General features: G+C 45.7%; 1 pseudogene; it reads left to right on the top strand.

Annotated features, from left to right (window-relative positions):
- Nucleotides 1-46,890: 46,890 nt before the first annotated feature.
- On the top strand, nt 46,891-55,082 carry LOC149361023 (uncharacterized; annotated as a pseudogene).
- The last annotated feature ends 17,007 nt before the right edge of the window (nt 55,083-72,089 follow it).

Genomic DNA, 72,089 nt, shown 5'->3' with positions numbered 1-72,089 from the left:
AAAACAGGTAGCGGTTGTGCTTATAATCCTGTACTTGAAATGTGTTTAATGGGAACAAGAGCAAGCTCAGCGCAAGGATGCCGAAAACGTACTGGTGATCGAAAACACGCGCTTCGTCGGGACAACCTTCAGTCTGCAGCTCGCCTATCCAGTTACTACTGCACTGAGTCAAATAAATAGACCTACATTCTGATGCATAAAATTATCATAAATGATAGCGCACGTAGAAGGCGACAACAAACGACACGCCAGGGCAGAAATCTGCATAGAAGTACCGGTTTCCAGTCCGTACCCTACCTGGTCTACTACCCTCGGATGTCAGGCTAACAAGTAACTGCGCGCAAGATAACCGCAGTACTCTCTGGAAGAGGGCAAATGTGAGTAGTGAAGCACAGCACACACCCTCGTAAGTTAGCTAATGGAGCACAACAAAGGCAGAAGCGAACATGTAAAGATGCGTTCTACGCGCGGCGCCGGCGCGACCCGCAGTCCCTCGGGCCGCGCGCGCCGATAGATGGCGATTGGTGTCGAGTAAGAGCGCGCCCGCACCCTGCGTGCGAGGGTAAAAGAATCTGGTCTACAGCTTGGTTATAGAGGCTAGAAGCTTGGTCCGATGGGTGGGCGTGTCCCCTGAATAAAGCGATGCAGCCACCAAAGAAGGTTCCGCGTCACAGCGACGAACGCACGTGGGCGTAGATGATGGTACGTGAAGGCTCAGGTCTGTCGCAGCATCATATCTGTAATAGCAGAAAACACTTCTTTACATATAGGTTTGTCCAGTGCCGCTGCAGCTGCCAGTGTCACTGTTTGCACTGTTTGGGCCGCAGGCCATGCCTCGCTCCCTGGCCACCTGTACAGTTCTGTGAAGGAGTGGTGAAACGTGTTTTGCTTTTCAGGTACACCTGTAAACCGCCGTATAAGGTCGTCGTGCGCAGCCGCTTGTACGCGTTTCTTTTGCTTGTGTTTTTTTTTATGCAGATGCACCCTGAACCGCTTCCCCCGATGCCGGGCGTCCCGGATGGCGGAAAAATTTTGTTTGTGTTTTGTATGCCGTTCGGAGTTGTGTTTCGTACAGTGGAACCCCTGAGCCACGTCGCCGTGCGCCTTCGGAGGGGAAGGGGGTGGGGCTTTACTTAATCTTCTTTTTGTCGCACGGAGCGGGGCCCAGACCCTTAGGCGAGACGTCCCCCGCGTCCATTACCTGCATTTTGATGTGTTTGTTTGGCCGGGTTAACTCGCATTTCGCGTGAAGTGAGCATGAGTGTATTTATTTATTTATTTATTTATTTACAGGTACCTTACAGGCCTCCAGGGAGGCATTGAGTAAGGGGGGAGCAATATATATGTGCAACAGTAGCTAGAAGAAACCAAAAATGCGTAGAAACAAACACTGTTACATTCTAAAAGCTGATTACAAATTATCACGACAGTACAAAATACATGCAGAAAAACATTGAATAAAAAAATACAATATAAATACGACATAATAGTAACGGGAAAAAAAAGAACAGGAAGGCAAATGGGCTGATAAACGGAGTGTGACAAAAAAAAACAGGCATGACTCGGGCAAAGCAAACGTGCTAGGTGTTATCTATATAATGTTTGACCGGATGATTATGAAACGTGTCGTGGTTGCGCTGCGATGCAATGCAGTTTGGAAGATCATTGCATAGACATATAGCACGTGGGAGCGGAGAAAAGTTAAAGGCGTGAGTACTGCCGTAAATGCGTGTGGAGTTGAGGTTATTGTGCGATCTGGTTGATGAATAAGAGGGTCGTTGCAGGTGCGATAAAGGTGACTGAGTGGCATGGATTAATTTGTGAAACGGAGATAAAAGGGCTATGTCTCGACGAGTTCTTAATAGAAGGAGAGAAAGTTCTAGCTTTATTTGGGTAACGCTTGATTGAAAACTATAATTTCGTGAAATAAATCGACTAGACCTATTTTGGATTGCTTCTAGCATGTCAATTAAGTACTTTTGGTGAGGAGACCAGATGGAAGACGCATACTCGAGCTGAGATCTAACAAAAGTTAAATAGGCTTGTTTACGCACATTGGCAGTAGTGCTTTGTAAGTTGCGGCGCAGGAAACCTAATGATCGTGAAGCATTGGCAGCAATGGTGGTTATGTGAGCAGTCCAAGAAAAGTTCGGTGAGAAGTGAACGCCTAAGTGTTTGTATTGAGTAGCCCGACCTAATATGTTGTTATTAATGTGGTAAGGGAAGTAAGAGTTTGCCGATTTTCGGGAAAAAGAGGTTATTTTACACTTGGAAACATTTAGGGTCATTAGCCATGTTCTACACCAATCATGAATTAAATCCAGGTCACTTTGAAGTGAAATGTGGTCGTCAGTACTCTTTATGGATCGGTATACAATACAATCGTCAGCAAATATTCGTATGCGGGATGAAATGTTGCACGGTAGGTCATTTATGTAAATTAAGAAAAGTAAGGGACCAAGGACGCTCCCTTGTGGCACACCTGACGTAACATCAGAAAGAGGAGATAAGTGATTATTAATGACTGTGAACTGTTGCCGATTCGAAAGAAAATTACGGAGCCATGACAAAGTTAGAGCATCTAGTTTGAGCGCCGAAAGCTTAGATATTAAGCGACAGTGAGCGACACGATCAAATGCTTTTGCGAAATCGAGGAATGCACAATCAGATTGTGCAGATTCGAAGTGACCGTAAATATGAGACGCAATAATGTGCTCGAGCATCTTGCAGCAGATACATGTTAGAGAAATTGGGCGATAGTTTTCACGCGCATGTTTATTGCCACTTTTGTAAACTGGTACCACTTTTGCTATTTTCCAGTCATTCGGAAGCATGCCTGTTAATAATGACTGCCGAAAGATATGAAGTAAGATGTTACTAGACGCGGATAGGGTGTTCTTTAATATTTTGGAATTAATTTCATCGACGCCACATGAAGAAGACACTTTCAGGTTAGTGATCAATCGGGTTATGCCTTCGAGAGTAATATCAATCGGAGCCATGTATGGGTAGTAAAAATCGGGCACGCAAGGAATGTATGAACTGCCTTCTCTAGTGAATACAGATGTGAAAAATGAGTTAAATGCAGTTGCGCTGTCAGCATCAGAGTAGGGAATGTTGTTGTTGTCATGTATTGAAATATCGTTACTAATGTTACGCCGACCTGTTACCTTCCAGAACTTGCTGGGATTGTTCTTGAGCAGTGCTGGAAGGTCTTGTGAATAATATTTATCTTTAGCGTCGCAAATAGCAGAGCAGTAAGTGTTTAGATAGTTTTTATATTTATTCCAAGCACTTGGAGAACTCGCGCGCTTTGCATTTTTGTACAGCCGTTTTTTCTTATTTCTCATTCGGTGATGGAGTTCCGTGAACCAAGGGTTGGATTTATCATTAGTTATAGTGATGAGCGGGACGTATTTGGCTACTAATTCTGACAGCTTTTCTCGGAAGAGAATCCAGTTATCATTGATTGACCTATCTTGAAAGAAAGGCAGTAGTATTTTGTCGACAAACTCTTCGAGTTCGGTGTTAATAAGGGCATAATCAGCTCTGTTGTAATCGCGAATTTGCTTTCTTGTGACTCCAGTGAAGGGAAGCGGAATGTTAATAGTCACTTGAAGCAAATCATGGTCACTAAATCCATCTAAGTATGAAATGTTACCGACTGTTTCAGGGGCTGTTGTAAAGATGAGATCTAGTAAATTGGAGCCACGGATGGGCTTGGTAACTACTTGAAATAGGTTAAAATCTAAAGTCATGTTTATGAATCTTAATGAGGCATTACAAGGGGATGAGAGCTCTGTCCAGTAAATCTGCGGAAAGTTAAAATCCCCAAATAGATAAGTGATATCGGCTGGAAAGAGTTCAAACGCCTTAGCCATGCTGTCATGAAATTTATTTAAAAAAGAATTGTCAGAATCTGGGGCTCGGTAGCAGTTACCTATTAGAAGTTTTCTAGAAGAAATCATGCTTGCTGCCCAGATTATTTCAAGATCCGAATCGGTATCAATAACAAAGGAAGCAACTGATTTCCTTATACCTAATAGGACTCCGCCCCCTCGCCTATGCGGGCGATCACGCCTGTATATGTTGAATGGACTGGAGGCTGAAATAACTTCATGATCACCGATATCGGGGTGCAGCCACGTTTCAATGAATACGATAACGTCAGGATCACTGTTCTCCAGAAAAGATGTGACAAGAGGGCGCTTTGATAGGATACTTCTGATGTTAGCAAATGAAATTGATAAAGGTGGAGAGACGACGGCTGGTTTAGGTTTTTGGTAGTTGCGAGCACTAGAGATGGGTAGTGGCTACCGATCAGACAGGATGACTGAGTCAGTAGCGATGTCGTAGGCATATGTTTGTGAATCCATACGTAGCTTGTCAACCGATAGCTTGAATTTTATTTTCTGCGATTTTGCGAACTGAATCAACTTTGCCCTGGCTTTTCGTGTTGTAAGTGAAAAATCTTCACGAATGGCAAAATTTGTTCCTTTCAGTTTATACCCAAAAGATAGGATGCGTTCCTTGTCCTTAAAATACGTGAGCTTAGCTATAATAGGCCGCTGCTTTTCAGAATCATATTTGCCCAGTCTGTGAACTCGTTCAAATTGTTGGCCAGTTGTAGCGATCCCCAGTTTATCCCAGCAGAGATTAATTACTTTATTTTCAGACATTGCCCAGTCTTCCTGTTCGTCATCATCCACCCCAAAGAAGCGTAGATTGGAGAGTCGCATCCTATTTTCAGTGTCGTCACATCTTGACGTAATGGCTGTCAGACGTTTCGAGACACCAAGCACAGCTTCAGCATCAGCATTTGCCCTGTCTTCTGCTGCATGAGCATGAGTGTACTATTGCTTTTGTCGGTTCCTGTTCTGTGTGTCTATGTAGACGGCGCTGCGTGCAACATTTAGCGTACGGGGGTCCGGACGCCTTCGGCAAACCACTTCCCGCGCGTGTCTTAGGTGTCTGGGTCTGCGTTGCTTTTCTCTGCCGGACATCCGAGCCACTTTTCGTAAATTTGCGCTTCTCCTCGGGAATGGGTTTCCTAACATTGCGGACCAGGGCCCAGACGCGCCGGCTTTTCAGCCCCGTCTGCTGGAACATGCATTCCCCGAAACCATGGGAAAGTGTCTGGGAATGTGGGAGCGTTGAACTGATAATTGTTTCTCTGGAAGAAACCCAGCGACGGCCGTGAGCTCTGAGGTCAGAGCTCGGTAGGAGACGGACTTCCTCCCACATGCTCGCTTAGGACGACTGACTGTCCTATGTCCAGGGGCGGCCCAGCTCAGTTATTAAGGCGAAAGCCTTTAATGCCTCATACTGTCGTTAGCAGCCGTGTCGGCGGATTTGTCCGCGTTTCAGCGTCACTACTTAAAAAACTGCGCCGAGGTTGGGAATCGAACCATGGCCTTTGAAGCGGAGACGCTACCACTCTGCCACGAAGCCTCAAGGTTCGAGCATGAATAAAGACGCATCTAGTGATTGAATGGGTTTCATAAATATAGTAAAAGGAATAAAGAAATAAAATAAAAAATAAAGAAAATAAAAGAAGAAATAAACAAAAATAAATAAAGTAAAGGTAAGATATGAAAATAAAATAAAAACAATAAGATAAGAAAAGGAGCAAAAATAAAAAAGCAGAAATATGAAAAATGAGACGGGACCTACTAAAAAGAAACAAGAAACAGCAAGCAACTACGAGTGGAGAAGAAGAGAGAAGGAAAGAACGAAGAACAGTGCATTTTTACGCGCTGTGTGCTAGAAAAATAAAAAGAGTTCAGAAAAGGAACCAACCCTTCTTAACGAGGCGCCATTAGCAAATAAAAATAGAACGGCTGCAGTGTTAGAAGACATTTCACAGGTTAATATTCTTACCCAAAGCTGATCAGTAAAATCATTCACTAAATATGTGCCTAGAAAATTCGAGGACAGCACTATACGCAATGGCTGCGTTCTTTAAGAAAAAGAGGTGTGCAGACTCCATGGACCTACAGACCCGCCGCAGTGGCTCAGTGGTTACGGCGCTCGGCTGCTGGCCCGAAAGACGCGGGTTCGATCCCGGCCGCGGCGGCTGAATTTCGATAGAGGCGAATTTCGATAGAGGCCCGTGTACTGTCAGCAGCAAAATATTGCGGGACGTCCAGCGCGTGGCGGAGCGACGCAAAACTGCCTTGCAGCGCTATCTGATGTCGAGGCTCGCCGCACTTCCGCACCACAGTCATTCTTTGCGCATGCTTGTCCAAGGTCTATTGAAATAGGTCGCGAAGCCGGAGCCCGAATGCGGTCCAGAACCAAGTGCTAGCGACATCAAATTATGGGTGGAACTAAAGCGCCAAAATGAAATGAGTGGACAAACAACTAGAAGAGGAAACTAATTAGGACATATTTTGTGTTTCAAAAGCATTCAAAAACAATTGCAGTGATTCCTTTTTAAAATATTTTAGTTGTGTGCATTTTGATAGAAAGTATAGCGCTTGCTTAGTAAAAATTTATGATAGCGTTCGCTCAGAGTAGCGGCAATGGCAGCGGGACGATGCCAAGGTTGACGGTGCTCTGATGTAATACCCTGGTCATATCTTTTGACCATTCTGCTTGCTTTTGTTTGAAACTCGATTCTGCTAGCCCTACTTTTTCCTCGTTGCTTGTTGCTCGAGTTCTTGGTGTGCATCGTTCGTGTACAGTTTCCGCTTTTGCCTTTTGCCAGCGCTTCTGATTAGTTTCGTTCCGTTGGGTGCGGTTCTGTCGCTTTTGCCCCCAAAGGGCATCGTCTGTGGCCATGGCGCCCCCGTACGCAAAAAAGAGGTGTGCGGTTGCACGATGTGCGAGCGATAACCTGTCTGGCGGCGTCACATTTCATCGCTTCAGCGCGACACCTGCGACATTCAGCGCGACACCTGAGGTGAGGACGAAGGAAAAAGGCACAACGAGAACTGACTACCTAAAAATAGCGTTGGTGGTCGGCACTCGTGTCTTCTTTCTTCGTTCTCGTGTCGGGTGTCGCGCTGAAGCGTCGCGGCGTTCAGCAGTTTATTTTTCCCGCCAAGCAGCACCTGACGCTGACGTCACGTATATGACGTCACTAAATCACGTGACTTTGACGTCGCGTTTTTGTTTTAATTATGACGTCAGTTTTTAGTTGTCCACGCATTTCGAAGATGGCGCTGGCTGCGCACCACAAGCCGCCATGTTTTGAACGTATGGGCTTCTATGGAGCCTACGCTACCATAGTACATCTACCTTGGCTTGTCCTTCCTTCGCTATCAGGCATGTCTGATCGCTTGCTTCCCTGCAATGCGCTCTTGACGCTCGTTATAGCCGCCTAATCACTGTGAGACCATCGCTGCGCGTCTGCTTCAGCTGCGGCGACGCTGGACGGAGCTCCGGTGCATCTTTGCGCGACCTTCTCTGAATAAATGTTATCTTACACTGCGCGTCGCCGGACTAGCAAGCATTTCGTTTCGACTGATCACGTGACCACTGATACGCTGTTATTGCGACCCACAATTCCTGTTCGCCATTCATTGCTCTTGAAACCACAATTGCTGGTGCGTGTGTTTAAACGATGCCGCCTCGCGTTCCGGAGGATGAAAGAAGACGTATTGCACGCCTCTTCGTGGAAGGCGTGCTCCAAAGAGAAATATGTCGTCTGACTGGAAGGTCAAAATCAGCCGTAACAAGAGTGGTGAAGGCGTTCCGAGATGATCGCGGAAGAATAGCTGACGCCCCCCGAAGTGGACGACCAAAGGTCACTGAAACAGAAGACGACGAACTGACTCTTGCCGCTGCCATCGCTGATCCCTTCTTGAGCGCCAAAGAAATCAAGAAAGAGCTGGGTATTCAAGTGTCATGCGACGCAATCAGAAGGCTCCTTAAAGAAGCGGGGTTACAAAATTGTGTTGCAGCGCAAAAGCCCTACTTAACAGAGAATCAACGTCGGCAGCGGCTGAAATTCGCTAGGGCGTACGAGCACTGGGGTGTCGACGAATGGGGCCAGGTCATCTTTCCTGATGAATCCACGGTCTGCACCAAGTGGGATCAACAGCAGCGTGTATGGCGACCTCTCAACTGCAGGTATGGCTAAGGTTCACGTCTTCAACAATGCGCTCTTTCTGTCTTGTGCTCCTTCCTGTGTATGTTTGTTCGTGTGCGCAACGCCATCCCAAGAAAGCTATGCACCAACTCGCTCAGCAAGAAGTTCTTCTACATTACTTCAACAATGTGTTTAAATATTTGATATGAATCCGTAGTACTACATTTCGTCTGTGCCGATCAACTTACTGTCCAAATAAGTGTTAACTAAATTCCCGCTGGACTAGTTCATCAGGCATTATACAGAAATTTAGTAACTCATCTCGCTGCATTTACATCACATGGCAGTTTTTCTACATCAACACATTTTCCTTAAAAGCACCCATTACTCAGGAAGGCAGACGGTCATAGCAGATTACAATATTTTAGCTTTCCTTTCCGCGCGCCGACTCTTATTAAGAAAGCTTATTCGCTGTGAAGACAAAAGCTGTACTCGCCGCGCGGTTATGGCGTTGTTCATATTGCCAGTGTTTTTTTCTCGTTTCGCCGTACACGCAATGTGTACTATCCAGTGTTCGATGCAGCGTTGCCATCTGGGGAGCCATCAGCCAAGATGAACTCGGTCCTTTATTGCGCATCGATGGAACGTTTAATGCTGCGTCGTACTGCGAAGTCATTAAGCAGACTCTGCTGCCGTATGCTCTGGATGGCCCGTTTCCTGACGGCTTCTACTGACTGCAGCACGACCGCAGCCCAGTACATACTGCGCGAGTTGTGGGCACTACACTTGACGTTTGCGGTGTGCTGCGACTACCATGGCCCCCAAGCGGCGCGGACCTAAATCCAATTGAGAATTTGTGGGTCTAATAAAAAGACGCCTCGCTGCGCAAAGTCGTCGTATCCCCAACGCCGATGCTCTGTGGAGAGAAGTTCAGGAAGCATGGGGGCAGAAGCACTGAGGGCAGAAACTGAAACCGTGAGGGCTCTATGCCGCAAAGAATCGCCGAAGTGATAGCTTTAGAAGACAACTATACCGGTCACTAACTGGTACCCTGCCCTAAACTTGTCTTCATGGTGTTTTTTTGCTTTTCGTTTGTTTGTTTGTGTGTTTGAGCAGGTGCCTCTTTCTAAATATATCTTTCACCACCATCAATTGTGTGCCTCTCTTTCAGATTTTAAAAGCGTTGATGTAGCCTCATGCTCAAAATCAAACTTGGGCACGCAATTTAAAACATTTCACAGTGGCGCGCCATGGAGTTTTGGTGGCATATACATTCCACAGTTAAGCATGATGTAAGGTAAATTGCGGTACAGTAATCCTTTTAGGGAGCGGAACGCAAAAAACCCGGGGCTGTGCGATGAGAAAAATGACTTTAAATAAATATATGACTTAGATTACATCAGATGATCTTCACAGGCATCCTCAAACTGAAGCGAAACTCGAAAGTGTCACGTCAGGCAGTTAGCCAGGAATTGTTCTTCGGGCAGAGGCCAAGGTGATTTTTGCGCCATGTAAGTGAGGGGGAGCGGTTTGGTGGCACATGCCCATCAGGAACACTGCCAAGAGACCGCGAGACAGAAGCTGGATTTCAGTGCCAAGGGGAGGGGGGGACTTCTCGCTTAAGTTCAAAGCAAGTGTCATCTCAGTTCGCATTGTTCTTCCTCTGTGGACGAAAAGGTGCACTCGTTGTTAATAACAGAACACAAAATTGAGCTGAGCTGAGAAGGACTGAAATGATATTTAAAGCTCAGCTAGCGCGCTTCTTGCGAGGTAGTATTTATTCGAAGAACGTAGCGCGCCACGCCACAGCCGCCGGCGAACTCCGCCCACGCCTGCGGGCGATTATCGCTCAGTGCCTCAGCGGCTTCCGTGAGTATTATAAGCGCCTCACGGGGAAACGAGCGACGGGATAAGCTTGATAGCAAAGAAAGGACAGGCTTGCGCAAAGCGTGCTTCGAACGAAAGTTCCGGTAGCCTCGGCGCAGCGCTCTGCGACGGGAGATGGCGCCACAAGGCAGTTTTGCGTCGCTCCGCCACGCGCTGGACGTCCCGCAATATTTTGCTGCTGACAGTACTGTGCAATGATCGTGGACGTTAAAGAATCCCAAGTGCTCAAAATTTCCGCAGACCTTCACTACGGCGTCCCTCATAGCGTCAGTCGCTTCGAGACTTAAACCTTAATAAACCGAACCAAACCAATCCATGTACCTACATTCTCCTGCAATACTTTAAAGGACGTAAAACTATAACGGAACATCATCATCATCTGCCTAACTACGCCCACTGCAGGGCAAAGGCCTCTCCCATGTCTCCAGAATTAACTCTACCCTTTGCCAGCCGCGGCCACCGTATTCCCATAAACTTCTTAATCTGATCCGCCCACCTAACTTTCTGCCGCCCCCTGCTACGCTCGCCTTCTCTTGAAACTCTATATAGAGTAAAAAGGGAGTAACATATCCTATAGCGCTCTCCCTTTTAGGGGCACGGTATTCTCCCCAAGCCCTGGGGTAGATTTCCATCTCTAAAATTAGAGAATATTTACGGTTGGCAGCGGAAACAAATTCTTTGTCAAAACGTGCGATGTTCCGCCAGTTACGAACTTACGTCTATTTGCTAACATAAAGATTTCCGGTGCCGCGTTTAAAAGCCTCCTCCAATTGGCAACTTCGACAAGCTAATGTGTTTTGCACTGGATACATGCCTCTCTTGCCAAGAGCCGGCTCGATCGAAATCTACTTCGAGGACTGGGGCATCATGCCCCAGTCCCCCTAAAAGGAGTGCACTAGAGGACAGCTTGCTTCCTTTTTGCTCCCGTATTGGCTTACTGGTCTCTAGAGTGTACGGAACGATCAAACTCCGCTGTGCCAGGATCACAGGTCGGCATCCTCACGAGGGCTTCCTCACCCTCACCTGATGAGGATTTCACTGGGTAAGGTGAGGGCGGATGGGCGCCTGAAAAAAACTTGCAGCACAATATACAAATTGCAGGCCCTTCACATGGTGTTCGCACCAAATGGTACTTGCGGCAAAGAATTAATCCTTGCACAAGTAAATGTACATACTTCCAGGACTAAAACCACCACAAACAGACAGCCAAGTAAAGAGAGGTACGTGAGGACTTAGCAGGCTAAGAATACCCAAGTTAAAATAAAGATACATTTCATGATTCTACCTAACTACACAGGCTGATATGCAGAAGTTTTCACAGTATCCATTGAAATAATCTACTGAATTCTGTGCTCTCTCAAAATCAATCACCTCTCAGCACAGTGTCACAGGAAAAATATCAACAGTTTCGAATGAAAAATCCTCGACCCAAGATGTTAATATCAACAAAAAAATGCAGCACACTAGCAACACACTCACCATTCAGTTTTGCTCAGGAGCACAGGTTTGTTCGCCAGTTTTCTTGCGCATTACCCGTTCAGTTGCATGCCGAAACCATGACATGGCTACCTTTTCGATTTCTTTCAGCGTAGTTTGCTGTGCCAGAGTTGAAGTCCGCTGGTCGGTTAGGCAACCTATATACAAATGAGAGTATATATGTTATGTATTTTTTATAAAAAAATATATCTCACCTCTAAAAATTTTTGTAGCCAAACTTTACTGCATTTCCTTAATTTTGAACCAACAGGCAAAGGCATTGGCTTGAGTAACAAAGGATGGCATATTTCAACACATCTTATTACCAATTCCATTGCTGGACCATGCCTTCTGTGCAGGCAGTATGAAAATAGTCCCAAATGCATACTATGACAGCTGTAATTCTAGAAGGATGGATAACTGGGCGAGTTTGTACTGATACATCGTGGGAGGGAACAGCGCGAAACAAAACGACGGACAAAGGACGTCTTTGTGTCCTCTTCCTTTGTCCGTCGTTTTGTTTCGCGCTGTTCCCTCCCACGATGTAATTCTAGCTTGTTCTAACCTGTGGTAACATTCATGGCACTGCAGCAATGAGCGAATAAACCAGATGACAACAAAAATCCATGTGGCTAGTTGTGAAGTGCGCAAATGTGCAGACTGAAAATAAACAATGAAAATTTGGCATTTTTTTTCGAAGCAATATCACTGGTCTTGACGCAATCCTACCAAGACCTAGAAATTCAATTATAAACACTTAATGTAGATATTGATTCTGTGATCTGATTTATATTCAAAGTCTTAAAGGGATACAGACACAGTGTTTTGGGGTGTTCATTTTTCTGCTTTTATGAGACGTAAAAGCCTATTAATCATGGAAATGAGCTTAAATATCTAGTCCACAGTGTGAACAGTTAAACTGTTTTATATGAGTACTTTTGGTCTCTGTCAGGTCAATGCCAGTGCTGGAGTCCATTATGGCATCATGTGATGGCATGGTTAGGACTTACCCCATGTTTTGCTAGTGACTCTGCCAACCAGCCCACATATAAATTATCGATGTCAGCATTGGCTAACAGCTGCTCTGTCAATGATTTTTGGTATGTGGAATCAGTGAAATCAGAGAATTTGGAATAGTAAAACCCTTCGTGCCCAGGACGCAGATCGGATCACTTATTTGAGTTTAAAATTTTATATCTGTGCTCCTTTAAGATTTGAAATAGCTTCCTCCATATAATACTTACTGCACATGATTTTGCATATATTCAGCTCACAGAGCCTGTTCTTCCCTTGGCGCCCTACCAGCTGTAGCTAGGAGCCAGTTCAGATGTTAGAATACTTCGCAGAATGCGAGATGTCTTTTCTCTTGCAGTGTCTCCATCTAGCACAGTCATGTGATTTCTCTAGATCAAAACAGAATTAGGTTCGAAATCAGACCAAGAAAATAAAATCAGGATTTCTCAAGTTAACAGTGGGGAACTCTATTGCTATAGTCAGGTTTTACCATAGTGAAGGCAGCTGGCATGCTGTTGTGAGGTATCCCTAGGTGGTACAATTAAGCATGCATATGCCCTCCATTATGAGCCCTCCATACAACACAGGGGCAGATTTGGCCCTCGCCAACAAAAAATTCATATGTGAAAACATGCATGACCTCATTTTTTGGATGCAAAACGCCCAAACAACACATATAGTTGAAATGAAATTGCAATAGTTCTCTTCAATACTATATATATCTAGGTTACAAACCAATAAAAGAAAATCTGTGCGCATGCAACAGTTATAAACAGAATACAAAATTAAAACAGCCTCGCCCCGGCTCAGTGGTTACTGCGCTCGGCTGCTGTCCCGAAAGATGCGGATTCGATACACGCCGCGGCGGCCGAATTTCGTTGGAGGCGAAATTCTAGAGGCCCGTGTAGTGTGCGATGTCAGTGCCCGTTAAAGAACCCCAGGTGGTCGAAATTTCCGAAGCACTTCACTACGGCGTCCTTCAGAGCATGAGTTGCTTTGGGACGTTCAACCCGAACAAACCAATAAACCAAATCAAAATTAAGACAGGAACTTTAGGCGCACATTCAGTCGAATGTTGAAGGCACAGAACATGCGACGAGCTAGGATCCAGTTGCTCTTGCGGCTTTGCAGCAGCAGCACACGGATCAGATTAAGAAGGGTCGTATGCAACACCATTGCCAGCAGCCGACGCTATTAGCTCAATATCACGACGTGCCTCTCGGCGTGCACACCTGTAAGCAGTACTCCTCGGCACCGTAGTCATTATGCTGTCAACAGATTAATAAACTGGCCCCCAGTAAGCTTCTGCTCATGTTGAGCCAGCATCAGTCACTTAACTTTAATACCGCCGCTAAAATTATTTCAAAAGCTAGAAATCACGCTACACGGCTCACACACCAGGCAAGGGCTACCGACTGCCACTTACTTTCACTTGCCGCATGTGCCATCCGTGTTTCCCGCCGCTGGAGCCTTGCTGAATACGTAAAAAAAAATACACTCGTCACGCAACCAACATGCAGTAGGAACGTCAATAATTACCTGAAATTTGGTCCAAAAAACAGAAAACTGGCTAATACACGCCTCAAACCACCAAGCTAAGCAAATGTAACTTCCATTGTTTCAGTAGTGGGATGACGATGGTGGTGCCATTGAGCTAATGAGCAAAGAGCCTTTTTATGCAACATGCGCCTAAGACAAAAATAAAACTGTGATTCTAAATAAAACAAAAAATAACTGCAAAAAAGAATGTGTGTTATTAATTTTTATGATCACTGCTCTAAGAGAACGAACAGGTGGCCAGTTGTTTTTGCTGTGGTGTCACTGTCGTCATCTGTGGCTGTTATGGTCGGAAGGCGGGAATACAATTGGCCTCAAGGTGGTTATGGAGGAGAAGATTGTGTAAGCACACCCTCGATAGCTATAACAAAGCGGGAATTGGACTATTTGAGCCAGGTTCAGTTAGAGCAATTAGGTCGCCCTTCCCTAATTTAGAAGTTTTAAAGTTTAGGGTTTCGGTATTCAGCTAATGGCCCTTTTGGAACTGCTTATTCTCGTCCTGCTTTTAACGTTTTTTTTGGCTCTTTCAAAAAATAAGTACTGGGTTGTGTATTACTTTGTGACATCTTGCGCTTATGCATCGCGTGGATTATTGTTTACTTGTTCCAAACAGCTGTATCAAGCCCGCTAGCCAAAGACGTCGGAAAAGGACAGTGAAGCGTGCCACTCGAGCGCTCATGAGAATTGTATGGCCATCTCACATGGGCCAACACCATTGGCTGGAAAGCAGTCCTTTGAGGGGGAAAAAGCCGCAGCGTTCTTAAGTTGTACCCGACTATTGGGGCTATGGTACTAACAGCGTGCACTTGTTTTGCAGTCAACAGGACCAACTTATACTCGGGACGACAAGGCATTCGGACTGAAGTCACTGACTCATTTGATATAAGTAGCTGAGTGCTCCTCTCAGGAAATGTTCAGAAAATTTAAGTTTAATGGCAGGTTCATGTACTCAACATTATTTTCACACTGCATGTTTACTAAAGTTCCCAGAGACAGAGTGGTATTCTGCAGAATGGGAGACAGTAAACGATTAGCGAAAATTTTGAGCACATCTGGCTGCCACTTCTGTGCCCTCTATTCCATGACTCTTAAGCCATTTTGTAATGATTGCATTAGTCCGTGGACATTTTAGGGTTTAAGGTTCTTGATGAATTCATTATAACATTAGAAACGGCAGCATTCTGTCAGTAGGTCTGCCTGACTTTCTTGGTGAATTCAGAATCAGTTTTCCTCTCACCTCTTTAACGACTGCACCTAATTCTGTGACCACCCTTGATTGCTTTTTCTTTTCACATCCTCCTTATCTCTTGTGCTCTTTTGTCTTTCTTCCTTCAAATGCATTCCCCAGGGAGAGTGGCATTTTCATGCTGTATAGAGCCAGCTAAAATTGCTCATTCCTCAAAAGGAGGGCTGGCTGTCAGCATGGCTACAGCTTCCTGATATGAAACCTTTTAAGGTTTGTATGATTTTCGAAAAAAGTGGATGGCTGAGGAGAAAAATTTGAATAATCTGCGCACGCCTGAAGGAGAACAAAGCAACTTTGTATCCAAGCTATACTACATTTCTGTTTGCTGTAAAAATGAAATTTGCTCAGTGAAGATAGAAATGTTTGAATCACTGATATTTTCATTTGCAGGACAATTGGAACCAAGCAGCTGTTGGCTCAAGCCAGCACGAAAACAATGAAGATGAATCTTTAAGTGTTGATGACAGTGAGGGTTCAAGTCCAAGCTTGGCAGGGACAACACAGAATGATGCTGTTCATGAAGTGCTTCCTACATATGAAAATGACAGTGCCGATTCTGCCAGTGATGGCCAAGACACAGACAGCTCTGACGAAGAATGTGTGGAATGTGGTGCTAATGAAGACAGGGAAGAAAACAGTGATGTCGAGGAAAATGAAACTGAGGGCGCAGACTTCTGCAACATTTCTGATGACTTTGACGTATACCTTGGGAAGCTCTCGGAGGAAACACTGCCACATCAGTCCACAACTAAAGCTCAAGCACTGCTGTTAATTCTGGCTTACATTGTGACAGCAGGGCTTACCTTGTCACAGGTTAAAGGCCTCCTGACACTTCTGAATGCCCTTTTTGGAGAAGCAGTTATGCCACCGTCTACCTACTTCTTACGGAAGGTGTGGAAAGAAAGGAAACAGGCACTAAGGCTGCATTGCCATGAGCATCTTGGCACCACCCATGAAATTCCTGCCAACAGTGAAGTAACTTGTGGTGGCTGCAACTTAAAGAAAAATGTTAAAAGCTTAATAGGGATGGGAAGTTTTTTCATCATTTTCGACCTCAAGCAGCAATTAACAGATTTAATCAGGCATTATAGTTCCATTCTTTTTGAAAATCTGCAGAAGCTTTCAACAGAGATCCGAGAGCCAGGAATCTACAGAGATGTGACCGACGGTGACCTCTATAAAAGTATTCGGCGACAGCTCAATATGAGATGGAGTGATGTCACACTCACATTTATCACTGATGGGGCACCTGTATTTGAGTCCTCAAAAAGTTCAATCTGGCCTATCCAGATCATGTTGAACGAACTGCCCATGGAACTTCGGTGGAAGCACGTCACGCTGCCAGGGCTGTGGTTCGCGAAGGAGCATCCACCTATGCACATTTTTATGCGAAGGTTCGCTGATGAAGTGAACAATATTGGAGCAATTGTATGGTCACATTAAGGAAAAATTGTGAAGTGTGCAGCACATGCAGTTGTGTGTTGTGTGGACTCACCAGCAAGAGCATCCATCCTGAATATGAAGCCATTTAATGGGTATTATGGGTGCAGCTGGTGCCTTGAGGAAGGTACATGTGTTGATGGTATGTTGCATTGACTATTTAAATGTGGGTCCATTTCTTAAGGTGTCATAGTGATATTGATTGACAATTAATTAGGTGTCAGCATGGTATTATGAAGGATGCTAGGTGAAACTAAAGCAAGGAAATTAAACATTTAAACAGGTTCACGAATATAGATCTACTTCCTGATGTTAAGTGGCTCGAGTACTATACCCAGTGTAGACCATGACGTTCAAAAAGGTGAATGCACTATTGAATAAAACGCAATGCATTTATAATATTGCAAATGCATTTGGGTTGGTATTTGGTGTTAGGCTGTCAGATTTATGTGCGGTACCTGTATGCATTACATTTGGGTCTCATTTCCAATGCAAGTGGAAGATTCAGGCTGAGTTTTGCAAGCCATATATTATTAGTATAAGGAAACTGCAAACTATGCAATTTTTGCAGGCACGGTCAAGTACCTCTTCCATGGCCAGGCAACCTGTGAACGGACACATGGACGTGTGCTAGAAGTAATGCGCCAAGCAAGGGGACCGGATGCAACATTTGAGGGATTTAAGGGGCCATCTTCACTTCTCAAACTGAAAGGCCTTGACCTTGTGTGGGGCCTACCACCAGACTATATTCATTGTGTCCTTGAGGGTGTGACAAAGCAGCTGGTTGAACTGTGGCTGTCAGCTACCGGCTCAGCCTTCTACATTGGACGGCATGTCAGGCTTTTGGACTCTCGACTGTGCACTATTAGGCCTCCCATCACTTTTTCAAGGACTGCACGACCCCTTTCAGAACGTGCTTATTGGAAGGTGTTGTGTTGTGTTTAATGGCGCATAAGCAACTAAGGCTATCATGCGCCAAGCTCAGGGTAAAGAAAATTTTTTTATATAGGATGTTATACAAAAGACTAAATGAACGGCGGTGTAAAGGGCCTAAAAAGTTAATTCATGGAACCTAGAAAAATAAAAGACAAAATTTTAGAAGTGACTTATAGTAAACGCTTTAAAGAGGGTCGGAAACCTCAGCAGCCATCCTTGGCTGTGCAAGGATCTCGAGGTCCCCAACCGATGGAATAGGGGCCTCAGCCGTCTTCTCGGGAGTGAGAAAGTGGCTGAGGTGCATTAGAATTAAAACAGACCAGTGGGTAAAACACATTTAGAGACACTTACTAAATCCTGATTCTTTAAGAAAGCTAAAAACATGTGATATATCAACAATTGCATTATCTCCTAAAAGCAGTTTAGGGTGAAAAGGGATGTATTCGTTATAAAATTGAGTAAAGTACTTTTTCCTTATTTTTTCCAATTTCGTACAAGAGAATAAAATGTGGTTAATCGTAACTTCAACTCCGCATTCCTCGCAAATAGGTTGATCTTTTTTTGTCAGTAGGAAATTGTGTGTCAGGTGAGTGTGTCCTATACGAAGACGGCAAAGAATGACTTCTTTGAAGCGTTCTTGGTCGGTGCAGGATTTCCATTCTCTTAAAACTGGTTTTATGAAGTGTAGTTTGTTGTTGGCTTCATTGTCCCAGGCAGACGGCCATTTTATCTTTATTTCACAAAGTACCGAGTTCATGCAATCTTTAAAGGGAATATCTACTTTCGTTATTTGCTTGCCACGAGCCTGCGCAGCGCAGAAGTCTGCTCTCTCGTTGCCTTTAATTCCGACGTGACTCGGCACCCAACAAAGTTTTATGTTTTTTCTTTGAGCTATGGCTTTTACTATGTTGTGTATGATGTCACCGAGCATCGGAGTAATTGCATTTCTAGAATGGAGAGTTGTAAGTAAACTAAGGGAGTCTGTGTAAATTATACTGTTTCTGAGGTTTTCATTTAATACTTTTTTTACGGCTAAGCCTACAGCATAACATTCGGCTGTGAAAATTGATGCACACTGTGGAAGTCTGATTATTTCTTTCTCATGACCCCGTACTACTGCACTTCCTACGTAGGCATCTGTTCTTGAAAGTCCGTAAAACCATTGTATTTTACCTCGAGTGCGAGAAATTCTTGTACTATATGTTGTTGTGGGGTTTGCGTTTTGTGAAACTGTGTAAGAGTGAAGTCGCATATTGCAGGAAAGTTGTACCATGGAGGTAGTGGCTCTCCTCTGAGCGCAATGTTAGGCAACGTGTTCAGTGCCCCGAGACTCTCGCACATCTCTTCAAAACGCAGGAGGAGTGGCCTGGTAGTTTGTTCTTTGTTATTAAAAAGTGTTCTGGATGGACACTTTGTAACTATTTCGTAACAGATATGTTTCGGTAGGGAACGGATTTTTAGAATGTATGAGCATGTGAGCATGATTTGTCTGTCTGTAAGTGATGGTTCATTACTTTCAACATAAAAACTGGTTATAGGCGACGTCCTATAAGCACCAGTTGAAAGACGTAAACCTAAATTGTGCACTGGGTCAAGTCGCTTCAAGTACGAGGGCCTTGCTGAACCATATATTATACTACCATAGTCTAATGAGGATCGTACCACAGAACGATAAATTTTTAGAAGGCTTGCCCTGTCAGAACCCCAGTGTTTATGCGAAATGACTTTGAGTATGTTTAGTGATCGGGAAGTTTTCTTTTTTAACGCGTTAATATGAGGCAGGAAAGTGAGTTTTCTGTCAAATGTTATGCCTAGAAATTTATGTTCATTTTTTACGGGTAAATCTATTTCGTTCAGGTGTAGGGTGGCGTCTGCCTGTAAGCCTCGTTTGAGTGAAAACGGAATGGCCACTGTTTTCTGTGGTGAAAATCGGAAACCGTTTTTGTCTGCCCATGTTGTCAGTTTATTTATTGTCAGCTGTATTTGTCTTTCACATGTTGATATGTTGGAGGATGTGTAAGCTATCTGGAGGTCGTCCACATAAAGTGAATACATAACAGACTTTGGTATTATTTTGTTAAGAGAATTCATTTTTACTATAAAAAGAGTTGTGCTTCAAATACATCCTTGAGGCACTCCATTTTCCTGAATAAAATCCATCGAAAGGGTTGAGCCTAGACGGACATTAAATGAACGGTTAGATAAAAAGTCTTTAATGGAGTTCAGCATTCTGCCACGGATGCCAAGTTCAGCTAAGTCCTGGAGGATCCCGAACCTCCAGGTTGTATCATATGCTTTTTCTAAATAAAAAAAGACTGCAGGACAGTGTTGTTTGTGTATAAAAGCTTCTCTGACTATTTTCGAGACGGACTAGGTGATCTGTAGTGGAGCATCCCTTTTTAAAACCACACTGATGGATATCAAGAAGTTCACAGGATTGAAGAACAAAGGTTAGTCGTATATTTAGGACACATTCGAAGGATTTGGCGAGGCAACTGGTCAGGGCTATGGGTCTATAACTGCTAGGAGAGGTTGGGGGTTTACTAGGTTTAAGAAGCGGCACAATAATAGCTTTTTTCCAGGCCTCAGGTATTTTTCCCGATATCCAAACTGTGTTAAAGAACCTTAAAAGTGCTTCTACGGCAGGTTGAGAGAGATGGGGTTGAGAGAGATGTGGGTGAGATATGTGTGTCCAATACAGAGACGGCATAAAATAACTTCGATGAATCGTTTTTGGTGTCAGCATGATTTCCATTCGTCTAGAATGGGTTTTACTAAATGTAGCTTATTATTTCTTTCGATATTCCATTGCGACTGCCATTTATTTCTTAATTTGCACTGCACCAACTTCATACCATCTTTGTAGGGAATGTACACTTTCTTTATTTCTTTGTTCCGAGCTTTTCCAGCACATTCATCTGCCTTTTCATTGCCAGCGATTCCAATGTGGCTGGGAATCCAGCAAAATTTTATGTCTTGTCCCTGTATTGTGGCGCTTGTTATGTTGTGTATGATGTCACCAATTAGTGGTGTCACTGCATTTCTATGGTGAAGTGAGGTTAGCATGCTCAGAGAATCAGTGTAAATGAAACTCTTCTTTCCGACTCGGAGCTGTACGACTTGCCCTTCGCCCGGCTCTCCGTGTTTACGCGCACCACGTGCGTGTCAAACAGACGACATGCCTACACGACGTCACGGCTTTCCGGACCCACGTAACAACGCATTGTCTGGTTTTTGACGTCATGAAAGAGCCTGGCAAAACCTGGCAACTACGAACCGAAACCGAAACTGCTGGGTACAAATAATACGATTATTAATTATATAATGCGAGTTCATGCTTCTAAGATGGTGTTCCATGCTCACTGAATCGCTACGCATTATTTACAACCCAGAGATACAACACAAAATGTTGGTGTCTCTACCCCTTTAAAAAAGGAATTGTGAGATGATGCTGTTGACAGTAAAACGATGTGTAGAGTAGGCCTTCCATTATAGCGCAGGCGACTTCCGAAGCGCCGGCCGCTGCGACTTCGATGCGGAAGAGGCGATAGGCCTAGCGACGACCACGGCAACCAGGCAGCAGAAGAGCTCGTCGCCCGGAGCGCCCGCGAGCGATGCCGTTGCCGAAAGCTCGAAACATAAGCAGGCATGCTTTGTCGCTGCTCGAGCAGTCTTTCTGAGGGACTGCTGTACGGCGGTGAAGTGCGACACTGGTTGCGGGCGGAGCTTGGGTAGAGCGGCGCAGCGATGCTCACCGCTCCGTGTCCCTGCTTGCAGTGGGGCGGCAGTTCGCAAGCGACGATCAGTGCGGCGCGTCGGCCAAGTGGCCATATGGCTTGATGAATGTTGCTGCGCGTGCATTATTTGTCTAAATAATGATTGCACTTCGCGCTCTGAGCTCGCTAGTTGTTTTTGGTCGGCGAATGTTTTCGCTCGGCCACCGATATGCCAAAGGCACGTCGGCCAACGGGTCTCGTTTTGGTCGGCGGCGTTGTCACACTAGGACGACGCTTGGTCGTTGGGGCGTCGTCGTCGTCGTCGGTGCAGTGTGACTGGCTAGTCGGGGAACGACCAGGTTGTCCGACGCGACCGTCGGCGTCGCCGTCGCGTCGACCAAGGGGCCCCGTCGGCCTAGTGTGAACGAGCCTGAACTGCGCGCTGGTCCCAGGCTGCCCTAGTCGTCGCTAGGCCTAGGTGGTCTCGCTTCCGCAGTTGACGGCGCTTTGGAAGTCGACTGTGCTATAATAAAAGGCCTACTATTCACATCGCTTTAGTGCGAACTCGTCCCATAATAGAAGATAAGTTCGATTTCCACGACGCCTTCATCAACGGAGCTAGCAGACGAGCAGCGCGCACGAAGAAGCAGCGTCGAGCTCTCGGGATGGGACAACGTCGGCGTGAGGTCGGCGCTGTTGTCGGCAGAGTGTGACACACGGGTCGGCCGACGGCTGCTATCTCGGCGACGCGACGGCGATGCGCTAGTCAGGCGACGACCGGTGCTCGGTCGGCGTCTGCGCAGTGTGACAGCCGCGTCGACGGCACGAAAATCGCTGCCGCCGACCATCGCCAGACTGAAATCGGCCGATCGTCGGCGTAGTGTGAACGTGCCTTTACCATTTGACGTTGCCTACACGCTCGGCGTTCGCTGGCACAATCTGAGCTGCGTCGGGCCTGACGCCTGCCTCCTCTTCGGAATCGCTGGCCAGCGGATCAAAACGAAGTGGTTGTCGGGGTTCGAACCGCGGCGTCTTCTTCCTCGTCTGCGTCATCCCGCGATTCCTCATAATTGGTGTCTTCGCCGAAATAAAACTCTTCTTTCCGACTCGGAGCTGTACGACTTGCCCTTCGCCCGGCTCTCCGTGTTTACGCGCACCACGTGCGTGTCAAGCAGACGACATGCCTACACGACGTCACGGCTTTCCGGACCCACGTGACAACGCATTGTCTGGTTTTTGACGTCATGAAAGAGCCTGGCAAAACCTGGCAACTACGAACCGAAACCGAAACTGCTGGGTACAAATAATACGATTATTAATTATATAATGCGAGTTCATGCTTCTAAGATGGTGTTCCATGCTCACTGAATCGCTACACATTATTTACAACCCAGAGATACAACACAAAAGTTTGGTGTCTCTACCCCTTTAAAAAAGGAATTGTGAATGGTGAAAAGTTACCATTTATTTTTCGAACCTGCTCCCACATTTTTTTAGATGGGATCTGACTGTTGATAGTTGAAACATAATTCTGCCATGAAGCTTTTTCGGCACTGCGACGGACATAAAAAGCTTTAGCTTCTGCCTTTTTAAAATTTAGGAAATTTTCATGCGTCGGATACCTACGGAATTTACCCCAAGCTCTGGTTTGTTGTTTTTTCGCTTCTTTACAGTATTTTGTCCACCATACTTTATGGTTTTGTCGCGCCACTCCTGACGACTGAGGAATAGCTATGAGTGCGGCAGTTATGATACAATTAGTGAACTTTTCGTTTATCTGGTCAACGGTAACATTTCCTAAAACTATATCTTCTAAAGTTGCCTTTGCTCTAAAAAGTGACCAGTCGGCGAGGTGAAGCTTCCAGCGCCGTGGCCTTGTGGGGATTATTTCCGGTGGGGATGTTAAAGTTATTAGTACAGGGAGGTGATCGCTGCCATATGGATTGTCAATGACGTCCCAGTTAAAATCGTTAAAAACAGAAGGTGAACTAAACGACAAATCTAAAAAGGTCATTTTCCCTGAGGTAGGGGAGCAGTATGTGGCTTTTTCTGTATTTAAAAGACATACATTATTTGTGAGGATAAGATCTTCAATTATTTGACCCCTAGAGTCACAGTGCTCGCTTCCCCAAAAAGAGGAGTGAGCGTTAAAATCCCCGACTACTAGATATGGTTCCGGAAGTTCATCAATGAGGCCTTGTAGATCGTGGACTGTTAGTGTGAGATGTGGAGGAATATATACAGAGCAGATTGTAATTGTTTTGTAGCTGACAATGCTGACTGCAACTGCCTCAAGTTTTGTTTTGAGTCTGATTTCTTGAGCAGGGACGCCGCTTTTCACTATGATGGCTACGCCTCCCGACAGTCGGCTCGACTGTTCCCGATCGCGGCGGAAAACAGTGTAATTCTTAAGAAAGTTATTTTTTTGGCGACCTAAATTTGTTTCTTGTAGACATAAGGCGACAGGAGCGTGTGCTCCTAGTATGTCTTTTATGTCACTGTAATTGTTTAAAAGTCCTCTACAATTCCATTGTATTATGAAAGCCATCTTATTTTTGTGTTTGTATCGGGTGAAAAACTAGATCAAGTTTTTGATGGCCCCGTAACTCGGAGCCTGTCTTTTTTTGATGGATCCAGAGAGCTCCGGGGACCGTCCGACGTGGACGGCGCGGGGCTGCCCGGGGTCGTGACCATCGCCTCTGCGGAGGCGCTGGACGACCGTGCAGAAGCCATGTTCACGTTCGAGTTTGACCTCGACCTGTGGGAAGAGGTCTTGAGGCCCGCCGACCCGGGGGTCTGCGCAGCCTGACTTGGAGTTGGCAGAGTAGCGTTAGCTGCTCTGCCTTTGGGCGCGGATGGCACCGCCACAGGCTCACTGCGTGTGACCCGGACGGGTGCCGAAGCCTGGTGTGGTGCGCCGCGCCCACGCACCACATCGGCGAAGTTTTGTTTTGTTGTGAAGGAGAATGAGTTGGTGAGTGGAAAACGCCTTCTCGCTTCTTTAAATGAAATGTTTTCCTTTGCCTTTATGGTGATTATCTCCTTTTCTTTTTTTCCAGGACGGACACACCCTGGAGTATGCTGCATGGTCACCTTCACAGTTTGCGCAGTGCGGGCTGCGTCACATTGATCAGAATGATCCTTCGAGGCGCATTTCGTGCACGCTTTTCGGCCGCGGCAACTTTGTGAGCCGTGGTCGAACCTTTGGCAGTTGAAACATAGGCGAGGGTTGGGAATGTATGGTCTTACGTTAACTTTCAGATAACCTACTTCGACTGTGTCGGGCAGTGTGCTGGTGTTGAACGTCAGGATCATGTGTTTTGTGTCTATTTCCTTATTATACTTCCGGATCTCGATTCTGTGAACATCTATCACGTCTTGGTCACTCAGACCTTCGAGCATCTCTTTTTCAGTGATGTGGACAAAGTCATTTTCGGATATAACGCCTCGGACGGTGTTCAGAGATCGGTGTGACGTCACGGAGACAGGAATATCCCCAACAGATACAATGTTTACGAGTTTTGAGTATTGCACGTTGTCACGCAGTTCAAGCAGTAAGTCACCGCTAGCCATTTTAGATACCTTGTAGCCAATGCCCAAGGCTTCTGTCAAACACTTTGACACTAGGAAGGGGGACAGGATTCAAGCTTGCTTATCTTGTACTTCACTATGGATCACATGGTACTTAGGAAAACTGACTTTTCTTTTTTGAAAAACCTCTTCTGCTTCGTTCCGCCCTCTCTTGAGAGAGCGATCTAGTTTGGAAAAAGGGGGAGCCATAAAAATTCTAGTTTTTCGGTCATGGTGCCAGCCACCCACCATGGAGCCCAACAAGGGGACGGGACAGGAACTTGCGAGCAAGTCCTGCCCACGCCAGCTGTACACCTTAACTATAACCTAATATGACTCCACTCAGGGTAGTTGGTCAAGAAGAAGAAGAAGAAGAAGAAGAAGACTTTATTTCCACCATGTGCAGTACACAGATGGAGGACGACGGAAAAAAAGCCGTCAATAGGCGGCTTGACGAGTCCGTCGCCCCACTTAATGAGCAGCGTTTGGCCAACAGCAATCAATTCACACAGTCAAACAAAAGAAAATGAAAACACTTGATCAGTGCAGAACAGAAGCAAAACAGAGTGGTCCGAAAAATGAAATCCCAGGATAAGTAAATTCAGTTATTCATCCTCAGTAAATATATAGCGAAGCTTAGCAGTGGAGCAAATAAATAAATCAAAGTTAGTAGACAGATAATGGTTTAAAAGTGATGGTAAAGAATAACATAGGCGTTCCATGCCAGAGTTCAAACGGGGTGCAACGATTTTCCAACATTCTCCATGTCTTGTAGCATAATATTGTTCATTCTTTTCTGAATATGCCAGAGTACCAAGGTTATGTATGTTATATCTTACTTCATATTTAAATCTAGTACTCAGACGGTAGAGATATAGTTTATGAGCCGTAATGACATGCGCTCTATGAAAAAAACCTGCAGTTGTTGCATGATAACCAGCGTTGTACACATGACGTAGGTATCGCTTCTGCATGACATAAATTTTTTGTAGATTAGAGAATGTAGTTGTACCCCAAACAAGTTGGCAATAGTTAACATGTGAATAAAAGAGTGAATTATAAACCAATAGTTTAAGTTTTGTAGAAAGAATGTATCTGAGACGACTAATTACTCCAGTTATCCGAGCTAAATTCGTCACTAATAAGTTCACATGAGTTTCCCAGGACATGTGAGCAGTAAATGTCCCACCAAGGCTTTTGAAATGGTCAACAATGTCAACAGGACGAGAGTTAAAAATAATGTCGGCATGAGGAAGGAGTGGCTTATTCTTTGCCCGAAAGATAACAGCTTTTGTTTTATTTGCGTTAATTGTCATAGAATTATAGGACGACCATTGTTGTAGTTGAACTATTGTGTCATTGCAACTAGAGATAAGTTGATCGATATTATTACCAGAGAAAAATATGCTGGTATCGTCTGCGTATATGATAAATTTGGCATCCTGGTTAATATTAACAATGTCATTTATATAAAGGTTAAAGAGCAAAGGCCCCAATATGCTGCCTTGTGGGACACCACAAGCCAGTGGTAGGACTTGTGATCGAGAGTTATTAATTTGGACTACTTGTTGCCGGTGGGACAAATATGACCGTAGTAAATGTAACGCACATCCACGTACACCATAAATATCCAACTTATTCAATAAAACTTCATGATTGACCAAGTCAAAAGCCTTGGAGAAGTCAACAAATAAGCCAACCACGATTTTCTTGTTCTCAAATTGTGTTAAAATATATTCTTTTTGGTGAAGCAAGGCTAATTCAGTTGACATATTCTTCCGTAAACCAAATTGGTAAGGTGTTAATACACTGGAGGTTTCGATGAAATTCAAAACCCTGCAATGAATTATTTTCTCGAAAGCCTTTGAAAAAATCGGCAATATAGATACAGGCCGATAATTCCCAATTCGTTTCGATTCCCCTTTTTAAAGAGCACTACAACTTTGGCAACCTGCAACTTTACTGGGAATATAGACGTAGTTAAACACATATTAAAAATATTCGCTAGAACTGGTGCAATTACATCTGCAACGTATTTGACGGGTTTTATTTGAATTTCATCGATATCCCTACTGCTGCTGTTGTTTAAACTTTTAATAGTTGAAATCACTTCCTGCACTGTGACTGGCTGTAAAAATAAAGTTCTATCATTCCTCCTGTTCATATACTGACATGCGTTGTGGGAACTACCTGGTGTACTCATATTTGTAAAAAAATTGTTGAAAGCATCACCCAGTTCCTCCCCTTGCAAGTCCTTCCCTTAATAGTAAGTTTGGATATGCAGCTCCTGCTATTACCACGGCGTAGTAACATATTTAGTTTGTCCCAAAGCAGTGCGCTCGGTGAATATTTGACATCCACAAAAGATGCGAAGTAATCTTTGCGCGCAATGCACAATTTCTTGGTTAGTTTGTTGCGATATTGTTTGAAAATCGTCAAGTCATCAAGTTTACGCGTGCGAAGAAATTTTCTGAACAGCCTGTCTTTTGTTCTCATTTGTTGGTAGAGTTCGTATGTTACCCATGGTTTCCGAATTTTCCTATTTCTTTGGCGCTTTTTTACAGGAAAGTAAACTTGGTAAAAACCTTTAAAGATATCTAAAAATGCATCATAAGCATTGTCAGCATCGACCAAAGTCAGGACCTTTCGCCAGTCTACTTGAATCAATTCTTTTCTGAATGCATCGAGAGCCGCGTCAGTTACTGGCTGGTAAAGGTTTTCAGCAGGCGGATGTTTAGGAATGCTGGCAACATCTAGGCAAAAAAACACCGGAAGATGATCACTAATAGAACATGCTAATGCACCAGCTTTTACATCCGATAATACAAAATTTGTTATGAAGACATCCAATACTGACTGGCAATCAGTTGTTATTCTTGTTGGATTATTTATAACATTGTTGAACCCATTTGACAGCAGAACATTGGTAAAATTTGTACAAACAGGAGTATCAATACCCATATCAATGTTGTAGTCACCTGCAGCTACCAACATGCACCTGCTTTCCACAACAAACGAAAGAAAGCTTTCATAAAATTCAAGAAATGTTGGAATATACCCACTTGGCGGCCGATAACAAACCGAATACAGCACTTTATCCGCAAATAAAGATATAACTTCGTAATCGGGAGTTACAATACTGAAAGCGTCTACTAGTTCGCAGTCCATTTGTTCTAAAGTTAGAACTGCAACACCACCACCGCGACCACAAGGTCGGTTGAGATAATGTGTATTATAGCCTTCCATTCTAAAAACGTCACTCTCATTTTTGCTCCATGTTTCACTGAACATGATAACTGAAAAATTGAAAGAAAATTGGCTAAAGAATTCATCTAACAGAAGTGCTTTGTTTCGGACAGATCTGGCGTTTAAATGCACAGATTTCAACGCATGACGTTCCAAATGAGATACCACATTGTTCAAGTCATCTGGTGAATAGAAATCGCGTTCATCCATCTCTAGCTTCTTTGTTCAGGAATGATACTGGCTGGGCGCATCATTTGGGCAGAAGGCGGTCGAGGTCATCACGGCTTCTAACGTGAATTGCGTTTGCACCATCAGACATTCTCAAAAGAACCTTTCCATGCGTATGCCACACGTATTTAAAACCAGCTTCTTTGGCCCAGTTCTTTGTTCCTTGTAGCAGGTCTCTGTTGTGACGGGTCAAGTTTTCCTGGATGAAGATGCGTGGATGGCTATCATTTAGCTTCCTCTTTTAAATAAACCAAGATTCCCTTAAGATTCCCTTGTCGACTGCCTTGTGAAACGGACGATTATTCCGGGAATTTTCTCTTTCTGTGCGGGTAGCCTTTGTACCGAGGCAATGCCATGCTCGACCAAATGTGGCGTTTCCAGCTGGTCTGCAACTCCGTTTAGCACACTATGCAAGTTTTCATCTTGCACGAGAGGCACCCCATGGATTTCTAAATTAGCTGCCTATTTCGGAATTCAAGTTCGTTCACTTCCCGCCGAAGCTGAGCCTGAGCAGATTGGTTCTCATCCTCCTTCATCTCCAGTTCCTGTACCTGCTTTCTAAGTACCTTAATTTCATTTTCCTGCACGTAAATCGTTTTTTTCAGTTCCTCAAAAATGGCAGACATGTGCGTAACAGACTCCTCCATAGTTTCGACTCTAGCGGCGAGGGAAGGTAGGCATTCTAGCTTTAGATTAATAGATCCAAGTATAGCTTTTATATCCATGTCAGTCTTGTTTTCATCAGTGCTGCTACCACCTTGTACCGAGCTCCGGCAATTTTGGAATCGCCATGTTTTCTTTGCAGCTTCGGATTTTCCTTTGAATGACTTTTCAGCTATTCCCGCGCATTTTCCAAAATGGTATTCGTGCACACACTCAGAAAAAGCTACACGCCCCATTTTCATGGAATGCTTCATCACAAGTGAAGCAGACGTGGGCCATTGTTTCCACTACAGCACGGCTAACCCTCGCCGCCAGGAAAAAGAGGAAAAAAAAACGAAGAAAAGAGGAGGAGACAGGAGAGTTGTAAGAAAGGGATAGGAAAGTGAAAGATAGAGGGGAGGATAGGAAAAGGCGACTGCCGATTTCCCCCTGTCGGGTCAGGCCGGAGGTGCCGTCTACAGGAAGCTGGGGCCAAAGTGGTGTGTTGCCTCCGCCGAGGGGCCTTAAGGGTCCAAACGCTCGGCATCGGCTCAACCACCAGGATCCCCTTTTCCCCGGACACGGCGATGCCACGCACGGCTAAGCGCGGATGCTCGGGTCCGTGGTGACGCATTGTTCACCATCATCCCCCTGCGGGGATGTCCCTGCGTATGCTCGGGTTAACCCCGTGGTGTCGCCACTCACCAACGTCTGCATGCAGCAGACGCCTGCCTGCGGGGAAAAGGGAATTATGTGGAATTATGTGGACGAAACTTACGTACTTCATGTACTTTCCAAAATGTAGCACCATCTGGTCAACTACCATTTTAACGGCCAGAGTTTACAAGCTGTAACTACAAAACGGGAGAAACAGGAAAAAGGTTATTTCGATATTTTTGGCTGCTGTGGTTGACATTGTCTACACAGTCGGCGTTGGAGCAGTGTTCACCACACCCAAGTGACGAAGTCATTTAATGTTGCCATGTGTGGGTTCAGCTCGAAACCGAAATGGATTCGAAAACAAAGAGAATCTGAAAACAAAACCACAACGTATATCAGGGCCATTTTCTTCAAAATAGGGCATTTTTAGGCACCAACGTTGGAAATCAGCATTTATAAGTGCTGACGCCCAAAATAGGCATCTATAGGCACCATCAAATGTGTATAAACATGTTGTGAACGCCTAATTCATGCTCATATGTAAAAATGGTGCGCCTATGATGCCTTGAAAAAAATAGGCATTTGCCTAAAATCTGGTCTCTAGACATAAGGATATACCTGGCCTTGCAGCCTGATAGTATGATGCTTTGTCATCCTTGTTTTTTCATGTGTTTAAAATGTTTGCTGCTTTTAAGTGTAAAGAATAATGCACGTTCCTGTCCAACATTTATTACTCCCTCTGCTTTGTTGTTGTGGCCTAGTGTGTGTAATAAATCATGTTTGTAGATCACATCACATCACTTTATTTTCCTTAAAGACCCTTTTCCAGGGTGTTACATAAGGGGCGGGGTTTACAAAATGCAGGAATCAACAGTGCTTGAAAATGATGATGAACATGTTATGGCAGCAATATTATGGGGAAGGCCGTTCCAGTCAGCTGCTGCACGAGAAAAAAATGAGTTGGCAAAAACAGTGGTACGGCCACGTGGACGCAAAACTTGAAGGGAATGACCGATGCGGTGGGACCTGCGTTGTGGAAGTGCGCAAATGTATGGTTCTTGTTTTAGTGGTGAATAAAAGAACTTGTGAAACAGGACAAGACTGGCTATGCGACGGCGACTAGAAAGATTAGCTAGACCTGACTACGATTTGAGGGATGATATGCTGACGTCGTACTAGTATGAGGAGTGCATGAATCTGATAGCCCTGTTTTGAACAGATTCTATAGCGTGTGTTAAATATTCTTGATAAGGATTCCAGATGGGTGATGCGTATTCAAGTTTGGTTCTAATGAATGAGATGTACGCTTGTAGTCTTGTGTGTTGTGGGGCTTCCCGTAGGTGACGTTTTAAGAAACCTAGTGTTTCATTAGCAGATGATATCAGGTTAGTCACGTGCAAACGCCAAGATAAATCATTAGAAATGGTGACTCCTAATTATTTATATGACTGGACGAGGTCAACTGGGGAATTGCAGACTGTGTATTTGAAAACAAGAGGATTTCGACGGCGGTGAAAGGACATGCCCTTGCATTTGTTAGAGTTGAGCATCATCATCCACTGGGAGCACCAGTCTTGCACATGGCGCAGGTCTGCCTGAAGGGATTCTGGGTCAGAATGGTTAGTCACTGAGCGATAAATGACGCACTCATTGGCGAACAAGCGGATGTGACAAGAGACATGCTGGGGTAAATCATTAATGTATATGAGGAATAACAAAGGACCGAGAACAGAACCCTGTGGGATGCCAGAGGTTACTGGAAGCGGGTTGGAAAGTTGGTTATTAATGACGACGGACTGAGAGCGATGCGTGAGGAAAGCTTTAATCCATGCAATTATGTTCGGATGTAGGTTCAACTGGGAGAGTTTAAGAAGCAAGCGTTGATGAGGTACTTTGTCGAATGCCTTAGCGAAATCTAGGAAAATGGAGTCAGTTTGCAGGTTAGTATCAAGGTTGGCGCGAATATCATGTACAAAAATGGCTAGTTGAGTTCCGCAGGAGAACCCCTTGCGAAATCCATGCTGTGATGGATGGAAGAAATTATTTGAATCCAAAAATTGCATGATTTGAGAGTAAATGACATGTTCCATGATTTTGCACGGTACACTTGTTAATGAAATGGGGCGATAATTAAGAGGTGAATCAGTACTACCTGATTTGTGGACGGGAACGACCCTCCCCACTTCCCAGTCGTCTGGAATGGTACCTTCGGAGAGTGATTGCGAGAACAATCCTCAAAACCTCAAAGCCTCAAAACTGGCTGCACTTATTTTTGAAGCAGCGTTACATGTTCCATGGGTGTGTCCCGGGAACAAAAATTCTGTTACTGCTGTCAATTAAGTTGCCGTATACCCTACAGTGATACGAAGAATTTTTACGCAGATGCCTTTCAAAGAAGGTCCTCCAGCCAGTGGAGCTGGCCAGTTGGTGTGATGTGATGGTTAATCCCCATTCACTTAGTGTGACATATAACAGGGGGCTGGGAATTAACTGCATAGAGATCATGAATCCAGCGTCAAGGAATATGTTCACTTGACATCGCGGTGCTAGGTGGGCGAGTTTAATGTTTTCGACACATCGCCAGAGAGAGAGAGACTCTTTAATGAAATACAGAGAATTAAGCCGGCGTTTCAATATTACTGGCATGCTACTCTGCGTAGGGAAGGGAATTTGGGAGATAAAGACAGAAGGAGAGCCGCACACGAGTTGTGCGGCTTCTCATGACAACACAGACGCCTCGAGGGGACTTCAGTGTACTCACTGCGCTTGGCTTCAACAGTCAATGCAAGTGCAGGGCGCTTTCCTGCTTGGTGAAAATTATTTAAATAGAAACATCGCGCCGTGGCCTATATAGAGCTATGGAAAAAAAAATATTTGTGCTGTCGTTCAGCGCGAGCAATTTGCTGCACGTCGTTGCCGCGCTCATAGCGCTGTGCGCTGCATTCAGTCACCTTAATCCCCGACTGAAAGGTGTGCTGGCGTATGAATTCCTCGTGACTACGAAAATCGGGGCACGCGCCCCCGCGTAGAATACGGGCACTGGTTTCGTTGCCCGATCGAGGAAGCTCTGGACGATCGAGCATGCATGCAGCGTCTCCACCTTGCTGAAAGGATGATCGAGGATCGAGGGAAGGCTATGCGTAGTAGAAAAAGCTAATTCCGACTGGCGCTGTTCCTGGCCGGTGTATGCCGCACACAAACATGCGTACGTGTACTCAGATAGGCAAATCTGCCCTGATAGCGGGCGGGTTCACTGCACGCGGTGCGCAGCATATGCATAGCGGAAAGGTCGAACATAATCAGTTTTGAGTATGAAGTATGATCGACGTACGTACCGATACCACATTTGCTCTACTTTTTGCGCGCAACGCGCACAAACGCGCTAAGCTAGAATTAATTGTGCAGCACCTTTTAAAAATTCATTCGCCTCAATTGATGGTTCTCCCTAGATTAAAATTAACTGCGCAGCTAACACACATTTTTTTCACTTGGCCGTAGTTTATGCCGTGCGCCTGGAATCGTCTGCGCCGAGGACGAGGGAAGAAAAGTCAGCAAAGCGGAATAGCGGCCGGCCGTCTTTGCATGGGTGGCCATATATGCTTCGCACGAAACGCAGAAGTATTTCAGTTATGCGAACCGCTTGGTTGGTACGCATCAGTTGTCAAGTTCACTACGAGACAACGTTTACCGTCCAATAATGATATATGATATGGGTACAGTTTTGCCGAAAATGAGCCAGGATCGAGTGAAGCCGGCCGGATGATCCTTGAAAGCTGAGCATATGATCGAGAGCGCGAGCTCTACAGCGATTCATGGCCTCCGTGCAAAGAATTTTCAGGCACTATCGGAAGGGCGCGCAGCTCACATATACTTAATGCGTGCTTGCAAGAATCATGCAATTTGGACGAATATTGTATGTGTTTGAGCATACGTACGTGTGTTTAAGATATGTCCCCTCTAATTTCGTAAGCTGCTTTCTGGCCAAATAAATCTCCACCGGTGAGCGGTTGTGCTGGTACTACAAGATGTGTGCTACACAAACCGATTAAAACGTACAATTAAGCTTCTTGCCAGTATTATAACTTTCCCGAAGCGGTTCGCAGCTATGCCGGTGACGGTCGAAGCTAACGTCGCCCGCAGACAGTGCAGCTGCATGCAGATTTCTGCAGGACCGTCAGAGTCACGCCGGTAAACAGAGCTGCTAATGGAGATACCTTCTGCGCCTTCAAAGTCGTGCAGGTACAAACAAAGGTGCTAACGGAGATCCCTTCAGCACCTTCAGAGACGCGCCGGTGCAAACAGAGCTGCTAACGGAGATGCCTTCAGCACCGTCAGAGTCACGCCGGTACAAACAGAGGTGCTGACGGAGATCCCTTCAGGAACTTCAGAGTCGCGCCGGTACAACCACAGCTGCGTTCAGCCCCGTCAGAGTCGCGCCATTGCAAACAGAGCTTCCATGCAGATTCCTTCAGGCCCTTCAGGTGCATGTAGAGGTGACAGTCAAGAATCCTGTTGGCTCCCTGAAGGAACTTTGAAGGATTTTTTGACCGGGTAGCAAGAAGCTGGTAGGCGCATTTCGTGAGTGTTTTCGTTTTTCTCCTCAGCCTCGCGTGTCGCCTTAAGGCCACTATATTTTAAGTTAAAATAAAAAATATTTCCACTATTTTTCAGCGAAACACGTAACAAAATCCTTATTATTTGGCCAACAAACCTGCATGCACCTAACTGCTCAGCCACCCAACGAAATTAAGCATCTTGCGAAGATGGCCGCGCCAAAAAAAAAATGGTATTTACCTCGAATTCCACGTCTTAAATGACCTCGTCATTTACTTGCGATACACATTTCGCCGTTACGGTACCGGCTTTTTCGTCAACAATCTGCTTCACATAGTGGGCCTGATCCACTAGCAGTTCTTTTTTCAAGTTTACGCAGCGAAAAAAAAAATTCACTGTCCACTATTTCTGTTAACCTACGACTCAGAGCATACTGCCGCGACAGAAAGAAATGTGAACAGCGCCCTGCCTAGGCGCTCCGCTGTTGGAATTTATTTTCGTCACGCTTGTACTTGGCTCGCAACACAAATACGCTGGAGACATCCGTGATACAATAATGTACCACTCTAGCGTCTTTCTGTTACTACCGAGATAAAAACGCATTGAAGATAAATTCCGACTGCGCAGCGCGTGGGCGCCGTGCTCTCCGCATTTTTTTCTAGCGCCCCTGTACATTTTGCTAATCCTCTGAAGCTCGTCAGCGTTCAAGCACGAGGGGAAAAGCTCGCGACTGCACAAAGAGATTTGCAGGCTGGCCAACACGTGCAGAGTACGTGCAGAACTGGCTTTTTTTCAGGAGAAAGCGCGCTGCTCGCGCAGCTACTCAATGGGAGGGAGACCGGTTTTCCCGGACAAAAGTGCGGAGTCGGCCGGAGAGGGCGCTTTTCAGTGGCGTCTGTAGCGCCCCCCTGCGAAGCTATGCGGTCCCCTCGTTGTGTGCTCCTCGCGGTCAATGTCGGGCCGTGCCACCATTATGCAAACCGCTGCTGACCCCGTCGTTGCCCACCGCCGGGTGCCTACCTCGAGCGGCGCAGCCTCTATGATTTGGACCTGTGGGTGAGCTCGCCCAACAACTGGCTCTCAGCGGGCCGCTCCACGCTGGCCTTTTTCCGCGAGAACCCGGCTTGCACCCACCGGCTCATCCCATGGCTGAACCGCGAGCTGGTCGCCTTTCTGCAGGGCACCAGCCGTGAGGCCGAACTGGCCTTCACCACTGAGCTGCTGCTGGCGCTCGTCACCAGCTACGAGGTGTGCAGCCTCGTCTTTGCCGAGCGCGTGCGGCCGTTCTTCGGTGAGCGGACGGCCCATTTCCTGCATGAACTGGCTGTGTTCATCTCATCGTCACTCGATATGGTGACTTACGACTGCGTAGCTGGTTATAGCACGCGGGCCAATGTGGGTGCGCGAGGCTCGCCATCAGCCCAGTTCCTGGAACCGGCACGCGGGGACGATGACAATGGTGGCGGCCAGCTGGCACTGACGGGGCGGGCGCCCGTGACATTGGGCTCAGTTATGCCAGACCCGAGTCAGCCAGGCCCTAGCGACCGCCGGAGTGATGTGGCTGACGTCGAAGAGTTGGAGTTGAGTGACTCCGACTGCTTCATAGTTGCTGAGATAATGCCAGTCCGGCCTACACTCTAAGAACTGCTACTCCTGCATTAAGAGTAAAAGAGCCTCGCTACTCCTGCAGGTCTCAATCTACTCTCTCTACAAACGAGAAAGAGTGAAAGGTCCTGTTCACTCCTCTTGACAAAAGAGTAAAATGGCATTTCCACTCCTGCATACCCCAAGGGAGTTCAGTGATTGTTTTACTCCTCCGCCAAAGGAATTAACAAACAAATGATAACGTTCATGCGGCTCCACAGGCTGCACAATAGATATCATTCCTCATCGTAGCAAGCAACTCGTATTATTTTCTTATGCCGCAAAGAATAATCTACAGCGAGGACGCGTTGTTCATTTTGCTAAGAGCGCTCGCCATGCATTCCTTCAAACTTGCGTTTAACTGTATTTTCGCGGAAGCACTTACTATATACGCATACGTGAACTACGTATACATACGTATTCGTGAACTACGTGAACTAAGGGACTCGCTACTGCAAACGGGCATTGAAGGCCCATTCACACTTGCAAGTAGCAAAGGGCATGCGACCAGCAGTCGCTTGCGACCAGGCAGCAGCTCCACGACACCGTTCCTCACACCTACAAGGGTGACCTGCGGGTCGCCTGCTCGTTTGATTCTCACGTGAAATGAGGTCTCGGGAATGACGTCAGTCACGCGCTTTGGCCCAGGCTCCTGCGCCCTCGCGCTCGGTCTTTTAAAGTGGTCTGGTTCCTCGTTATTAGCAGTGTGCTGCTACAACCTGAGCGAAGAGGAGAATATCGTGGCGGTTTTGATGTGCGCCACGGCCATACAATCGTAAGGGCGCGCTAGCTTCTCGGGGCCGGCCTGCCAGCCTGGATGCCGTCTGCCGGCGTCAGAAAAATGCACTGGTATTGTTTGTTCACGACCAAAGCTCTGGGATAGAGTATCATTAGCCAATGTCGAGTTGTTGGTAGAAGCGATAACAGCCATACAAATTTCCTCCCATAGCCGCTTTGCTGCTGCTCTGGAGTTCGCCTGGCCTCTGCTATAGCTCCGCTCCTGAAGGGGTCGCGGAAACCGAGCATATATTTATTTCCCTATGACGCGGTGTTCATAGTAAAACGGTGTCGAGGGTAGCACCTAAGTGCTGGCCAGTTTCGAAGCGCATTCAGTTACAGCATCTATGTGAAATCGGCTAGGTTTAGCGACGACAAGGGCAGCCAGCGAGCAGCGCACAGTTCGTCGCCCGGCGCGACCGCGGGCGGCGTCGTTGCCGAAAGCTCGGCTCGCTCAATGATTCGCTCCGTAGCTTGCGAATCGCGCAAGCAAGGCTGGAAAATCGAGCAGCGACTGGCCTGCGATTGAGCGAGCCTTTATGCCAACGTTTGCAGCACAGGTGAACAAATTTAGCACACATGTATGCATGGAATATCGGCTGCGTTGCGGCGATTCTTAAGCTCGTCCTCGACGCCAACATCACCGTTCGGGTGGACCCGAGCATATCTTTATTTCACTACGAGACATAGTTCACAATCAAACGTACTCACAATGCAAAGAGTAGCACCTCAGCGCTAGCCAGTTTCGAAGCGCTCTCAGCTCTGGCATAGAAGTGAAACCTCCTAGGCTTAGCTACGAATACGGCAGCCAGGGAGCAGGCCGAAGCTCGTCGCGCGGCGCGCTCGCGAGCAGCGTCATTGCTCAAAGCTCGGCTCGCTCACAGATTGGCTCAGAAACTTGCGAATTGTACTCGAAAGGCTGGCAAATCGAGCAGCTAGCGGCTGGCCTGCGACTGAGCGCACGTTCGCAGTACAGGTGAACAACAATTAGCGCACGAATGCTTGGGATACCAGCTGCGTTGCGGCCACGTTAAGGCGATTCTTAAGCTCGTCCTCGACGCCATCGTCACCGTACTTGACACACAGGCTGAGAACTTGAATTCGAGTACGTGCTAAAGTAAGCTGCTCGTATTTCTCGGAACAATCTGAACTCGAAAAGACAGTTGCTTCTGTCCGCTTCCATGCATGTGGGCTCTTGCTAGTGAAAGTACACTCGAACAGGATGCGGTGAGTGCAGGCCGCTGTTGCATATGAGCTAAAGTGTGAAGCAAGTATCGTCGTAGTTCCGTAACGCAGTTGATATCACAGTAATCCGCTTATATAGGTCACATTTAAGCTCTGTTTCATGTAGATCTCCGTCGAGCATGCCAGTGTCGCGTAGAGTAATGCATCGCAGCTGCTCTTTGTCCTACCGCTCGCGTCGAACATATCCTTGATATGGACCAGTTTGCGATACGGTTCGTTTCTTTGCTTTTTTTGTAGCATTTAAGGGATTTTCGCTGCCGTCAATCGAAATTGCATTCCGTCAACAGCGTCGTCTGCGCCGTCGTCTGCTAGGACACCCGGGGATGGGATCACAGGATCGCAGCTTGTACAAACGACATGTCAGTAAAATATCTAAAAGCGCTTTGGTATTCGCATTTAATAAAGAAATGAAATGAAAAAATATAATTTGTTTTTGTTGCGACCACAATTCAAATATTAGTAATAAAAAAAGCGCATTTGTAGGTTTTTTCAACGAAGCAAAACTGCAGCCGTCGTCACGTTTTGCGTTATTTGGGTTTTCGTAGCATTGTTTGAGTGCTCGTGCGGTGGACGTGTATGAAGAACACAAGTGTGTTTTGGAAACCAACGACGAGAATTACGCCCTGTCAACACTGGTGATTTTGAACGGGTAAAGCCGTGAAGAAAGGTAGCGCTACGACTTCTTGTCATCTGGAGAGGCAACGAAGAAGAATGTGCGGTTTTGCTAAGCCTTGATGAGCCGTCTGAACGGTGAGTCCCGTGTACGTTTCTTTACTTCTGATCTCTATTCGCACGCGTTATTAGTGTGCGCCTATATAGGGATGGCAGTGCAGGCAGTCTGCGTGCGGTTGCCTCAGCTATAATGCGTTAAGGCCGATTCACACGACGGTCCGTTCGCCCGCGGCCCGCGCACTACGTATTCATGCGTCACCACATTGAGAGGCGCGCTGTCGGCCGCGGCAGCGGGCGAACGGACCGTCGTGTAAATCGGCCTTTACCAGAAAAGAACGGGCGTATAAGCCGCATGGCAACTGTTGCTCCATAGTCTCTATCTGCGTTTAGTACTCGGGTGCCGCGGTAAATAAAAATGCCACCAGTTATCACAACAGAGTTATGCGGTCGCTTGCTAGCGCTGCGAAAAACAACAGACAATGTTTACTACATTCCAATAGCATAGATTTGTGCTACGTAGGAGAGGATGATGAGCGTGCAGTGCCACGTTAGAGAGCGCTCTTTCTAGGCCAGCTGCGGACAGACAAGGGAACTGACAACGGTCGAGTTTCCTCGCTGCTGGTGCCCGTCGGATTGATTTGCGACGATGAGCGGCAGTGCCCCGCGACAGAGCACTCGCGCTAGGCCAGCTGCCAACAGACAGTGCTCAGTGTGTGTACTCGTCGGATTAGTGCTTACGCCTTAATATATGTCATACAATTTTTTCGGGGACAGTGATCGCGTGTAAAAGGCTGGGGCATATCTCTTGCCTAGTCATTTGTAAATTTTTATCTGTGCTTCCCCATGGAACAGAATTTGACACAGTATTATGTCAAAGTTAGATCGTTCTTGCGTCTGCCCTGAGGTGTAGGTGTCGATGCTTCCTCGCCTTCAGATTTTGAGAACTGTTTGGGATGCAACTGCGCACTTATTTAGGATTTCAAGCTTTTTGCTATATCCCTCGTTTGTGCGGCCCGCTTTCAAGTTGTTCGCTATATCGGTGTTGGTTTGTTATTGATTTTCACTTTCTCTTATTTATTCTTGGTTGACTGTCACCAGCTGTGCTGCCGGCGATTCTCCGCGCTCGGAACTATTCCCAGGCACGAGACCCTACCCACAGACCTCCCTGCACCACACTCACCAGTTTTCTTCGGTATTTTTTTCCCTTGCTCTTACTTGCATTGCCACTAGGCAGTTTTTATTTCTGTGCAGATTTGTTAAATGCAATACCAATTTTCGTTTCATGCTGTGATGTGAGATATCGTGCTTCTTGCTAATGAATGCATGCCTTTTCCATCCTCTCGTCATTTGTGCAAAGCAGACGGGTCTACTGGTCGCTACGTTCAATTTAAAAATACCTTCGGTGCTGCTGCAAAGCACCCTAGTAGTAATAATTAAATCCTGTGCATGCTATATTCGAATAGTTGCGCTCTTTTCATCATGCATAAAAATAGTGGTATTCCAGCCTGCTCATCTTTCTATGCGGTTGTGACAGTCATGTTAATCTACTGAAAAAATGTATATCGGTGCATCACATACAATCTGTTCATTTCTTTTGTCATGGGCCATCTCATTGCTTTTTGTGTTCCTATGTTAATACCTTATTCTAATTTATGCAGCAGTAGACAATTTCTTCTCTTGTCATTCATGACATTGTTACGGCCACTGACAACAGTTGCTCTGACATATTTATTTGCAGTTGCCAGCTGCCAGTATCTACTGGGCCATTCGTGCTTCCAGCTTTTGGCTGTGCTATCTCTCCTCAGCTGTTTGTGGTAGGTATTGTTTTCCAGTGATGCATACCTTACCTGCCTATTTAGAAAAATTTCGTAGACATAGGCTCACAGCCGGGTTTAGAAATGCATGCAGAGCTCTACGTGCACTTAGCAGCAGTACCTCCCTGTATAATCACATGAATCTGATCCTGAATTACATGAATGTAATTGCATGATCTGTATGAAATAGTCGCTCATGAAGCTTTTGACTGCTGCTGTTAACATAATGTAGTTTACACTGCTTCAGGTGCAGTGACTATTTCACACATGTTGCCTCTTATGCATATGTGCCCTCTGAAAGGGCGAACATATTCCTTTATCCCTTTAAAAAACATTGCGTTCTATCATGATGCTTTACCGGTATTTCTGGTGTATAGACCAAAATGTCACTCAGTATTGTAACATGAAGCGGGAACTCAGTTTGTCCAATGTTTTAGAGGTAACATGAAGCGGGAACTGAGTTTGTCCCATGTTTTAGGGGTCCTAAAACATTGGACCAACACAGTTCCCACTCGAGTTATTGATCACTTCGCTCTCGCCCTACCATAAGCTTGCTGTCCAGTTTGGACAAATTGGTAGAGCGACTGCTCCAGTGAAGTGGTGGTTCTGAGTTCGAACACCGGACCTGGACGAATCTTTCTTTAACTACGAAGTTTCTGTGAAAGCTGTATAGCTTTGCTTTGTAGCCATTTGGCTGTGCTCGGGTGGATGTCAATGAGTAATTACTTCTTATTACATATCTTTTGTCAACGCCAAACTGATTAGTAGCAACAAATAGTAGAAGGGTAAAAGCATGCTGCTCCCAAAAATTCGTTAAGCATGTTATAAAATGTATGCTGTATTGTTTTAACTGCTGCAAAGAAATAACGGTGATGTTAGATGCCCAGCCCCTATTAGGTAAACATAGCTCGCAATTAACGCAGTGGATGGAAAAGAAATATGGACTTCAACCCTCACGACGACCCTCACCCCAGTAAAACAAAAAGTGCCAGTGTTGCCATACTTGAGAGCTTTGCTCTTTAAAAGTGCAGTAGACTGCTACTCAAAGTTGACAAAAAAATGCGTCTCGTTTTCTGCATGTGCATTCCACAGTGCTGGTGCCATTTTCACTGGCCATTGACATTCAGTCGCATGATGTGCACCCCGCTCCTCGAGTTGATTTTGTTTGTCTTGTGAACCTGCCGTCAAAATCAGTGCAGGATAATGCTTCCCCAGTTGATCTGCAGTTAACCTTGTCCTTTGCCAGCTGCTGTCACCCTTTCTCCACAGAGAAGGGCGGTGGGAGTCCAAGCCAGGTGGAGTTGAAATATTTGACTAGTACTGGACAGGGATCCTGCGGTTTGTTGAGGACACAGGCAAATTGGAGACTTATCGAAGAATTTTTTACCAGCCAAAAAAGACGCATACACAAGAGAGAACCGCACAGGACAAAGGCTGGTAAAAGCTGTAGTCCTCTGTGGTTCCCTCTTGTGTATGCGTGTTCCTTGGCGGGTAAAAAATTCCTCCGTAAGTCTCCAATTTGCCGGTGTCCTTCGCAGATTGGAGGATCCCTGTCTGTTACTAGTCAAATTTCACTACTCCACCTGGATTGGACTCCCACTGCCCTTCTCAAACTTTTGAAATCCTGTTGCCCTAGCAGATCATCAGCTGTCGGTTGTATTACTTTCGCATCAGTGAAATTTGACATGTAGCGGACAGGGATTCTAGAATTTGTGGAGTACACAGGCAAACTGGAGACTTATAGAAGAATTTTTTTACCAGCCAAGGAAGGCGCATACACAAGATTCGTTGTCTGTGTTTCACAACTGAAAGTTCTAAATGCGTGCAAAAGTGTATCGTGCATTCGCACGTATTTTGAAAACTCAATTTTTGCAGAGTTAGGTTTTCGGAATTGGAGCTGTAGCATTGTCGCCACAGAATCCCGCTCGTTAACAAAGCGCACACTTATTTGCTGGGTATATATTCGGTATACCGCAACCAGTACACGTCACTGTTTGGAAGGTTCTGTCGCGAAATTTCTGATTGTGCAAGGTAGCTTTTCTTTTAAATTCAAACGCTCTCTATTTGCTTTTTCTTGTGCATATTCATCGGTCGTTTCAATTCGGAAGCGTTGGCGCTGCAAGACGTGCATACGGAAGCTACGTTTGTGCACAAAGCTCCTGAATTTTTGAAAGCGCAGCTCTTACAGTTCTCGTTGTCATAAGTAAGTACAAAGCAGCCTAATCTTTTTGGACACACCATTTCATGCTCTTAGCTGTTTCTGAGAAACAGGCTGCCTTTTTTTTGTTTTTGGTGTGAAACATTCCTAACAACTTCTTTCTTTCTCCATGCACAGATAGCCTATGCATACACGGGCAGCTTGATTGCAATATTTAGGGCAATATTTATAACAGGTGCAGTGAGCCTTGGTGCATGCGGACAGAAATTAAGCTAGGGTGGGGTGGGGTATTTTCGCACAGGGTAATGTTATGCGGAGGGTTTGGCGTATTGAAACCGAGTCTTTCTGAGCTCTTATTAGACGTCCCAGCACCAGGACAGTAGTTGAGGCTTTTCTTCTTTGTTGTCTAGTCAATGGTTTCCATCACATAAAATAGCCTTAATTCTAGCTATCCCGTGGCCGTCTAACAGAACGATGCAGATATACTGAAGTGATCAGTGTTGCATAAAAGTAGTGAGAACATTGCAAATGCAAGACAACTTCATTGGTTTGCAGTGCACTAACGTGGCAGTCATAGAGAATTACACATTACATTTGCAAATCTAAATTGTGCATGTTATTATGGACTGGCACGTAATGTGCGAAGTAATCACAGTTATCTCGTTCATGCCAAATGCTAGTGTCAAACATTGTCAGTATTGCATATTTATAAAGAGCAGACATGCTGCGCATAACTTGTCGTTGGATAGATTTTATTACTATGAAAGCAAAAAGTTTACACATGGCTGTCGTGTTCTTGCGTGGGAAGTAGTATTACCTTAAATGAGTATAAACACCAAATTTTTGGTTATGTGTGTTCTTTGTAGCGACGTGCTGGGCATTCGTATACATAGAATTGTTGCATAGTATTCGTCTCCAATCGCTAAATAATTACAACCAGATTTCCTTCCTTCCCTGTTTCAATAGCATAGCAATTGCTATGACATCAATGTTCAGTATAGGTTATGGAAGGCACAAAAAAGCTACGATATCGCTACTTCATCGTTTTAATTAGTTACAATGCTAAAGCCAGCCTGCCTTAAGAGCCGGAATCACAATGAATGACGAAGCCGCAATTATATTGCAGTTTTCCTCATGCCTCCCCTGCCTGACCTTTGATGCCATTGCCATTGCTCAGTTTTTAAAAGTGAAGCAGGAGAGAGAAGATATTTAATTACAAATTATTTAGCAGTCATAGGCGAATACTGTGTGGTTATCCGTGCATAGTAATGCCTTATGCATCATTAAAAACAAACAAAAAATGTGCAACTGAAATTTGCTCGGCTGCTGACTCAAAAGACGCGGGTTCGATCCCGGCCGCGGCGGCTGGAATTTCTTTGGAGGAGAAATTCTAGAGGCCCGTGTACTGTGCGATGTCAGTGCACGTTAAAGAACCCCAGGTGGTCAAAATTTCCGGAGCCCTTCACTACGGCGTCTCTCAGAGCCTGGGTCGCTTTGGGACGTTAAACCCCATAAACCAACCCAAACCAAACTGAAATTTGTTGCCTGCCTCTTTGAGATGAAAAATTTTGAATTTTTCCTTCACTATTTTAGAGCATGAAATTCAGTTAATGGTATCTGAGAAACAGGAATTGCAGCAGCCATTTCTCTTCAGCAAGAAAACTGTCATTGGTTTAAGTGTTTTCACGATTCAAGGTTACCCTATATTTTAAACTGCACAATGTATTATGTGACAAGAAACCGTCAAGCACAATAGGTGTGGTTTTAGAAATGACTGGAAGTGATAAGGGAATACATTTACTTAGAGCAGGTAGTGACCGCTGATCCGGATCATGAAGGGTAATAACTAGAGGAATATGAATGGGGTGGAGTGCATATGGCAGGTTCTCTCAGATCATGAATGGCAGTTTTTCAATACCCCTCAAGTGAAAAGTATACAACAGCTGTATCCTACCGGTATTCACCTATGGGGCAGAAACGTGGAGGCTAACGAAGAGGGTTCAGCTTAAGTTAAGGACAACGCAACGAGCTATGGAAATAAAAATGATAGGCGTAACGTTAAGAGATCGGAAGCGGGCGGAGTGGGTGAGGGAACAAACGCGGGTTGAAGACATCCTAGTCGAAATCAGGAGAAAAAAGGGTGCTTGGGCAGGGCATGTAAGACGAAGGCAAGATAATCGCTGGTCTTTAAGGGTAACGGAGTGGATTCCAAGAGAAGGCAAGCGTAGCAGGAAGCAGCAAAAAGTTCCATGGGCGGAGGTTTGCAGGAACACGGTGGACATAGCTGGCGAAGGACAGGGTTAATTGGAGAACATGTGAGAGGCCTTTGCCTTGCAGTGGGCATAGTCAGGCTGATCATGATACTTGCAGAAGAGCTTGGTCATGTTAAAATTTTCATTTGGTAAATATGTGCTTGTTTTACATGCACACAGCTTTTGAAAGGACTAGCATAGTGATAATTGTATTGGGCTTCATAAAATTGTAGCTCTGAATGAAGGTTTGCAATGAAAGGTGTCTGCACTTGGTCACAATATAGGTACACACTAGTGGCGACATGACACACACGATCAGTACATTCTAGTTGTATTCTTTCTTTTTTTTTCATGGGGTTATATGCAGGATAGTATGAAAAGGGCATTGGAATTGACTCTTACTTGCATTATTTTCATTCATGTTTGCAGGCACCCGGAAAAATGCACGCATAGCCAACGCTCCTTCACTCAGCCGAGCAAGCTACGGCATCATCCAGCATCTTAGTTTCTTTTGAGCGCTTACAGCTCACTGCGGTGGATTTGGTAGATGGGTTTACTTTCCTTTTGGCAGTGTTCTTGGCATTTAATGTCAAGTACACCCCAAAAACAAAGCGGGCTTGTCTGCTGCTTGAAACACTAATGGGGCTTGATCCTAGCGAGCGCCTCCCGAGCGTGTTTGGGCAGCCACAGCAATCACAGCAATGACTTGAGAAATAAAAGTTATCAGTGTTGTACATTTGTGTCATTATTTCTTGAACCATTGTTATTCCCAACGCAGACAGAGCACCATACTAATGTGCAAACTGTAGTGTAGCCATAAAGTAGTTGTATGAGCAAAAATTATTCTACTCAAAGATTATAATCCCTTTTGCTCATTACTCTTTTGTAGATGTAGTGCAGGTGGATCCTGCAAAATATATGACCAACTTGCTCTGAAGAATATATGAAATAAGAAAATTAGTAGGATACATTGAAAACACGTGAAACTCCTTTTGAAGGAGTAAAATAAGATCTGGGCTGATACTCCTTGAAGGAGTATAGTCACTCTAACAAACGGAGTCCTGGAACTCTACCTGAAAGAGTAGTAGGATGCTGTTTCAATGTGGTAGCTTTACTCCCTCGGAGGAGTGCCTGTACTCTATTGCAGGAGTAGTACAGTACTCCTTGAGTAGGTGTTGGATCACTCTTTGTCCAGAGGAAGTAATTTTATTCTGGAAAAAGGAGTGGAATATGGCACAAGCGAATACTCCTTCAAAGTGTGTTCTGGGCACTCCTCTGCACTCCTTTAGTTCTAAGAGTGTAGGACACCCATTCTTATTGAATTGTTGTCGGATGACGATGAACATGGTGACGACGGAAGGACATCTACAGTGAACTAGCACTTCTCCTCGTTTGCGGAGATTAAATAACAAAACTTGACTCACCTCTGCAAGTGTGATTCAGAGAAGTGTGCCCCGTTTTTTTTCCACTTGTGCCAGGAATGTGATTTCCGGTATTTTTGTGCGTTCATCTGGAATGATGTGCACCTTGGCATTGATGAGATAGCTTTTTGTTTGTTGTTATGGGAAATGTTTTAAAATTATACGGTTGACCAATGCACTGGAGTTGTTTTGATTCCTTGTTGTTTATTTCTTCTTTCTTTTGGTTATGTGATGCTTTGAGGAGAAGATCGCACAGGTTGTAGAAATAAGTGCATTGCTTTACGAGGCCCTGTAACACAAATTCAAGCATGTGCTTTTTATTCTTTGTATTCGTAGCATGGGACATGACAATGCCTTAACGGCTAAGGGGGTTGCCAAAATCATAACATTTAATATCTTAATCTGCTGAAATGCTCATTTCTGGTTGCATAGCGGCGACTTTCAATAGCGGATCTGGGGTGGAAACCAGATTGGGTGGTGCCTTTCTGATTGATCAGGCATGCTGATAGAACCTAATTCTGTTGTTCTCAAGGAATCAAAAATATGTCTCTGGGTGTCATAAGCTTTTCACATGGGGAAAATAAAATGAAAAGAAGCAATCCAACTGAATGAAAACTGATAAGAATAATGCTAGAGGTGACATTTTCCATTTTGCTTCGAATGTTCTTGGAGGCGAGCATTGCTACTCCAACTGCTGATAATGAAAAGGCAGCAGAAACGAATTCAACACGAGTGGTTGAAGAAGATCTCTCGACAGGCAGAAGGTAAGCTGCTGAGAAAGTTGAATTCCATACACCGTGAGAATTGGCTAAATGACTAGTCAGTTTTCACGTCACGTGTCTACCTGTCTACAATTGCAGCTAGAATGCTAGAGTATTGTGTTGGTATAGTATGTTTGCTGATGGCTGGAAACACCAGCGAGGCTCGTGGACGTCACTTACAGAGCTGAGCAACTGCATTTGCCTTTTGTCATGCTCTAGCCTGACCAAGCCGCGCACATGGCCATGGCAGGGATTCAAAACGTACATGTTTTGTTTTGATTAGAAGCTTGTTTTAGTGAATTTTACTCTTTTTTTGTGCGAACGTTGTGCTTTGACAAAACTATGACTAACCCGACAGAACAGCTTGGTCGTTCTCATCAAAGGCGACAGGCACTAGTGCAGCTGTCGGTAACGCATACAGCCAGCAGTAAATTGAAGTAGTGATCCGATAGTGAGCTTACAAGCATTCCTTATGTGTCATGCAGTGGTCTCCGCATAATGAGTAAATTTTCTGCTTCCATTGCCTGCCACCAGAACTTTTTGATGCAAAATTATACACACAGATATATTCACAGGCCCAGGGAAACATCCATGGGTGCCGAGCGACCACAGCAAGGTCTGCAGCTTGAATTTCAAACCTGAAGACTTCAGGGAAGGATTGAGGATACGAAAGTTGAAACCAGATGCCATACCTACAATATTCCCAAGTTACCCAGTCTACCTGCAGGAACCACCCAAGAAGGAGCGAAAAGCTGTGAAAAGGAATGCTGTGCCAGGGCTGTCGGGAAGCAAGCCTCATATGAAGGCCAAGAGAACTAGGTAAGTGTTTTGCATCAATATTCTCCATTTGGGGCTCAACCGAATATTGTGTCTAATATATGCTTCATCACTTAACTCGAAAACCACTTAACATAAATACAAAAGAGGTTCTTAATGTTCCAGGCCGGACATCCCCAACCCTGATTGCTCTCCATCTGAAAGGACCGACCAACAGAGAAGCACAGGTGTGTCTGACAGTGATACAGCCCATGAAGATGCTGGAATATTGACAGAAGCACTGTTGCCACCTTCCCAAGGTCATTCACAGGTACGACCGGTGGAGGTACCTGTGATAACGTGATAACATGCAGATATGGCTATTCTGTGTAGCGTGATGCTGCCACGTGCCCAAAGATCACCGGATGTGTTATCATCTTTGATCATGTGACGTTCAACGCCCTTTCCCACTAGACTATATATGTAACCTGTTCTTGTGCGCTGTTTTTCCATAAACGTTTGCCTCCGGCTGTGCGAACATTACAGTGGCGACGAGGCACTGTCTAACCCTGCGGGGGGAGGACAGACGTTGTTGGCGAAATGGCTTTTGGCAGTCGCGCGGGCGAGTTTAATCTGAATGGTAATTCTTCATAGGAAGAATACGTGGAGCGCATTGAGTTGTGCTGCGCAGCGAACAAGCTGACGAGTGACGCCGACAAGAGGGCAGCTTTACTGAGCTGTTGTGGAGAGGCTGCGTTCTCCTTGATAGCAACCCTCGTGAAACCTCAACGACCACCAAGTGCCAAGTACCAAGTCATTGTCGACGCCGTGAAGGACCACGTCAATCCGAAGCCTTCAGAGTTGTACTCGAGGTACGTTTTTTTGAAGTGAGACCAGCAGTACAACGAATCTGTAGCTGACTATGCCACATCCTTACGTAAGCTAGCTGAGAACTGTGTGGTTTTGGCAACAAACAGGTACCCTTGGATGTAAAGCCGCGTGATCGCCTGGTATTCGGAATGAGGGACAGTGTTCAGCAACGGCTGCTGACAGAAAAAAACTTACTTTCAAGAGTGCTTACGAGCTCGCAGTGACTGCGGAAATAGCCGCTAAAGAGCAGCGCGTAATGAGCCGGCATAAGCAGGAAGCTGTAGACGTGACAGCAAAAGTAAGCACGCCCCCTAAAAACGACCAGGCGGAAGAGAACCGCGTCGGATTGTCGAGTCAAGTTCGGGATGAAAGGTGGTCCCGATGTGGCGGCAAGCACGAAGCATGTCGCTGGAAGTTCAAGAACGCAACGTGTTTCAGCTGCTCTAAAAAGGGGCATCTAGCCAAGGCATGTCGCAAAAAGAAAATGCAAGTGCAGCATCGGCTGGATGCTGAATCCACGCCGGCGCAGAGATTGAGTACGACACTTTACTCTCCATCATTCAGGTAACGAACTGTCCCAAATTTGTTGTTACAGTCGGCATTGGTGGTCAGAACGTACAGATGGAAGTAGACTCCGGAGTGGCTAGGTCAATCATCAGCCACGAGGAATATCAAAAACTGCAAATTGCTAAAAGTATTGACCTGGAAGAATCAGATGCACAACTCGTCACATGGACGAAAGAAGGTCTTGACATTGTGGGAAAAGCTATAGTTCTCGTAGAATTCAAAGGGCGAAATTGCGAACTGCCGCTACTGGTAGTGAGAAATGACGGCAGCACACTTCTGGGCTGTGACTGGTTCAAGGCGTTGAACATAAAGCCTTTTCCTTTTCAGTGATCGAAAAATTGCGTAGAATGCTCGCATCGTACGGTCTACCAGATCTGATAGTGTCTTTCAGGGATTCCTAAGACTGAACGGTATCCAGTTGATGTACACAACGCATTATCATCCTTCAAGCAATGGAAGAGCAGAACGGATGGTTCGCAAGCTCAAGTGTGCACTTAAGAAGCAAAGACAAGGCACAGTGGCGTGTGAAGTTTCTCGCTTCTTGTTCAAGCAGCACTCCACCCCTCATTCTCAGACCGGAAAGGCACCAGCAGAGCTCATGTTGGGACGGAACTTCCGCTCTGCCCTGTCAAGACATCACCCTGACATGGAAAACGCGGACTTGTGTCAACGCGTGCCGTCAAAGGTTTTCGAGTGTGGGGATGCTGTGTGCGTGAGAAATTTCAGCCGAGGGCCTACATGGCTAGTTGCTCGGGTGTTACGCCGTCGGGGCCACGTCATGTACGAAGTTCAGAAGTCTGAAGGAAATGTGCATAGACGTCATCGGGACCATTTGCGAAAGGCATGAGTGTTCGAACCGTCAACTCCAGCAAGTGGAACCGGTGATTTCTTCAGATTCCTACCGACTCCAAGCGCAGAACCAGAACTACCCAACGCTGAGGCACCACTGGTTCTTAGACGGTCTACGCGTGATCGACGACCTGTGCAGCGTTACGGCTTTGACTGAGGGGGAAGGGGTGTGATAACGTGATAACATGCCGATATGGCTATTCTGTGTAGCGTGATGCTGCCACGTGCCCAAATATCACCGGATGTGTTATCGTGTTTGATCATGTGACGTTCGACGCCCTTTCACACTCGACTATATATGTAACCTGTTCTTGTATGCTGTTTATCAATAAACGTTTGCCTCCAGCTGTGCGTGCTATGTGAACATTACAGTACCTGTTAGTGAATTTCCATCTGTGCCTTCATCTGAATCTGCTTTTTGCTTTCCTGAAGCGTAGCAAGTCCCCCCACAGCCTCACAAGTTCATCAAAGGCAACCAGGCCATGTGCAGTTCAGACGAGGCTTTCTTTTTCACGGATGACAAAGCTTCTGAGGCAAGTGAAAAACCTCACCCAGAAATGTCAAAGGCTCCGGAAAAAGCAGGAAAAATTACAAGGAGAGCTCACTATCTTGAAACAGCAGACAAAAAAGACTGAAGTTTTGATGAAGAAAACAAACGTCGCAGTCCTCCAGGTACGAACTAATCTCTATTTGAACATTCTTTTAGAAAAATTCACATTCATGCATGCAGCCCGCGACGTGTTATTCAATATTATACTTGCAGGAAAAGGTGGAGGAGAACAATGAAAAAGCACTCTTCCTTCAAAAGCAGCTGGGTTTCCTGAGCAGAAAAAAAGGGCGATGGCGAGAGGAGACAATACACAAATGCATTCTTTGACATGCAGTGTCACCAGCAGGGTACCACCTTCTTCGGGACACTGGTGTCTTGTCTCTGCCAAGTCGGTCTACTTTCAAGCAGTACATTGGTGCATGTACTGGAGAATTAGTGTCATCTCTCATCAAGCAGCGCCTTCACACAGAAGTGAAACTGCACTCCAAGAAGGTAAATAATTTTTTTCCTAGAGGTGAAAATATCAGAGCCATGGTCTTGTGTAATTCTGCTAGGCTCGCTGTGGGTCCCTAGTGATGGACGAGATGTCCCTGCAGCAAGCTGCGGTGTATCAGAAGCAGTCAGATGCCGTGCTTGGATTGGTGGACCTTGGAGGAGCTGAAGTGGACTTTGGCTTAGAAGAGGAACTGGCAACTCATCTGCTCTGTTTTGTATTTGTAGGACTTTCTACCCACTACAGGTATATAGGATATTAGGCTAGCGCCCGTGAGTGTCACGTGGACCTGTGCAAATTGTTTTCAATCTCTCAAGAGAATATCTTGTCATTCACCTGACACTGAGTTCTTTTACAAAAATTTCAGGCTCCCTGTAGGGTATTACTTTACTAAGGGTCTGACAGGAGAGCAGCTCGAGCTCCTTGCTCTGCAAGTGATGAGATCAATTGAAGAAGCTGGCTTTCAGGTGGTGAGGTTAGTTGCTGATAACCACAGCACTAACTACAAGTTTTTTGCCAGCTTGTCTGGCGGCCGTATACTTCCTGTTGTCACGTGAGTAGTTGCTAAGCCACACTTTCGGTGTAGGTTGCAAAGCCTTTTATTTTGGATAGATCTCCTCTCATAATTGCAAAATATGCTAAAAGCAAATATGTACGGTTAACAGCTTCACTGACTTGCTAACAGTAGTGACTGATTCCTTCCAGCCACCCTCTTGATCCAGATCGGCCACTCTTCTTATCATTTGATTATTGACATGTAATGAAGAACATAAGCAATCAGTTCCTGGACACAAGAAGAATTTTCATGAATAATGGAGTGCTGATCGTTCCAGACTACCTGAGGTAAAAGTGTAGCTTTTCTTGCCTTTAGAAAATCTTAGTGTAACATTGCATTTTGTCACAGGAACCTACATGACATACAAGAAAAGCAAGGTGCTTTCAAGCTCGTCAGGTGCTTGACGAAAAAGCACCTTTAGCCGAGTAATTTTGAGGAGATGTCTGTTGCCAGAGCGGTTGCCATCTTTTCTCCTCAGGTAAAGAGCACAGATTCGTTTATTTATAGCAATAATGCACATTTCTCACCCCTACAGTTTGACAGTGGTCAGCCTAGTGATAATCAACAGGAATGTAATTTCATTCTAGGTAACATCAGTCCTCAGATTTCTAGAAAAACATGGATGCCAGCTTGGTGTTTGTGGATTCGATGGGTCTCTTCCAACCATCGAATTTATGGAGCTTGTGTACAAGTGGTTCACTGTCCACAATGTTAAAAGCACAACATTGTTCTGGTCGAGCAAGGACCCCTTGAGGATGCCATTTTATGGTCCAGATGACGAAAGGTATGCCAGGTGATAAGCTGCTCGTGATTGCCATTTATCTTGCATTTATGTGAAAGCATGAGTGGCCACACTTTCCTTTAGATGCATGGTTTTGTACATGTGTATTCTTTCCCGATAAAATTGAAACTTTTGTGACTTATATATATGCTAAGCAAAACTTTCTAACTGATCACATTATGCATCATTTATTCCTGCAGGCTTACTTGGCTTGAAAATGAGTGCCTTGCCTATTTCGGAAAATGGAAAAAGGATGCCACATTCAAGCTCGAGTTCTTGTCCGAGGAAACATACGAGGCACTGAGAATCACAACAATGTCAAGTGTGAGAGAGAGAGACTCTTTAATGAAAAAACAGAGAATTTAGCCGGCGTTTCAATATCGCTGGCATGCTACTCTGCGTAGGGAGGGGAATTTGGGAGATAAAGGCTGAGTGTGTTGCGTTGGGTTTATTGGCACATAGGCAACTAAGGCCATCATGCGCCAAGAACAAGGTATAGGAAATAATTTCTGCGTGATTTAATAAAATTGTGAAAAGTGATCAGTGGTGTAAAGGGCCTAAAAGTTTACCTACCTACTAATAACAGAGAACAAAAGATTTAGGAATGGCTAAAGGTAAAAACATTAAAAAGGTCAGGTAGCCTCAGCGTCCATCCTTGGCTGGGCAAGGATGTCGAGGATCCCAACCGATAGAATAGCGACCTCAGCCCTCTTCTCACGACGAGAGGGTGGCTGAGGTGTGGTTCGAAAAAAATTCGCAAGTTGTAAAAAAACTGACCATTGTTCAGAGTTTCGAGAGTACATTGGCTTCTTTTAAAAAGTTAAAAACGCTTGACTTATCAATAAGAGTTTCTTCACCTAAAATCAATGACGGATGAAAAGGGATGTGCTGGTTGTAAAACGGGGTAAAAAACTTCTTTCTGAGTGTTTCAAGTTCTACACATGAGATTAAGATATGAGTTACTGTGAGTTCATCTCCGCATTTTTCACAGGTAGGTTTGTCTTGTTTTGTTAGTAGAAAGTTGTGGGTAAGGTGTGTGTGTCCAATACGTAAGCGACATAAAATAACTTCAAAAAAACGTTCCTGATGTGTGCATGATTTCCATTCCCCTAATAGTGGTTTTATTAAGTGTAGCTTGTTACCGTATTTACTCGAATGTAACACAAGTTTTTTCCAAGATTTATTTCGCTTAAAGTCTACCCTCGCGTTATAATCGAATACTGCACTTCAAATGGCCTAAAGCAGTGCCGCGGTGCAGCCATTTCAAAGCTATCAGCTCGGTTTCGGTTTCCGCAGTTTTGCTATCTTATGTTGGCAACATGGGTACCAGGGAAGCCAAATTAGGCCAAATCCCCATCCATCCAAAACCAAAGCGTTCTTTGTGTTCGTTGCAATCTTGCGCTCAACGCGTGGTGTTCTTGTGGCGCCTTTCGCGGTGTTGATTCAGTCAATTAAGTGCACACGATGGCAACGCGTCGTGCTCAGTACGACGCTCGTTTTAAGAAAAAAGCGATTTTGTTAGCTGAAGAGCTCGGGAATTCTGCTGCAGCTCGAAGACTTGATCTCAACGAGTCAACCATCCGCGGGTGGCGGCTGCAACGGGAGGGGCTCTTTAAATGTGAGCCCGACCGCAAAGGATTTCGTGGGCCTCGCCACGGCCATCACGTCGAGCTGGAAAAAAAAGTGGCGGACTTTGTTATCGAGCAGCGCAACCGTCTCATGGGGGTCAGTGTCGAGCTGATCCATTGGAAGGCTAGAGACGTTGCTCGGGAGATGGGTATACCCTCGGAGAAGTTCAGGGCATCTCATGGGTGGGCCCAACGGTTCATGAGAAGGAATGGATTTTCTCTGCGGCGAACAACATCGATACGGCAGAAGTTACCGGGAGACTTTGAAGAAAAGCTGCAGGAATTTCGGCGCTATGTGATCAACTTGCGCCGTTCGTCGAATATGCCATTGGGGCATATTGGTAACGCCGACCAGACTGCGGTGTATCTGGACATGCCGATGGCCACAACTGTTCACAGTGTAGGTGCCCCAGAAGTCCGTATTAGGACCACTGGGAACGAAAAAACGAGGTGTACGGTGATGCTGGCGTGCCTAGCAGATGGCCACAAGCTGCCGCCATACATAATTTTTCGGCGCAAGACTATGCCGAAGGAGGTGTTCCCGAGGAATGTTATCGTCCGCTGCCAGGAGAAGGGGTGGATGGAGGCATCGCTGGTGCTCGACTGGATTAAAACCGTGTGGTGTCGTCGACCAGGCGCGCTTCTTCACCCAGCATCAATCCTGGTGTTGGATTCATTTCGCGGACACCTGACTCCTGATGTGAAGAAGAGGCTGGAAAATACAAAAACTCACCTTGTAGTTATTCCCGGAGGCATGACCTCTGTGCTGCAGCCACTGGACGTCTGTCTGAATAAACCGTTCAAGGACAGGGTACGGAAACTGTACAACGACTGGATCCGGGAAGATCAGGCTCTGACGCCCTCCGGCAGAATCAAGCGACCGTGCGCTTCTCAGATCGCTGAGTGGGTGTCTGCCGCGTCGTACAGCCTGCCTCACGACATGGTCGTTCGTTCGTTCAAGAAGTGCTGCATATCCAATAACCTCGATGGCACAGAGGATGACATCGTCTGGAAGGTCGACAGCGAAAAGGAGGACTCTGTTTCCGAGCACTCCGAGTCCGAAAGCGAGGAAGATGAATAAACAGGTCGGCCACGATGTTCATTAAAGGTACTTTGTTTTGCGTCTGTAAGCCTCGCGTTATATTCGTGGTTTTATTTTTTTCCCACTAGGCAGCATGTAAAGTCACCACTCGCGTTACATTCGAGTAAATACGGTACTTATCTGACTTCCATGTGCTCTGCCATTTGTTCCTCAGTCTACTCTGAACTAGCTTCATACAATCATTGTGGTATGCTTATTTTCTGTATTTCCTTGTTGTGGGCTTGAGCAGCACATGCGTCCGCTGTCTCGTTACCATCAATACCAACATGGCTTGGAACCCAACATAATTTTATGTTATGCCCTTGTGTTACGATCCTTGTTATGTTATGTATGACAGTACCTAGTGATGGCATGACCGCATTTCTGGACTGTAGTGCTTTCAGTACACTGAGGGAGTCTGTGTAGATAATACTGTTTTCAATGTTTTTGCTTATTATTTTCTCCATAGCAAGAAACACAGCATAACACTCGGCTGTAAAGACTGATGCACACTGAGGAAGCCTTATTATTTTTTCCCAGTTCCCTTCCACTACTGCACTTCCAACATAAGCTGTAGTTTTCGATCCGTCTGTGTAGAAAGCGGTGTACATATCATATTTTTCTTTTACTATAAGGAACTCTTGTATGATGTGTTCTGTTGGAGTTTGTTTCTTTTTGAACTGTGTAAGATTTATATCACAGACCAACGGAAAACTGTACCAAGGGGCAAATGCGTCGCAACGTTGTGCGACATTTGGTAATGTTTCTAATAAGTCAAGTTCTTGGCAGATCTCCTCAAACCGCATTAGCAAAGGCCTGGTTGCTTGGGGCTTATTTGTAAATATTATTCTAGACGGGCATGTTGTGACGATTGAATAACACACGTGTGTTGTTCGCGACGTAATTCTAAGAGTGTATGAACATGTAAGTGCTTTTCTTCTATCTTCTAGTGATGGCTCATTTGCTTCAACATGAAGGCTCATTACCGGAGACGTTCGGTATGCTCCACAAGAAAGGCGGACACCTAGATTATGAACTGGATCTAATCTTTTTAGATATGAAGGCCTTGCCGAGCCGTACACTATACTCCCATAATCTAGACATGAGCGCACTACAGAACGGTAGATATGAAGTAGGCATGCTCTGTCCGATCCCCAGCGTTTCCTTGAGAGTATTTTATGGATATTCATTGAACGGGAGGCTTTTACTTTCAAGTTGTTTATGTGCGGCAGAAATGTCAGTTTTTTATCAAATGTTATTCCTAAAAATTTATGTTCTTGTTTTACCGGTAGTGTAGTTCCATTTAGGTGTAAGTTCGGATCGATCTGCAAGCCTCTTTTAAGCGAGAAAGTAACAGCCACTGTTTTCTGTGAAGAGAACTTGAACCCATTTTTGTCTGCCCAGATTGCTAACTTGTTTAATGTGAGTTATACCTGCCTCTCACACGTTGACAGGCTGGAGGACGTGCAAGCAATCTGAAGGTCGTCGACATACACGGAATACATAATGGAGTTGGGAATTATTTTCGCCATGGTATTCATTTTCACGACAAAAAGAGTGGTACTTAGAATACAGCCCTGCGGTACCCCATTCTCCTGGACAAAGCTCTTCGAAAGGGTTGCACCCAGGCGCACCTGAAAAGACCGGTCTGACAGGAAATCCTTCAGGCTGTTCAACATCCTACCCCGGATGCCAAGATCTGCCAAGTCGCGTAGAATCCCATATCTCCATGTGGTATAGTACGCTTTCTCCATGTCAAAGAAGACTGCCAGACAGTGTTGTTCATGTATGAACGCCTCTCGAACTGTGTTTTCTAAGCGGACGAGATGGTCAGTTGTCGAACAACCTTTCTTAAATCCGCACTGGTGGATGTCAAGGAGTTCGCGTGATTCAAGAATGAACATGAGCCTAACGTTGAGCACACTTTCAAATGATTTTGCTATACAACTTGTAAGAGCTATCGGCCTATAACTATTAGGGGAGGTGGGCGGTTTTCCAGGTTTTAAGAACGGTATGATAACTGCTTTTTTCCAAGCCTCCGGCATCTTTCCGGACACCCATATCTTGTTGAAAAATTGCAGAAGTGCTGCTACAGCAGCTTCGGACAGGTGCGCAAGCACTTGATAGTGTACATCATCCGGGCCAGGTGCTGTCTGTTTACCGGAGGACAGTACGTTTTGGATCTCCTGAATTGTAATTGTATTATATGTTTCGTTTGTACTGCCAGTCGTTGGAAGTTTCTGCTTTTCAGTTGTGTTTTCGTGTTTTATGAATGACTGTGTGTAGAGTGAAGAGCTTGAAACGTCAGAGAAATGTTGTCCTAGTATGTCAGCCTGTTCATCTATACTTGTTTGTGTTCCAGGGGCTGTTAGAAATGGCACTGTAAAGGGAGAGAATTTGCCGTCTAATTTACGCACCTGTTCCCACATCTTTTTTGATGTAGTTGAACTGTTGATGGATGCAACATATCTCTGCCATGAGGCTTTCTCAGCACTGCGGCGAACGTACCGAGCTTTAGCTCTCGCCTTTTTAAAATTGAAGAGGTTCTGATGTGTCGGATACCTTCGAAACTTACCCCAAGCTCTATTTTGTTGTTTTTTTTGCTTCCTTGCAGTCTTTTGTTCACCACAATTTGCGGTTTTGTGACACCACTCCTGAAGGCTGCGGAATAGCTAACATTGTTCTGGTCGAGCAAGGACCCCTTGAGGATGCCATTTTGTGGTCCAGATGACGAAAGGTATGCCAGGTGATAAGCTGCTCGTGATTGCCATTTATCTTGCATTTATGTGAAAGCATGAGTGGCCACACTTTCCTTTAGATGCACGGTTTTGTAGATGTGTATTCTTTCCCGATAAAATTGAAACTTTTGTGACTTATATATATGCTAAGCAAAACTTTCTAACTGATCACATTATGCATCATTTATTCCTGCAGGCTTACTTGGCTTGAAAATGAGTGCCTTGCCTATTTCGGAAAATGGAAAAAGGATGCCACATTCAAGCTCGAGTTCTTGTCCGAGGAAACATACGAGGCACTGAGAATCACAACAATGTCAAGTGTGAGAGAGAGAGACTCTTTAATGAAAAAACAGAGAATTTAGCCGGCGTTTCAATATCGCTGGCATGCTACTCTGCGTAGGGAGGGGAATTTGGGAGATAAAGGCTGAAGGAGAGCAGCGTAGAAGAGGTGGAAGAAGAAAAAAACGAAGATAAAATGCAGCCATGAAATGGGTACTAAGGATGCAATGGCGAGTATTGGTGTAACCTATGGAATGATGGAGTGCATAGTCCGACAAATGGGCTGACGAAGTTCACTGCATGAAGAATGCATGAAGGTAACCTGCAAGTTAGTTTAGAGCTTATCGAGATGTCCAATGTCTTTTAAATATTTTAAAAGAAAGTTCATTGCAAGTCTCTGTTGCCTGAAGCAGGCTAACCTAAAACTTTGTCCATTGTTAGGGGCACTGGGCAGAGCTTCTGCATGCAATGTTCATAGTACGCATGCTCTTTAGCATACGCAGGACACTCAAGCAGGATATGTTCCGCAGTTTCTATCGAGGCACAGTTGTCACAATGAGGACTGCTCATTTGTCCAAAATGGTATCGCAGGCCGTTTGTATATGCAGCATTCAGACGAAGTCGGTGATAAAGTGTTTCCAGTTGTCGAGGAATTCTGGGTGAGAGTCTTGATCTAAGGTGTGGGTCGATTGAGTGAAGAAATTGGTACTGATATGTCGGCGAACTCCAAAGCCGATACGTTTCTTCGTAAGCAAAACTTTTAGCCATTTGGGACAGATCAGATTTCGTGAGAAAACTTCGAATGTATCTCTGATGTTGATGGCCCTTACGGGCCGCTTCATCTGCTTTTTCATTAGCCAGAATGCCACAGTGAGCAGGTACCCACTGAAATGTTATGCAGTGGCCTGCGACAATAGCTAAATGATGTATATACCCGACGTCCAGGGAAACTGGCTGGTGATTCGTTTTCTTCAGCAGGTTGGCCAGGATCTGCAGAGATGCTTTTGAATCGGTGAAGATAACCCAACGGCCGGCAGTTCGGCGCAGGATGTAAGAAACAGCTTCTTTAATGCTGTGAAGCTCAGCTGTTGTAGAGGAGGTCCTCCGTTGCAGCCGGTAAGAAAGGGCATGGCCTGTTGAGGGCACATAAAGGCCACAAGAAGAAGTTTCTTTAGTAGTTGATCCATCGGTGAAGATATGGGTGTGCTGTGTATATTCTTCGATTAAGTAGGCGAGAGTAGCTTGCAGAAGCGCTGCCTGTGGCATGCAGCTCTTTGCATTCACACCTGGAATAGACTTCTTCACCTTTAGAGGAGAAAGTGTCCATGGAGGAAAGACCAGAGGTAATAGTTTCTGTGGCTGATTAATAGTAGGGATGGGCAGGAGCTGCACTGCCTGGCCAAAGCTAGAGTTGCTGTGAGTTAGGTGGACACGGTGTAGGAAGTGCTTCTTCCCTTGCAGGACATGGCGGAGATGGGTACGCATAGTTTCCTGGGCGGCAATCACCTCTAGTGGGAGACATCCTGCCTCCGCTACTGTTCCTGATGCAGAGGAACCCTTTGGGAGGCCAAGACATATTCGCACGCAGTTGTTCCGTGCGGCGTTGAGAGTCTTATTGCTTGATGTAGATAATCTTTGAAGCACTGGTAGACAGTAGCGCAAGGTTCCTTCAACGTAGGCTTTTTCAAGCAGAAGCATTGATCGGCAGTTGCTACCCCACCTTGTTCCCGCCATGAATCTGAACACTTGCGATGCTGCAGTAATCCTCTCGCGGAGTTTTTTGATCTGAGGTGACCATGACAGATTATAGTCGATTACAACACCCAGGAATATGCTGAGATCGTACATATGGTAGCGATCGTCCGCCTAGGAGCAGCGGATATCGCGTCATCGTTTTTCTTGTAAACGCCATTGCAACACTCTTTTCTGGCGAGAGACGCAGACCTATGAGAGCCAGGTACATCGAAATGTGCAATAGCGCTCTCTGTAGACATTGCTGGGTAATATAGCGCGAACGTGATGCGGTCCAGATGCAGATATCATCAGCATAAATTGTTATGCGGACCCCTCGCGGAAGGTTTCTTCTTATGTGAATAAGGACAATATTGAACAGGAGAGGGCTGAACACCGCTCCCTGTGGTACGCCCCTCTCCACTGCGTGAAAGCGTGTTGGACCGTTTGGAGTGGTAATAAAAATTTGTCGTTCTTTTAAGTAATGCCCAATCCACTTGTATAGCCTTCCTCCAAGGCCAAGACTGCCAAAGGCTGCGAAAATTGCATGGTGAAAGACGGAGTCAAAAGCGGCCTTGATGTCTAGGAAAACGGCTGTCGGGATGTACCCAGCATGAAGGTACTCCTCAATTGATGAGACGAGGGCGATGATATTGTCAGTCGCAGACCTGTTTTGACGGAACCCGTTCATTTCTTGGGGGAACTCATTTCGGCTTTCTAGGAACCAAGTTATGCGCTTGCAGATCATGCGCTCCATGAGCTTACCTACGCAGCTCAGTAGGGCAATGGGCCGGAATGATGCGTAGGTTGTTGGCTGCTTACAGGGTTTCAAAACGGGCACAATTTTCGCCAGCTTCCATTCCGTAGGGACCTCACCAGTCATCCAGGAAGAATTGTAATACTCCAGGAGTCGAAGACGGGAGGTGTGGGGTAGCTTTGCAATGGCTTCATAGGTCACCTCATCATGACCCGGAGACGTGTGTCTGTTTGTCTCCGCGATAGCTGTGGATAGTTCTTCCATTGTGAAAGGCAGGTCTAACGCTGGCACTGCCGCCTTTGGGATGCCTGTTTGACCATCTGCGGAGAGTGTCGAATGCCCTGACCCTGCCGACAGTAGCTTGCAGTATTCTTCTGAGACTTCTTTTATAGATTTTTGTTCGTGAAAGGAGAGTGCAGCGAAGGGGTGGAGTTGTTGAAGTGGCGTGCGCATTCCTCTATCTGCCAAATATTGGTTACTGGTTTGCACATACAGCGTAGAACAAAAGTCACGCCACTTTTGCAGACTGAGTTTATCCATGTAGTGTCGAATGTGACGTTGTGCCCGTCGGCATGCACGTAGGTCATCGAGGCTTTTTGTGCGCAGAGCTTTCCTTTCAGCTCGCCTGCGTATAGCGCAAAGCCTTTGGAATGTGTCATCATTTGAAGGTAGGTTATCATTTTTAGCTGTAAATTTGTGTACTCGCCCTCAGGCAATACGCCATTGTCGATGCTAATTCCTCATTGCGAGTTGCCGCAGTGACTCCTCTGCTTACAGCCTCCTTGTTGAGTCCCAGTCTGTAGATTTTATAAGGAATTTCTTTGGGTTCCTCTCCGCATGGAAAGCCGATATGAGGATTGGGTAATGGTCGCTTCCGCGTGTCTCCAAATCAGTGCACCAGCCAAAGTTGTGGGCGAATGAACTTGTGACAAATGTTACGTCGAGCCGCCGCGGTGGCTCAGCGGTAATGGTGCTCGGCTGCTGACCCGAAAGACGCGGGTTCGATCCCGGCCGCGGCGGCTGGAATTTCTTTGGAGGAGAAATTCTAGAGGCCCGTGTGCTGTGCGATGTCAGTGCACGTTAAAAAACCCCAGGTGGTCGAAATTTCCGGAGCCCTCCACTACGGCGTCTCTCATAGCCTTAGTCGCTTTGGGACGTTAAACCCCATAAACCAAAACAAACCAAATCTTACGTCGATGCTGCTGGTAGTCGTCGGGCCTCGGAGGTAGGTGATGCTGCCGTCATTTAATGGCTGAACTGAATGCTTGAACTGAATGCTTGAACTGAATGAACTGAATGTATGTGAGCTGCCCCAAATTTCATTATGTGCATTGAAGTCTCCGCCAATAATATGCGGAGAGGGCGTCCTTGCTATCAAGTTTTCAAGTCTCAATGCATCAAATGGCATGCCTGGCTCAAGATATACTCCAATCAGAGTGTACTGTTGTCCGGAAATAACTGTGACAGCGCACACGTATTCATTGTCGCTGTGAGGCGGGACATCAACCGGTGAGGCCGGGATATCCTTGCGAAAGCCTATCAGCAATCTGCTGACGTTATCTGGTCGTTGTGAATGATGGAAATAGTATCCATTGAGTCGGAAAGTTTCCTCGACGCGTGATTCACAGATGACTATGAAGGGGAAGCAGTACGCTCGCACGAGCTGTCGGAAATCTGAGAGTTTAGAGCGTAGCCCGCGAGCGTTCCACTGGAAAATGGTGCATGTACGAAAGATGTTGTGGATTGTCAGCATCGGAACACCAGTCAAGATCCAAATCCCGGACCAGCGACGACCCAACATCCACCAAAAGGAAGGACCGCTCGAGCTCCTTTCCGCCCTTGGACAGCGGACGCAGCAGCAGCCGCAGCGGACGCAGCCGCAGCGGACGCAGCAGCCGCAATGGAGGTGACAGCGGCACCAGCAGCCAAACGCAGAGCCCCGGACCGAAACAGGTGAGTTGGGCGGGAGTGGCCTCTCACGGAAATGGGACGGAGCTGCAGTTATTACAGTCTAAACTTGATCAGGCACTCCACCACATTCAAATACTTGGAACAGGAAAACAGTAAACTAAAAGCACCCGCCAAATCTAGGGACCCTCCTCCAAAACCACTTGCAATGCAGGAAGTCACAAAAATGGAAACTACTGTGTCCGCATCAGTCGAAACCCCAGTAAGCGTAGTAAGCAAGGAAGAAACACCTCGCAAAAAACGAGCAGTAGCTGATGTTAGAAATCCCTCATTGGAGGATAGAGTCCCAAAACTCGAACAAAAAGTGGAAGAGCACAGTCAGAAACTCGATACCGTAACACAAACAGTTAACAATTTATAACAAAGACTCGAACAACACATACACGATGTAAACCACAAGTTCGGGGTAATCGACAACATTTTACAGGAAATTTTACGTCGGCTTCCCCCGTCAGCTCAAGGGGCGCCAATCGATCTATCTCCGCAAAATGGCCAATCCTAAAACCATAACCATTTGGCAGTGGAACTGCAGGTCTATGCGCAACAAAAAAGCAGATCTGCAATTACACATTCAATCGCAATCCGAAAAACCTGACGTAATAGCGATCCAAGAACCTAGAATGTCTCGACTAAAACTGCCAGGGTACCGGGCATTTCTGCCATGTCACATCACAGAACATCCTTTAACCACTATGATGATTGAAAACGTAGAGCTTGATTGTATATTAGTAGAATTTTACCCAGCAAAAGAAACGCCTCTTCTCTGTTCATACTGAACGCATACAGCCACCCCAGGGCACCGGCTGGACCTGCGAAAGCCGCTATACTAGTAGAAAGCCCTACAAATTGCAGGCCAAAACCCAACCCTAATTGTGGGCGACTTCAACGCTCAACACGTGCAATGGGGACACGCAACAATAACTAAGAAAGGCACGGCCCTAATTGATTTTATCCACCAAAAAGGGCTAACCCAATACACGGAACCCATGCAACCTACCAGGATAGGCAACAGCGTGAACACGGACACGTGCCCGGACCTCACGATAGGCAAAAATCTCCCAGACTTAAGCTGGAGCAACACTAGACAAAATCTGGGAAGTGACCATTATATCATAGCATCTAAAATCACCATTGGCAATCTCAAACCCCAACCCAGAAAAAACAAAATCACCGACTGGGACAAACTTAGGACGATCCGCGACCAAAATCAGGAACCGATCACAGACCTAGAACAGTGGACACAAACCCTCTTGTCGGATGTGGGAAAGGCCACTAAAGAACTTATACATGACCTAGGCGTAAATACGATTGACAGCCGACTGTGGGAAGCAAGGCAAAGCCTAGAAAAAAGATGGCTTAAAGGGCAGCTGCAGCACTTTTTTGAGAATTTAGCGACATTCAAGGATTCAAATCTATATAAGCTGTAGGTAAAGCATGTCAAGTGTTTTTGCACTAGCATTTAAAATAGTGACGTAATCGACAATTGAAATTTGCGCTTCTCCTCAATGCATCGGAGAAGTGCAGGAAAACTAAGCGTGACGTCACGGAAGGTATGATTACCGCTGTCGTCTGCCACACCCTGCATTGACGCATTAGACGCTGCCAAACAGCTCTCGGCAGGGTTCGCCTTCGGTGGCATTGTTTTTTTCCCTTCGAAGCAGGCGTTTATGCATTGGAAATGTACCGATACCTTCGATGACGTCATCATGCGCCCCCCACTTGGCGTTGTGCGCTGCGGAGAAGCTTGAAGGGCATCCGGATTTAAATCGGCGATTACTTCACTATTTCAAGCGCTAGCCCAAAAAGACTCCGCAAGCTTTACCTCCAAGTTTCACACATTAGACCCTTTTAAGCTCGTTGATTTCTGAAACCTATGCAGTTTCCCTTTAAACAAAAAGACAACAAAAAGCTTAGAAACAGGATACTCACACTCACAGAGAAAATTCAACACCACTCCGCAGAAATCGCAAGACAAAGTTGCGTACTAAATTGTAAATGCATTACACATTCTCAGCACCATCAAAATAGCTTTACTAATTCAAGCAACACCTGACTTTGTTTTCCTGATGAATGCTTCTTTATTATGTAGGCTACTCAATGCCTCCAATGCTGCAAGAAAATGCACCTGCCATTCCTCAGGCTTCTTTGGCACCTTCAGGTGAGATAGTGCACTCTCCGAGGACCTTTAGAGGCCATTTATAAATGTTGACTTTCTGAAGCTTGAGCTGCAGTCCTAATAAGAGGTGAAAAAGTTTTGTTATTGTTAAAATGCGTACTACTAAATATTAAATGCATACATATCCTCAGCACCACCAACGTAGCTTTTCTTTATTCATGCAATACTTTTCTTTTTTTGCTGATGTGCGCTTCTTTAACATGCAGACTTCAATTGCTCAATTACCAATAGCAAATGTGCCTGCCATGCTCCAGGCTGCTTCGGCACCTTCAGGTTAGATAGTGCTCTCTCTTAGCAGCCAGGCCATGCAGAGGTTTCATCACTTTCCAAAGCCTGAACTGCAATCTTCATATGTGGAGACAAATGTTTGCTAGCATTTTGATAAATAAATGCAGGAGATTCTCAGCTTAAACAAGGGAATTGCGCTAAAAGACACGGACGGGCGCAAACTCGCATCCTTGTCCTCTTGTCCGTGTCTTTTTTAGAGCAATTCCCTTCTTTAAGTGTGTACGACCGACTCGCCCAACAACGTGCTCTCTTATATGTTCTCAGCACAAGAGACTTAGTAGTTCGTAGTTCATGTGATACTGGTTCTCTCTGTTTTTTTTTTTTTGATGAGTGCTCCTTTTATCATGCAGACTGCACAGCACTGGAAGTGCCGCAAGGGGACGTCCCTGGCACCATCCAAGCTGTTTAAGCACCCTTAGGTGAGATAATGCTCTTGGTCGACACCTTGCACGTCGCATGCAGGTCTCATCACTTTCCGAAGCCGGCGCTGCAGTTGCCCTGAGTGAAGACAAATTTTTGCTAGTGTTGAAATGCTTAGAAAATGATGAAAGCAGCAGGCATTGCAAGTACCATCAATGTAGCTTTTTCTTGTTCAACTGACGCTTGCTGTCTGTTTTTTTCTGAAGTATGTTTCTTTGTTATGCAAACTACTCAATGTGCTGTGTGCCACAAGATACATGTGTTCCCTCCAACACTGCCTCGGCACTACCAGGCGAGTGTGAATGTATTTGTACTGGTGAAGGATCGACATCTGATCTAGGTGGTAGAGGATCACAAAAAAGTTCAGCGCACTCACGACGAACGATAAGGTAGACGACAACACCAGCGCTTCAAGCGTTTGTCTTGTCTTGTCCACCTTGTCGTTTCGCCGTGAGTGCGCTAAACTTTTTCATAATGCATTTGTATTTGAATGTATATTTACAACAGGCCACATGCAGATTCAGTTTATTGCATAATGAAAAAGATGAATTGTACTTATTATGGCATGCATGGGCACCCCCATTCTGCAGCTACGTGAATCTATTCCTTGTGTGAAGCGAAATTTATCACCAAGGAACACAATTAAGTCTTCCTAATGATTGATTCTGCTTGCAGGGCAGTCAAAAGAAAAACTTTTGAGAGATCGGTGTTTCTGGGAGAGACTTGCTTTCAACACCGCGACGTAAGTTGCCAAACGAGAGATCAGTCTTTGTAAAAATCAGTATTGATGCAAGCAGTGACCTTATTGGTTTTTGTCTGTCCATAGGATACAAAATGTCGGCAAAACCTCAGAAAAACATAGTGCTGGAGCGACGTCTCAACCTAGAGTACAGGCGACGGCGTCAGGCAGAAAGAGAGAGAGACCGACTTTGTGAATCTGTGTCAAGAGTCCTTTCCACCGACGAAATTCGTGTGCTGGAGAAGGGTACAATGCGGGGCAGCTCGTGGTCACCAGAGATGGTGCAGAAAGCTCTGCAATTAAAAGTTGCATGTGGCAGCAAAGGCTACGACTTCGTGAAAGAAAATGTTGTGCCTCTACCAGCGAAAAGGACGCTCCAACAGCGAACAGAGCACATCAAATTCAGGCCAGGTAAACATAACAGATTACCTTAAGAGAGCATCGTTATGTTGCTTAGCATTGATGTAACATGTACGTTTTGAAAGGAATCTTGGATGAGGTTTTTGCGGCCCTGATACAGAGGTCGTCATCAATGCAACCTGAAGAGCGCCTTGCCCGCTTGCTTATGGACGAAATGCAGCTAAATCCAGAGCTGGACTACGATGCTTCAACTCGAAGCATTATTGGTAGGTAAAACTGTCCGCTAGTACTGTTACGCGACGTTTAACAGAAACCAACACACCCTGCCACAGAGGATACTCCTTGTACCTTGAAATTATTAAGCTAGCAAGCCATTAATCTGTCATCACTATGGGCAGGATCTGTATGCACTAAAGGTCATTTTAGATGCCAGAAGATTTGCTTGAAGTTGATTATGCTTGATAGGGACTAAAATGAACACAGTAAACGTCGCAACCCACATTCAGTTTACACAGCACTTAAACGTGTTTGGGTTATGCTGTTGGTAAGACAATTAAGAGAAGGCTTGCTTGTGAGGTTTAAAAGGCAGCAGTGTATTATGCAGTATTCTGTAAAAACTTTTTCTGTGCTTGGCTTGGGGCAATAACGGCTGCTGGGCGGTCTGTAAGTGTGTTGTAGATATTGTTTTTTCATATGAATACTCCGGCCCAGTGAGCAGGTAAGGTGCATTCAAAAGCTGTACTTGTGGGTCTACTATGACACATCAAGTGGATCACTCAGGGAAGTGCTAAATCCTTACAAGAAAACTTGAAACCTAAATATATGCCCATCGCAAATGAAAAATAGGGAAAAAACAGCTAAGGCAAAAAAAAATTAATGCTATGTGTCTACAGATCTGTATAAATGTTGTCAAAGGAGCAGCACGTGGCATTCATCTCGCAACTTTTAGCCTGTGGGTTGTACTTCTCACTGCGAATAGCCCTGTAAACAGAAAACGAATGCTCAACCCGAACAGACATCTGTGGAGCAAACCTGTATTCTGGCACATTCGGTGGCCTCACACCGTCTGTATTCTTTGAGGTATTACTGGTGGGAACACCCATGATCTAGCAAGTCCATGATATGACCTCTTCAAAACTGCTAATGATGAGTGGCAGTGACAAGGGTGAATGCTGTGTGAGTCCATAGTATTCTCCATGGACAATGGTAGCTTCCAATTAATGCATGCACATGACAGATATGCATCTTAGTGAAGTCTTCACACAGGTACATCATTGAGGAATCCATCAATATTTGTTTGGCGTCACTAACACCACAACCACTTTGTGTATTGCTTTTGCGATGAAAGTGTTCTCAGTGCAGTAGCCTATTGAAATGATGACTTCGCATTTCAGGGCATCCCACAATTAGGCCTTCCAATCCTTCTGTGAAGGATGAGCTGGCAACACATGCTCTCGTGTTTATGCTGGCTGGAATGACCACGCGATGGAAGCAGACAGTTGCCTACCATTTTACATGTAAGCATGTCATTTGTTTTAGTGTTTTTATTATAGCTTTTCTGTGGATAGTGCATTAATTTAAATCTATTTCTCAACATAGATGCCATGAAAGCTAAAAAGAAGTCTTAACACTAATGCTGTGGGCTAAATGTGGAACAGAAAACATTAGTTATGGGATTGCATTTTGGTTCAACTTATCGTTGTCGTCGTGTTTTGTGAGTTACAATGTCTGCCTTTTCTTTAACAGCTTCTTCTTTTGATGCACAACCAGTAAGAGAGTGCATTTTTGAAGTCATAAAGAAAGCAAAGGCTGCAGGCATCACCGTCAACGCTGTGGTCACTGACATGGGCCCAGGAAACACGGCGATTAGGAGGCTCTATGGCATTCATGCTACTAAATATGGCAAGCCCCAGACGTCATGTCCCCACCCCTGTGGCAGTGGGCGAAAGCTGCATTTTTTAGCAGATTCGCCTCACCTGCTCAAGAATTTGAGAGGCCATCTGGTTAGGGGCCAGGAGATCATCCTGGATAAAGTGAGTGTGGCTAAACATAGACTACCCAGCGACAAGGTCAGTCTGCAGAGTGCATGTTAGATGCATGCCGAGTGCATGCATGCAGAGTGCATGCTGAAAGCATGCCACTGTGAGGGATTGTCGCGGCTTCAGACTACTGCAACATGCTTGCGTGTATCCTTAGGTACCTAGTGCAGGTCTTTAAATGTTTCTTGAGCTACAAACTTTTTTTTCCATTCTTGCAGGTCTCTCTTGAACATGTACGGCTGGCCTGTGCTATAGACGACAAGCATAAACTAAAATTAATGCCACACCTAAAGACACGTTATTTGGACCCGAACCATTTCGAGAAGATGAATGTTGCCTCTGCCGATGCACTGTTGCATCATAGCACTGCTGCAGCCTTAAGGTATTTGGTGTCCAAAGCGCTGCTGCCAAATTCGGCTCTCACTACAGCATTTTTCATCGATGAAGTGTTCTTCTGGTTCACGGTTATGACATCGCAGACTAGAAAGACCGCTCTGAGTGACCTGATGACGCAAAGCAGCTCCTACTAGACTTCATTGCTTTGTTCTCGGGGCTTACGATTGTAGACAAGGTTGGCAAAGGAGCCTGGAAACCAGTGCAAACTGGTGCTGTTTTGTCTACAGTTTCAGCATTAGCTTTGAGGCAGTGCTACATTGCCGAGCTAGGTTTTAAGTTTTTGATGTTGAGCCGATTAAGCCAAGATGACCTGGAGAATTTGTTCAGCTCCATCAGGTTTAAGACACCTGAGCCCCGTGCCAGGGACTTTAAATCAACATTTAGGGTTATTGTGCTGGCCCAGTTCTCCCAACTCAGTAAGTATGGCTCATACAGTACTGACGACGCTCAAGATCTTTTGTTACTTCTGAGAGATAAAGATCTCAACGCTGAGCTTAAAGAAAATGCTAATGAAGTTGTTGATGCTGATGATGACATATTCGAGCTCTGTCAGGAGGAGCAGGACAGCCTGGAATATTTCTCTGGCTGTGTTGCATATGCCGTGATACACAAACACAAGTTGTGCCGAGTGTGTCACTTCAGCATTATTGATGCAACTAGGGAAATTCCAGAGCTGGTAGCATTGAAATGTTATGCCCAACAGGGCCGAAATCCCCTGAAAGTGCCATCTCAGCCTCTAGTGAGGTTATTGCAAGCTGGTGAGAATTTGTTTACAGCCAATGAAGCCAATCTGCTAAACTCATGGTACAATATCCAAAGCCTCAAGGAAGGTGTTTCGGGGAGAGCTGACCTTCTCCAAGAATTTCCTACATACCACAGCATTTCGGAAAAAGCTTTGTCACATTTTTTTCTTTGTCGAGTAAGGTTCGCTTTGAAGCAAAGAAATGCGCGCCTTCTGTCCACACTTCGACAGTCTGGGAAGTGTGGCTCAAAGAGCATCGTCATGCGTGTACCGAGTTAAAATGTTGCCTAGTGTAACACTGCTAAGGTACTTGATGTATTTTAGGTCAAGGTTTCCGAGACAAGGGTCACAATGCTTCAGAAAACTCTTCCAGTTTCTGAGACGGTAATGATCATTTTTGTATTATTTATCTAAGTCATGAGCAGAAAACATTTGAAGCACACTTAAAGGGAAACCACATCCTTACATATAATCTTTGATGATGATGGATTTTTATGGCGCAAGGGCCATGTTGAGACGCGGGCTCTCAGTTGCCGTCGGGACGCGGGTCCGCTGTCGCCGACCAGCCGGAGCAATGAAGAGACGGGGGGTTAAGGAGCAGCGTGAAAAAAAAAAGTATACGTATTTACATATTTACAGGTAGCGAGAAGCACGATACATGGCACGATATATCTGAACAGGAAAAAGACACAGACACAGGAGACGGGAGCCCTTAAATAGAGTCGGCACAGACTCCCGCCCCTTTTCGTCCAATCAGGAGCGTCCTGTTGGCTGATTGGCCGGCAAGGCTTGAACGCCAACCCGGGTAGCGTTCCCGTAGCTGTCCGGCCCGAACGCACAACGCGCTCCACGATGACGACGCGCAGGCTCGGACGCCGTCCTTGGGGAGCGTCTCTGTAGCTCACCGGCCGAACGCGCAACACTGGGAGCGTTCCGGTGTTAAAAATTCACTTTCACAACAGCTCGCCCCCACCCGGAAAATCGTGCACGAAGGGAAGAGGTCCGCAGCCACTTCACGAAGTGCCGAGGTCGGGGCTTAGTCTTTGTCCGCCGGCCATCATCGGCTCGCCAACCGGTCTCTTCAGGTCTGGAAGGAAGGTGGTCTGGACCGAACACAACAACAGCCAGCAAATGCCCTTCCATCTCCCCAGAGATCTGCCAGGCTTCTATACTACCAATACTTTCGCTGACAGGCGACAGGTTCAATCGCGAGTGCACCGTCGCATCACAGACTACTTCGCGAGTAGAAAAAAAGAAGACTACAAAACAGCAAAAAAAATTAACAGCCCGTCCAAATCCCTTCTATTCCTTTCCCTTTTCAGAAGGACCGGCTTAAGCCATCTGCGTTGGCGTTTGCCTTTCCTTTTTTGTACTGAACCTCGAAGATGAATTGCTGCAGAGCAAGGCTCCAGCGCAGGAGGCGACCATTTTTGCCCGACATGCGTTCTAGCCAGGTTAGAGGACAGTGGTCCGTTTGTACGATGAAGTTCGTACCAGACACGTAGCAGGCAAGTTTTTGTATCGCCCACACCAGGCAGGCGCATTCCTTTTCAGAAGCGCTGTATGCTTCTTCCCTGGCAGTGAGATTCCTGCTTACATCAAGGATTGGGTGTTCGTTCCCTTGATCATCTGTCTGGCAAAGCACAGCACCCATTCCCCTGTTGCTCGCGTCACACTGGATTATGAAGTGTTTTGTATAATCCGGGGACTTTAACACGGAATCCTTCTTCAGGGTTTCCTTTAGAGTGAGAAAGGACTAACCTCAAACTGACAATGTACAGAAGTATAAATGCGAGATCGAATCCGTTTGAAAACCATGCTTAGATTCAAGGAAGGTACTGGCTTCTATTCTTCAGTCGCGCCCTGCTCGGTCGCTGACCGACAGTAGCTTTAGCAGGCGGTACACGACAAAAACCGAAGTTCTTAAGTGGGCGCTGACCCCTGCGAGCTCCAGACGCCACACGACAATGATTCGTTCCGCCCTCGGCCGCACGTCTCCAACGCCTGAGCAGCACATAAAAAGTTGAATTCGAGAGGGAGAGGACGATCGAATATGAAAAAAATTCCTGGGTGCCTTCCTTTCTCAGTACCTGAACACCCTTCCTTTCCTTTTTTTCCCAGGATTCTTTCACGCGGTAGCAGTGCGCGCTGCTTTGTGGCTCACTGCGCGTTTCACTCCTCGTGCAAAAACTTCTGCAGTGTCGCCACAATGGGGCACGCGGCATTCGCTTTCTTTGAACCCATCTAGTCAGTGTGGCCTGCGTGCGGTGCCTATCGCATCTGGAGTGCCGTGGTGAAAGTCTTGCACAATTACAATGTTGACGTGCCTTCACCCTTATGACGTTTTTGGCCCGTCCTTTGTCCTTTCTCTGTG

This window comes from Amblyomma mixtum, chromosome 2 (genome assembly GCF_055824585.1).
Source record: "Amblyomma mixtum isolate Tamu chromosome 2, ASM5582458v1, whole genome shotgun sequence".
NCBI lineage: Eukaryota > Metazoa > Arthropoda > Arachnida > Ixodida > Ixodidae > Amblyomma > Amblyomma mixtum.
This window is presented reverse-complemented; position numbering and strand designations above follow the sequence as displayed.